This window comes from Larimichthys crocea, chromosome VIII, assembly GCF_000972845.2.
Source record: "Larimichthys crocea isolate SSNF chromosome VIII, L_crocea_2.0, whole genome shotgun sequence".
NCBI lineage: Eukaryota > Metazoa > Chordata > Actinopteri > Sciaenidae > Larimichthys > Larimichthys crocea.
The window spans coordinates 33,742,486-33,814,574 of NC_040018.1; the positions used below are offsets into that span (position 1 = coordinate 33,742,486).

Below are 72,089 nucleotides of genomic sequence, written 5' to 3' on the forward strand. Positions count from 1 at the left end.
TGTGTAAATATTAATAACTAAGTCTTCCAATCTTAAACCATCTGTTTTCATTTTTTTTTTTAGCATGATACATACACTACATACATACATACATACATACATACATACATACATACAACATATATATATATTATATATATATATTATATATATATATATATTATATATAATATATATATTGTATTGGGTCATTGATTTGATGAATGGTGTGTACAGTTTGTTATGGGGAACCATGGCTGGTTGCTGTGTTGCGCAACAGGACTGAACAGGTCTGGAATGGTACCAGTCTGAGTCACACAGGTACCACTGTCACTGCAGGTCGGGACCCAGGGATGTTCAGATCATGTCAAGGATTCTCAGTAAATCACACTGATGAAAGAGTGTGACGACTTACTGCGCCTGTCACTGTGAATCACTTCCGCCTGTCAGCCAAAACAAAACAATTATGTGAAAAACATTTCATGGAAAAATGACATGCTGAATGAGCTCCCTGAGTGTGTGAAAAAGATTAAATGATATGTGTTAGATTATGTTAGAATTTTATTATTCAAATATTTGTGTTGTTATTTTTACATGCATTTTGTAACAATTTGTATTATATTTCTACATTTATAAAGGCAAAGTAACATTACCTAATCATATTGTATTATTGGCGTCCTGCTGTCTTTGCTGCTATCACATCACTATGTCACTATTACTTGTATAGTTTCTATTTTTATTCTATATACTTCCTTTTTTTACTTTACTAAAAATGAAACTATCAGAGTTAAATATAGCCTATTACTTACGGAAAAAATAGAAAAGATAAGATCACATCAATCATTTGTACATAAATTATATTCAGCCATAAAGAGAGAGCTATTTAATGCGACCTTGCAAAGGTAACAACAGATATAAAACAGCCTCTTTTTTTTAAAACGATGATTTAAGTTATTATCCAGGTAACAAATAGATAACTAAATAATATTTTTGTCATTTTTCAAACTGCTGGACATAAAAACAAGTCCACTTCTTGACAGGAAGTCTTCTGTCAATAGATTACACATAAATGTGCCAATTTAAAAATCATTCGTGGACAAACACAGGAGACGACATCAGCAGGTGGCACAGGAGGGGAGCATGCTGTTTAAAGGCTGTCATTTGGACAGAGGACGACTTACAGGCCAACATACAGGACAGACTCTGTACTGGGACACTCATGATTTAGAATACTTTGTCTCTTTAAATGAAAACGGTTACCATGACGTTAAAGAGTGTGTGGGTGTTCGCACTCCTAATAGATGAACAGTGTAGCAGTCACAGCTCATTTTACCCTTGAGACAGGGCATTATAAGGGCTAAAGCTGAGTCAGCACTCATTGTTTCACTGGAGGGTGATCAGTGGCTTCCTAATGACTGCCTCTAAAGTCAAAGAATGTGATCACAAAGCAGCACAGAAACAAGTCTGAGCTCAGCTTTGGGTTTCACGTCAGATTCTGCTGAATCCAGATTAAATTCTCAAGAAAATGATGAAATGATTACACAGGCATGTTAACTACGATAGATTACTGTAAGTGCCAGGTCCCTGCAGGTTTCCTCTTCCTGTAAGATGAATGATAACCAGCAGCTGCAGTAATGTCCTGTTACTCTGGATTATTCACAGACCTCGCTCTGACATTTTTTCTTTGGAAACTACATTAAACCTAAAAAAATAAGAAAACTGTGAAAACAATCAAATATTCAGTTTTATTAAAAAAAAAAAATCACTCCACAATCACTATGAACAAAAAAACATAGAGCTCCTTTCAGACAAAGCAACATGTCACTGTGCTGCTCGTTTCAAAGACTCCAGAGCTGGAAGGATGTCGTTCAGGTGACTCACTCCTGAAACACACACACACACACACACACACACACACACACACACACACACACACACACACACACACACAAACACAAACACACACACTTTCAGTAAATTCTATTCCCTGACAGCTCAATACAATATTTTGTACCTTTTGTTTTCTCTTTAAATGTCACTTAAAGAAATTTAAATATGTCTACAAGAGGGGGAATGCATCCATTCAGAGCCTGTTCTGCCCATTTTACAGTAACTATAGTATATTTATAAGCACCACAATGGTCTTCTGAACAACCACCACCCCACCCACTTCACCACAGGTCCATTCCCTGCAGCCTCCTCCGTTACAGACTAGACGAACTACCCCCACTCAAATGAGGACTGATGTTTCTGGTTTTCTGTTTCTGGCTGTGTCTGTGTCTGATTTTGCTGGTGCAGTCCAGTGTATGACTGAACTGGCATTTGTCATTAAGAGACTTGAAGCAGCAACAAACTCAACAGTTCCTGTATGTGTTTCAGATTAAGAGCCTTCTTGTGTTTCAGAGGACAGAACAAGGTTTCTATTGTGGAAAACTCTGGTCTCATTCATTATGTTTCACTCAGGACTGGGTGAGTCATGACATCTAGTGGTATATTTTGGTATTACCAGTCTGGTGTGGTTCCTTGGCTTACAATCAAACTGGTTTGAAAATGTTTACATCAGCCCAAAACTATCTGCAAAGCCTGATTTGTCTGAACATTTTGAATGCCAACAGGTTTCATCTGATCACAAATGTTTTAGTATCAGTATCATACATACAGGTCAAGTAGAATAAGGAAGGCCCTGCTGTCAATACTTACCTAGAGTCTGTAGAATGTCTGTAATGAGAGCATGGAAAGCAGGGAAGAACTCATCATGCTGCTTCACTTTGATGATGATACTGGAGAGAAGAAAAAAACATTTGAAGGAACAGTTTGGGATTAGCTGGCTGCTGATATTCCAACAATATGTGTGAGTTGTGTGTGTGTGCGAACCTGTCAATGTCAGCATCTCCCAGCAGATTATGGAAACCAGCATTGTGTTCACTGGAGGAAACCAGTTTGGCCACCTGGTTCACCACCTCAGCAGGAGGAACTCTTCTGTCTGACACCAAACCACAAACATCAACTCAACATTCTTCTTTCATTCCTGTTCCTAACTATTTTCCAAAGCTGACATAAACATACGAAGTTCAGAATCCAGCTGAAGGTTACCTAGATCCAGAACCTCTCGGAGGTTTCTCATGGTGTTGGTCATCTCTCCCAGTCTGGTGTAGACCTCGTTCATACGTGGGTAAACTCCGGCAAGGGAGGTCACGTCAAACAGCGTCTGGAAGTGAGACACCATGGAGCCCAGAGTGTATCGGGTGGGACTCCTGAGCGCCTAGCAGGACCGAGACCACCACAGAAAAGATACTTTTATGGAGTTCACTCTGTCCTGGATCAGGGATGATAGCAGCAGTCTATGGGAGAGTGCGGTTTTACCTTCTCATTGTCAGTTGAGGTGTTTTCCAGCAAGGTGTCCACTAGCAACATCATGTCTTCCACCTTTACAGCTTCTGCAGCATTATGGACACCATCAGATGGCTGCCAGGGCATCAATCTGGCAGTGAGTTTATTTAAACCCTTTTGCAGATCCTACCAAATTTAGAAAAACATCCTCAAATTTGACTCAGGTCAGTGAGAAACAACACAAAGCTCTCTTATACTAGGATTTCCCATAAATGTTGATGGTATTAGTCATGGTGGGTACTGAAGCCTGCTGGTAGGTGGTGTTTACCTTCAGTAGGTGGAACTGCTGGGCCCAGACCTCCAGTGTGGGGAGGAGGGTCTGAAACTCTGACAAACCAACAGAGGAGGATTTCTGTCTGTGCAGGCGAAACGGAGCTTTAGGATTGGACACGACAGCACTGACCTCATTCAACAGCTGGAATTCATGAAAAAGACAAATCCTGTCAGTTATGTTTAGATGACAAACTTTAGAAAACAAGGACTGAAGGACATTTGAAAGAGAACAGGAACTATTGAGATACCAGGTGGAACAACATGCTTACATTATGATAGTGGGCACACAGAGTGGCTTCCCTAGCGTGGTCAGGTATGTTCTCGCTGATCTCAGTCGTGATGTCTTCTTTAGGCAACCTGCAAAGATGGTTGGTACTGTACATGAGTGTTCCTGCTAATTAGATCAATACCAGGACAGTAAAACTCTGAAGTTTGGGTACCACTACAGAGAGCACTCACTATCGTTCCTACCTCGTGTTATTATGTTTGTTCAACGCTTCCAAACGGCGGAGTTTGTGTTTGTAGAACTTCACTTCTTTGAGTGTAGGCCTGATCATTGGAACAGAGTCAGTATGAGTACCGAGATGACAACGTGTGCGTTTGTTTCATGCTGCATGAACACGCACCTCGTCTCCAGCTCTTGCTTCAGCTGCTCGACCTCGCCCTTCAGTTCTTCTATCTGATGCTTGCTTTCCTTCTGCTGGTCCTGGTACGCCTTGGAAGAGATGCAAGAGTTAAAGCTGCTGCTTTGGAGGCAATGTGAAAATGTTCCAGTGTGTCAGGGTACCCTGAGAATGGTTTTGAAAGATGGAGTAACATTGCTGGATGTCTTCTTGATTCTTGTCTGATGGTTCATCTGAGATCCTTTTGGTTCTCCTTTGACAGATCTGGGATGAAAATTAACAGCTTAGTACAAGGAGGCCACAGTACTAATATTTAATACCTATATTTAAAGCTACACTGTATAACTTTTTTCTCATAAATTTTAAATCTTGTTGATGCTACTTTTGTGAAACTGGATCATATTTTCTGGTTTAACCTCTCTGTTATTTACGAGTTTCCTGATGGACCGTGAAGTAAACTGCTGCCAAATGTAGCTGCTGTTAGCTAATGTTAGCTCAGGTTGTTAGCCGCTGTTAGCTCAGTTAGCTGTGCTGCAGGTAGCGGGCAACAGAGCCGGAATCTGCCGAGAGCGCAACATAAACTGGGCACAGCAGCTTCTCCTACATAATGGCAGAGGAGAAGAGACGGAAGAGGACGAGAGTGTACAAAGCTTACAGCTGTCCATATTCACCACAGTGGGATTACACTCTGAAACTGGAGCAGTCAAATGCTGCTTTAATGTAACATTCCAAACTTTGGGGTGATTTGCAGAATATATTTGGAGATCCAATGGGAAGATGCTGTATCTTTTTATGTGACACAGTAGTCCCAAATGCTTTTTCTGCTTAAGTGAGAAGGAGTTGTGAGTAGGGATGTAACGATACACTCAACTCACAACCCGATTCGAGTCACGATTTTTTGTTCACGATACGATTTTTTATATTTATTATATTTATTATCTTTTTATTTGTGGAAAAAAAATCTGTCTTTACACAAAAAAAAAATCTTTCTTTACAGAAACTCTCAAACAGTTTGTGTTCTATTATAAAAAGTGCAACTTACATCTTAAACAACAAAACACATGACAAATATCTGCTTTCTTTAGAAACAGTAAACTGCTGTTAACTGGTGTGATGTACAGTTTTCGCTCATGAGGGGGCGTAACCAGGGCTCTAAATTAACTTTTTTGATCACCAGCCAATGTAGCGGGTAAGTTTTGTACATAACAATAAAATAAAAACATTAAAACTTGCGAGCAGCACGCGTCAATTTCCACAGAGCACCTCGAGCGGGCGAAAGCCAGACACAGAAAAAGCAAAGAGAATCCGGTGGATTTTCAAAATAAAATTAACTAACTACGTAGCATATTTACACATGTAGAAGCATGTTAAGAAGGGAAACACTGGGAAAATGTTCAAATCTGAGCAAGTAAACAAAGTCTGGCGGGCTAAGCGCTCGCTCCTGAAACACTCCCGGTGGGGTTTGAAGTCGCGTGCAGGACGGACGCCACGGAAGCCTGTTTGACAAGTGAGAGCATGTGCTGTGCGGGTTCCCATTCACCAAGAATCGCGATTCATTTTTTCTGTCAACCGATGCGAGTCGTCACGCATTTGTACCGATTTTTAATCGTGTCACAATGCATTGTTACATCCCTAATGGTGAGTATTTGTTAGTACCTGGAGTTGGGTGGCGGGCAGTGTGTGTACCCTCCTATATATATATGGTGACTATTTGTTATCCGGGATTCTTTCAGTTTTTGTACTCTGCCTGCTCGTCTGCGTTTTGTAGTGTAGCTAAGATCTGTTGCTGTTTGACGTTTACTCACAATGCATTGTTACATCCCTAGTTGTGAGAAGTTCTGTTGATTTATCTCAGACTGTTTTATTTTTTTTAGAACTCTGACAAGGTAAAACTTTTGGGCAGAAAATATGATCTTGTGACCCCTTCGATTTCTCTCTCAACTCCACCTCCCACAGTCGGACAGGATTCTTCATGGTGTGTAGTGTGTGTTTTTTGGTAATAAACAAGACAACATAATGGACACGTTTGACGCATTTTGGGATGGGTGTTGTTACCTGAGCTGATCCAACAGCTGAGTCATCTTAGTCTCATAGAAGTCGATCACATCCAACAGCCTGCAGACAAAAGAAGAAGGAGAGGTGCAATAAGCTCATCGCAGAGCACAGAGAAGTTGATCAGTGAACCTTAAAATTTGATTTTTTTTTTTTGGTCAAACAAATCACTGGAATTGATCTTGAAACACGCCGGTTATATTTCCAATTCTAAATGAGATTTTCAGTCATGTTCTTACTGCTGCTGTGTGGGTGAGTCCTGCTGGCTCACTTTGCTGCAGACGTGCTGGAAGGTCTGACTCTGTCGAGCCAATCGTCGCTCTTCTTCTTTGATGGTGAAATAAAGTTTCCTCTGAAGCTGAGCTGCTTCCTCTCTCTGTTTGGACAGCTTCTGCTCCAGAACCTGACACACTTTCTACAGAAGAACACATACATAATAATCAAATTTATATATGATTGGATCATTAATAATTGATGCCTGTAGTGGCTTGTTGTGAAGTCTCTTGATATACAGTACCTGTGCTTCTTGTTTTTCCTGCTGCAGTTGTTGCGTGTGGCTGTGCTGTTGGACAGCCTTGCCGAGGTAGCGGTCTTCCAGGTCCTGGACTCTGGTCTTTACCACGTCCAGCAGCCCCTCCAGCTCTGTGACCCTCTGAGAGTGCTGAGCCGCTCGACTCATGTGCTCATGAGCCTCCTCTCTAAAAGACACACAGAGAAAACACAGCAGGTTTAGAACTTTTAGGAGAGGCTGTGGAGAAATATGACTTCAGGCTGAGACATACCAGCACTGAGCTGCAGGAGTCAGGAGGTGTATCGCATTTGATGCAGATCAGATTAGATGACGGAGGCCAGGTGGTCGACACACACTGCACATACATTATTGAGGAGATACGGACGCCCACAGTAATACACACTGCAGGCATGTATACACTGTGAAAGACCCTCAGCTGCTTTACTTCACTCAGCATTGTTCCACATTCCAGGAGGACGACATGATCACTGTACTCTCAGACAGACAGCTTGTCACGTCTTGTCTTTTACAGGCTGCCCAGCTAAATTGTTTAACCAGCTTCAAAATTTCTGTCTTGGTGTGGCACATAGCACGTCTAACTACAAGTCAGATAGAGGTACAAACCTTAGAAAGAGCTGACACGACTGTTCTGCCATTCACAGCAAATGTTGCTGATTTGAGCAAATGACTAATGTGACTAATTAAACATGCGAGGAACATGTCCAGGAGGCCGGTTTATAGTAGATTTTCTGTTTTTAACTTACTTGAGTTGGTTGTTAGTCTTGATGAGCTCCTGGATGAGGGCCTGTCTTCTGTCTGAGTCCGTGAGCATCGTCTTCAGAGTCGTCCTGATCTCGCCGGCTGACTTCTTGTCCAGCAGAACCAAATCTAAAGACACAAGTCACACAGCAGGGGTATTCTTATTGTACGTTCCCAAAAATAAAGTAAATGTTTCCTAAACTAAACTTGATGTTTTCAGCCTAACATAAAACATTATATGACTGGAAGTCTTACCTGAGAGGTTCTTATTCTCTACAGGATCTGCAAAGAACACCGGCTTGAAACCATGATGCTGCAGAAGTTTGTTCACGTCATCCCATTCTACCTGCTCCTGCTGCAAAAAAACACACAGAATATTATGAGAAAAGTGCAGGAGCGACAGTCAAAACACACATCACAGAGAAACTCCGAGCTCTACCTGAAACTGCCTGTTAGTCCACAGATAAACATAAGTCTTATTTCTCAGCTCTCCCGTCCTGCTGTCCATTCTTAGAAAGTCCTCCACTCAGCACAAACTGGAATCATTGCAGGACTTGAGTGCCTGTTTTTAGGAGGCGGCTCCTGTCAGTGATCGGGTTTCTGCAGCTCTGCAGCTGAGAGGAGCTGCACCACAACAATGAATGAAAGGCGATCCATCCTCCATGACCCCCCTTCTCCTCCACACAGACCTGACTGCACGGCTTCAGATGAGCATTATAAGGTTAATGTTCACTCACCTGTCCCATCGCTGCAGGTGATCAAACAACACGAGGTCAGTGTCCAGACTTTTTCCTGGTGATGACTGAACTCGCCTTAAGAAACGCTCAATTTAAAGCTGCTTGGCTGTTTGTAACGACACAAAGCTACAAATTAGGAAAAATTATACAAGTTAGGAATCATGAGGGTATTCCACAAAATTCGGCACACAATAAAACTTTTAATACGTTCAAATAATTAAAGACTGACACAATATATCTGCTATCTTGCTAAGTTAGTACTTTCAACTTTAGAGCTGGGTTAGCTTCTGTAGCTAACAAAGTAGCGTTACCGCTTGATATCAGCTGTTTGTTACTGTTAGCGGACTATAAAGTGAACTATATGTTTATATATTTATATATATATTTGATATTAATAACTGTGAGTTACCGGCTGTTGGCGTTTCCGTTAATAGTTAGCTCGTGTTTCGAAGCAGCAGCTGGTTTAACGGACTGTTTACAAGTGCTGGCCACGCCCCTTCCTCTTTCAAACAACAGCGCGGTGACGCAATCCTATTCAACCAATAAGATTTAGGCTGTTTGTTTTTTGACCAATCGGTGTGTTCGCGCCATGGTTTGTCTTGACAATAGTTTTTATTGACAAAAGCTAATTTACTATTATGCAAGGGTGCTAAGTATGTCATAATTTATTACTGGGCTGTTCTACTTCTGAATATATTCTAATCACCACTAAATAATTAGTGCTTTACAAGTGCTTTACAGTACAATATATTTTATTTTATCGTATTTACTATTGCTTTTTTGATATTTTATTATGTATAGTTTGCTTTATAGTATATTTTTATTCTTATGTTGTCACTTATCACTTTGTGTAATGCTGCTGCTGCACTATAATTTCCCAGCTTGGGATAAATAAAGTATATCTATCTATCTATCTATCTATCTATCTATCTATCTATCTATCTATCTATCTATCTATCTATCTATCTATCTATGATTGGTATGACGTGGAAAAATAAAGGCAAATTCGTCTGTACACGTTTGAACCTTTTAGCTGCACAGGTCAGGTATGTGTGAACTTTCCAAGTAACAGCCAATGGACGTTTTTGACAGTGACATTTACTAATCGACGTAAAGAAAGAATCATTGTGAATTAAGTGTGAAATGGTTGGCAGGTCAGCCTGTACCATATTGAAGGCCCGATTTGGCCCACAGGCCTTAAGTTGAGTATTGCTCCTCTATAATGTAAGTATATTTAATATAAATAATGCATGTAAATGTAAAATGTAATGTAGAATGTGATTGAACATAATGTGTACTCTTTTAATTTTATCTTACACTCGTGTATACTGCCGCCAAGTGCTTGCTCGTGGTTGGAATTGTTTGGTCTTTGTAAGTTATAGAGTACAGTCTAGACCTGCTTTGTATGGAAAGTGTTATGAGATAACCTCTGTTAGGTTAGTGGCTATATAAATACAATCAAATTGAATTGAAAGTGCTGTATTTGTCTATAACTACGGAAGCCCTAAAAGGCCATACATACATACATATTATTCCACCCGTTTTCCTGTGATAAACGAGATAATTAATTTGAGATCTCGAGAAAACAAAACGATAGTCTAGTGTATTAAATCAAGTGCGCCCGTATTACAGAATGTATGGCAAATGCATGTAGTCCATGATACCGAGCGAGCAAACCTATTACTCCACTGTAAAATCCTTTTGATCCATAATTTCTGACTTTGTACACTTGATCTCAGGGCTGGAGTGAGAATTAGCCAAAGTGTATCAACCTTTATCAATAATTATCGAAAGATCCAGTAAAATATGCTTTAACTGAGTTGACGTGGAACAGTCAGGATGTCCTTGAGATAACCTCTGTTAGGTTAGTGGCTATATAAATACAATCAAATTGAATTGAAAGTGCTGTATTTGTCTATAACTACGGAAATTATGGATCAAATTATGTCTATAACTACGGAAATTATGGATCAAAGGGATTTTACAGTGGAGTAATAGGTTTGCTCGGTCCGTATCATGGACTACATGCATTTGTCATACATTCTGTAATATGGGCGCACTTGATTTAATACACTAGACTATCGTTTTGTTTTCCCGAGATCTCAAATTAATTATCTTGCTATCACGAGAAAACGGGTGGAATAAAATGTATGTATGTATGGCCTTTTAGGGCTTCCGTATATAACAGATACACGACACTGTACAAAATGAAACACGTGAACCTCGGACTACTCATTCTGAAATAAACTAGTATGTATTCATTCAGTGAAAATCAAGGTCCCAGTAACTGTAACACACTAAACATGAGTAACCACAAGATGGCAGACACAGCTCAGCACTACATTGTCTCTGCCTTAGACGCATTTTTGAAACACACTGTTCTACTATTTAAATGTGTTTAAACCACTGAATACAGAGAATTAAAAAGAGGACAGTGTTGATAACATGAATAATCTGCACAGTACAGGTGCAGTATAATAATAATATCAGGTGACATCCAGCAGTCACCTCAGGGCTCATGCACCAATTAGACAGCACATTCAAAAACAAAAGAGACTTGAACTGCCTTTTGTCACACACACTCTGTTAAACAAAACATGCTAATTAGGTCATTTAATAAGGCGAGTGATGCATTAATTAGCACATATTTGTGTGTCAGTATGCTTGTTTTCATGTTTATATTAACACCGGCTGAACTTTGAGCCACCACAGACATTTCATTCATTTTCACTCATTAATGTGCAAATTAATTCCAAATCTGCTCAGATCGTCCATACAGAGGGGTGGTGTTGTATTAAATATGATGGTTTCACAGGAATGTATATGCAGACAGGTAGTCTCTGTTGGCAGGTGTAGAAGAAGACAGTAAAATGTGAAAATGTCTCTGAACAGGTGTCTGATTTTGTGATTCAATCTCAGCATCATTCATATTACATCAGCTCTAACAGACTGTGGCATGGTATGGTAAATATTCTGACAGGGTTTGTCATGGATGTCTAATATTCTAATGGGACTGAGATCACGCACGGATGAGTGGAAAGGTCAAAAATACACATTTAAATGCAAATGCATAGATTGTCTGTCATTATTCTTAATATCTTATCTAAATTATGTTCAGTGCCACATCAGTTCATATGGTCAGGTATATTCCCATATTTGTGAAGTGAGCATACATTCTAAAAGGTTAGTATACTGTTGTATATATAAAAAACGAAGCTAACCTTAAAGTGTAGCTGCACCCCAACTTTCCCAAATATTAAAAAATGCAGCAGAGGACAGTCATTACAGGCGGTGTGTGACCGCTCAGTGTAGCAGGAATACAGCTGCCGGTAGTCAGAGCTAATCATGGAGCTAAGCAGTCATGAGCAGCTGCTGTCAGACTGTGTCCACACAGGATCTGACAGATATTGGAAGCACATTCACAGCCTCTAAGTCTTTAGTGTGTGTATAAGTCCAGCTACAGGGCACAGTCTGCAGTAGGGGGACGTTGGTTTTATAAGAGGGGACTGGTTGGTGATGAAAACTGGCACTGTATATGTCACCTGCCTCCAGATAAACCATAGTCAAAATTGCAATTGCTGGTACTGGAACTAGTAGAAGGAGGTCACTATGAATATTTATAGCACAATATCTAAAATTCAAATACTACATTAAAATACTTCATTAATGAACAACAAAACTAGAGAGACATGAGGTGTGAAAAAAAGGTGGTTTGGGGGTTTGTTACACTTCAAGAGATGTAGTTTGTGATTCAAGGATTAAGCGTCAAGACCCATCGCAAGGACAACCATGAGTGATTACCTGAAGTACCACCAGCAAGACATCATAGCAGTGTCCAAAGCAGAGGAAAGTATTGGTGCTTGTTGTACCATCTACTTTCTGCTTGTATTAAAACATCTATGATACAGGAGTCGATGGTACAAAAAGGCTAAAAACTTTTTAATTTGACTGCGTGAACTTAAAGTTTCAAAAGCAACTCAACTAATGAGTCTCTGTTTCAAAGCTGTTAAGGTTGCATTGGCTTCTAAGTGAGGCTTTGTGACCCATGGTTACCCAAAACACCCTTCTCTGCGTAGCTTCAATGAATGAGGACGTACTCCTTATGAGATTATGTGGTCTCTGTTCACAGATACAGTAACAAATGACCAAAACGTTGTAGTTATTGAGCTTTAACATACAAAAGCCCTGGTAATGGTCCTTTGAATCATCATTTACAAGTAGAATATTCAAAGTACAGGTGCATAACAGGCACTACGCACTAAAATGAGTAAACCTGAAATGAATTGTAAATCTCACCCTGCATGACATTTCTCTTCACTGTATTGGAAACGTTTGGTGTCACTGGAGTACACACACGCCGACCTGTCTCCTCGTGTGAGAGAGTCTAGTTTTCAGAGATCTAGAAAGGAAAGGTCATCATTTAATAATGAATAGACGGGAGTGAAGAGCCTGGCTACTTACTGTGTCCCCGCATACATCAACTCCACTGAGCAGAAAATTAAAATGGAAATTTAGGCCTTGAACAGAGTCGAGGGTCCCATTGACCTGTGCTGTATGATTTATGGCAGGTGATTACGTCACCTGAACACTACCTGGACCACTGAGCTCATTTGATGCTCCAACTCATAACCACTCATTTTAAAATAGTGTTTACAATATCGCTCTTTATTGATTATTGGTCATTGACTGAACGTAAAAATGACTTATGTAATGAACCTCAGACAGACAGATTTTTATATTTACTATTGTTACTATGGATGAATATGGAAACATGAAGTGATTCTTTAAACAGACTACACACACATTTGTATTATATCATTATTATTTTAATCACTACTAATAATAATCGTTTGAACTTGGTCCAGTGGTCCAAACCCTCTAAAGGTCTAGAATTTAGTTTGTGTGTTAAAGATAAATAGATGATATTATGTCAAAATAACACACACACAGCTTGGTCACAAATACACTCCAATACACACTAAACTACTATAATAAACGCTTGAACCTTTGGGAAATCTAATTGGTTTAGGTCAGCAGATGTGGAGATGATAACATCCATCTGTGTGTTTGTGGTCTACAAAGAGAAATGACAATATATTATCCATACTTACAACAACTGGCAATTAACATGACAAAGCAATAAATCATTTCATTGTAGCCCTTTAAATAACAGACTCATAATTAGTGATATCATTCTCATTCATTGTGGCTTTTTTTGTTGTTGTTGAAGTTATCATTTTCATCATTCAGCATAGATCATTTTATTCTTTCTCATATTAACAGTAGTCCTGTGCAGTGTGGTTACATGTAAAACATACAGGCTTAAGATAACAAATATATATATTCAGAAATATTCCATAAATATTCTAGAAATGTACATGGATAATTTAACAGTATCATATAGCTGATGCAGTGTGTGTCCGTGGGGCAGTGATATTGAACAGGAGTGGGTGATGCCTCATTACTTTTTTATCCCCCTCAACACGCCATGAAAATTAGCTGAGTGGACATAATTTCTCATGGGGCATATCAGTGAAAGTGGCTGGGCTGTCCACTGTAAACTTCCTTTCCTGCTCCTTAGCACGATGCTTTCTCCTCTATAGCATGATTTCTTTTCACCATATCTATTAGTTAGGATAAACGTAAAGTAATTGCTGACAGATTCAAACTCATCTACTTGTATCAGCCTTCAATCTCACTTAGTCTGCCCTAAATACTAAACTAATCATCCAATTGACTCAATTCTCAATCTAGACACCGAAAACAGATTATATAAATTGTCTATTTCTAACCTAGTTCCAAGTCCAAACTGACATTATCTTTGGAAACTATTTTGTATTTTGGCACCGTCACCTCATCATGGATTTATTGCCTCCCAAGACTTGGTTTAAAGAAATACAATTCTAAAGAAATGGGGCTTTGTAAGAGTGAGCCCTCTCACCTACTGATGTTTTATCTCTTTTTGGACTATAGGAGACTGTAGACACAGAGCAGGTATATGGCAGGTGACTGAAGGTAATAAGTTGGATATTTAATGAGTTAAAAGTAGAATCATGAAGTCAGATCTAGCATGTACTGGGAGCCACAGAACATACAGGCATATGATCCTATAGAATATGATGCATCGCTGTATATAAAGTAGTTTGAATTACCTCAACCTTAAACATCAGCAATAAAAAGCAGCATACACATTTATTCTACAGTAATTGGGAGGCGGCTGTGAGAGATAGAGCAGGACGTCATCCACTAATCAGATGATCTGTGGTTCGATCCCGGCTTCTCCAGTATTGCATGTTGAATTATCCTTCAGCAAGATACTAAACCCTAAATTGCTCAAAATAGCATGTATCAGTGCAAGATGGCTGCCAAACAAACCCCATAGTTCATTAATTGGCCTTGGGTCCAAGTTATAAAGGTAATGCTAATGGTAAAGGTTGAAGAACATATTGTGACATAGTGTTACTGTAAAAGTTAGATCATAAAGTTATGAATGGTTGGTGTATTTTTACAACAGCGCTGTAGTTTTACATCGACGAGAAAAAGCAAACTGTGGTTTCTGACCATCTGCTGAGTGCTGCTGTACTGTATGTACATTAAGTTCATGCAGAGGCCCATTAAGTGGCTAATGGGGTTTGATTGCCGGGGAAACGAGCTGTGACAAATGAGGAGATGTCCTAATGGATGGACAACTTCAGCCACTGAGCCAGAGTGTTTGATGAAGGGGGACGTGGCACTCAGGCTCGGCTCCAGATCTGCTTCTTCAGCTGCAGTACTCTGTTTGCAAAGAGGAAGAACCGTTTATCTCACAGGGGTGAAGCCAGTGCAATTAAAACTGCTGGCAGAGATTGTTGGTCTGGTGACATTGACACATTCACAAATCTCCTGCAGAATCAAACCAACAACGAACAAGTACAAGTACTGTACATCTTCGTCCACTGTTGACCATTAACTATTACAATGAGCCACAGTGTTGGGTGACACATTCCTTCATTACCATGAACACACACACTGTAGTTTATTTTGACGCCACCAAACACTCTTGACAGTGTGGATTTATCTGCAGTAGTAATTAATAACGACCAGCTGTTTTAGGAAGTTAAATTTAAAGAACAACTTTATAGGATTTAGTGGCATCTAGTGGTGTACAGTCATCCCTCGCTATAACGCGGTTCAATTTTCGCGGACTCGCTGTTTCACGGATTTTTTTTGTGTCATTTTGCATGCTTTTTTTTACAGCATTTTTTTTTTTTTTTACACTGTACAGTATGAACGCGCACTGTGTTCGGCACCGTCAGAGGAACTGTGAAACACGCATGAGTTACTGGTAATAATTTCTTGTGTGTCAAACCTCGTAGATTGATCATTAAAATTAAATTTGTTAAAAATGTTTGGCCTTGAAAACAGGTTTTGATGTTTGGTTTCATTAACTAATACAGTATTGTACTTATTTTTGTTAAATCTGCGAAAGTTTGAACTTTGAGAGTGTTTAAATAAGAGAGAAATGTGAGAAAATGTTAATGCCTGTCTGAGAAAAGTGTATAAAAGTGTGTGGTTAGGGGTTTTACGGCCTTAAAACATGTATAATAATTGTAAAACTTACTTCGCGGATTTCGTTTATTGCGGGTTATTTTTAGAACGTATCCCCCGCGATAAACGAGGGACCACTGTAGTTGCGGACTGCAGCTAAGTGTTAAGGAGAAACTATGGTGACTGTAAAATATGAGCAGTTTAATGACAGTATTACCTGTCAGAACCATAAAAGAGACTCACATACAAGCTAACAGCCTGTATGAATACAAGAAGACATGAACAGGCGACACACTAATCTCCTTAAACTACACAAGCACTCTTATTGAAGGGGACCCACCGGCCTGAGTCATAGGTTAAATAACAGTGCTTCAGTTGGATTTTCCTTCTGTTCAGATAGCCCAAGTAGTTAGCCCTGTTTTGTTTTTTTATTTTTTTTTTTAAATTTTTTACAGACAACTTACAATGGATGGTGAAGATGAAGCCCTCAGATTAACCCGGGCAGAGTGTGTGTTCTACGTTCAGAATCTAAAAAAGCATTTATTTAGCTTCAGTAAATGTCAAACAGCAACAGTTCTTTGCTACACTACAAAACGCAGACGAGCAGGCAGAGTACAAAAACTGAAAGAATCCCGGATAACAAATAGTCACCGTATATATATAGGAGGGTACACACACTGCCCGCCACCCAACTTCAGGTTCCAACAAATAGTCACCATTAGGGATGTAACGATGCATCGTAACACGATTAAAAATCGGTACAAATGATCTGCACAGTTCCATTTGTCCCGCCCCCTTTTCTCTGATTTGTTTACATTCTAAGTCACATGGTGTAATTCAAATGTAAACACATGGTTGCACTGCCAATATGGCGGCAGCCAGAGCCACCACACTCTTCAGAAACCTGTAGGTGACGTCGCGGATACTACATCCATTGTGTACTGTCTATGGTCTGTCTCAGAGTACGATGCTGGTCTGCACCATGGTGCAAGATCATTCAGTTATTTACATACACTCTGTAGATCAAAGACACATGAATGAGCAAATAAAAAAATGTCATAAGAAATATTTACTATTTAGTTTCTCCTTCGCGTTTTGAACGGGAGGGTGAGTAGATTGTGTTGAAATCCGTGGCTGCACTGCTTCATTATTTACCCTCATCACGACCCTAACATGAAGTCCTGAACTAATTTATCTTGCTCCGGACTTTCAGTCAGTCAGTTTGATTGTAGTCATTTCATTAAAACAAAAACAATACAGGCCACAACTAGGTATGTAACGATGCATCGTGACACGATTAAAAATCGGTACAAATGCGTGACGACTTGCATCGGTTGACAGAAAAAATTCTTGGCACGATTCTTGGCGAATGGGAACCCACACAGCGCGTGCTCTCACTGGTCAAACAGTGTGTGTTTCCCTTCTTAACATGCTTCTACATGTGTAAATATGTTACGTAGTTAGTTAGTTTCGCTTTTGTCTGTTTTTACGACCGGCAGTTTGCACAGGGTATTTTATTTTGAAAATCCACCGGATTCTCTTTGCTTTTTCTGTGTCTGGCTTCCGCCCGCTCGAGGTGCTCTGTGGAAATTGACGCGTGCTGCTCGCAAGTTTTAATGTTTTTATTTTATTGTTATGTACAAAACTTACCAGCCACATTGGCTGGTGATCAAAAAAGTTAATTTAGAGCCCTGGTTACGCCCCCTCGTGAGCGAAAACTGCACATCACACCAGTTAACAGCAGTTTACTGTGAGATTGTTTCTAAAGAAAGGAGATATTTGTCATGTGTTTTGTTGTTTAAGATGTAAGTTGCACTTTTTATAAGAGAACACAAACTGTTTGAGAGTTTCTGTAAAGAAAGATTTTTTTTCTGTAAAGAGAGATTTTTTTCCTACAAACAAAAAGTATAATAAATAGAATAATTTTATTTGGTCATAATTTGTCTGTAGCTCATTTTGATTTAAAAAACCATATCATGACATCCCTAGTCACCATATATATAGGAGGGTACACACACTCCCCATCCCCCAACTTTAGGTACCAACTGGGATTCAAACCACACGCTTTCAGAATATGTGCCTTTCGGTCGCGAAACAACCCCACCACGCCACCGGCCGCCTTTGCTGTCAGACCTTCACCGTGAGCGCTCTTAAGTCTAAACTTTGGGTGTTGGCCTTCAAAACCAAATGTACCTCATAAGACTCAAACCCACGACTTCAGACCCTCCAAGCAGCGCTCTACCAATCTGAGCTATTGATCACCTGTAGTTTCCACTCTTTCTTTTGGATCCAATCCAACCCCCACTTGTTATCGTCCTCTTCACTCACATTCCCCCCCGCCTGCACTATGAATGTAACCACGCCTTGAACTGCTACATCGATATACTACTGTCAACATGCAGGCCTACGACACCTAAAAGTCAACCACTGAGTTCCTGAACTAACACAAACCCTTTTCAACAGATCTCTGTTATTTTGCTCCTGTTCTACAACTCTGATACAAAACTATAAATGGCTCAGTATAGAGTCAGTGTTTAGTTTGTCTGTTCTGGGCTATTATATATGGATGAAAACAAAGGTATGAATTTATATTCAGTGTCTGCCATATGCTGGAAATAATAATTAAAAAATGTAAAATGTAAATGTGATTTACATTGGGGGACAGATGTGGTTCAGGAGATAGAGCAGGTCGTTCACTACTTAGAAGATCTGTGGTTCGAGCCCCGGCTCCTTCCTTTGTATGTCAAAGTGTCCTTGGGCAAGAAACTGAACCCCAAATTGCTCCTGAAGGCTGGTGCCATCAGTGTGTGAATGGGTGAATGAGATATGTAAAAGCACTTCGAGCGGTCGGAGGACTAGAAAGGTGTTATATAAGTACAGTCCATTAATTAAGACTGTAATCACAATTCATTCAATTTTACTTATATAGCACCAAATCATAGCAAAAGTTATCTCATGACACTTTCCATATAAAGCAGATGCAGATAGTACTATTTATAATATTAACTACAGAGACCCAACAATTCACACCAGGAGCCAGCACTTGGCAACAACGTCAAGGACGACTGGTTTCAGATAAAGAGGGTGGATAGATAAATAGATGGATAGATAGATTACAAGTCACACTATTTTTGATTTGTGGGCTCCCTTTTGTCATATTTAAACATTTAAGTTTTACTATTACTTGTTTAATTTTTATATATCTGCACAAGAAACTGTAACCATCACCTCAGAACAGGATACAGAAGTGATGCATTTGCTAAGAAGAATTACTAGGACTTAAAATTTGTCCAGGACAAGGTCTGCTTTATGTGGCCCCTGTCAGAGACTTAGCACAGGAACATAATTTGCAGATAAATTGGGGAAAGTGGAGAAGTATGAAGAGCTGTTTTCACTAATCCCACTTCACCTTGAAGCTGTTTGACTTCTCTTTTCTCATATTTTTTAGCCACATATATCAGCTTAAATCCCAGGGCCCAGGAAATCAACTTCTTAACTCTTAGCTCTACGTGGACTAGGACCTTTTCGAAGAAAAAACAAACAAAAAAAAACAACTGTCATATAGAAAGGTCTGTCTTTTTGCAGAGGGACTGGCTGTCCCCTGGTGATGCAGAGAGGACAGGTAATCCACAGTAAGATTATCTGTCTCTCTCATGTCGCACAGGTGCCGGTGGCTGATATGACACAAAGTAATAGGTCTGTAACAGCCCATGTGGAGATGGTGGTCAGGATGGCTTTAGATAGCAGCAGATAAGCAGCAGCTGCTTGGCATTATGTCAACAACAACAAAAGCTGTGCAGCATTCACCAGATTTTACTCAAGGCGATCATTTTGACATCACACCTCAACTGTCACGAAAGGTTTAGAAATGGAGCAGCGATAAAGGTGCCGCTTGAGATGAATATATTTCTTCTTTGCTTGTGTATTTTTTTAATTATCCTGTTTGTCTGGAATAGGAGGCTGATGTTATGGAACATTTGCCATGTAGATTTAGCTGAATGTGACTATGAATGTGCATCTTTAATGACCACAATGTAAGGAAGCCAATGAGTCATTAAATGAAAATATAATTGATCAAGTAAATGAACAAATTAACAAGAATTGGCCTATTGATGGATCAATAAATGTAATACACAGAACATTTTACAGAGTTTGGTTATTGGGTCCTCAAAAATATCCCATGTTCTTCCGTGAAGATCTTGACTGATTTAAATTTCAGTTTCATTAAATTTATTTGTCAAGGACAATGAAGAAAGAAAGAGTACTAGAGAGTTTGTACCAGGTTTACCTCAGTGTTTGTGGTGCCAGAGAAAAGCTTATAAGGGGTCCATCTTCTTGGGTGCATTGATGTCCTCACTGAGTTTATTGAAATTTGAATATTTGATATTCCTTCAAATGGAAGATTCCTTCCACTGGAGCTAGTGGGGTAGAAGGTCACCACAAAATCTGAATGTGAATCTGAGCATGAATATCACAACATTTCAAGGCAAATTGGTCAGTAGTTGACACAGCTATGTTTTGGACCGTCAGTGTAATTGCTTGCAAAGGCAAATTAAATTGGGACGTGGCCTTTGGATACAAGAGAACTTTGGAGAACTTTGACATGTGTCCTTCACCAATAGCAAACCATCTTGACAGCACTGATTGGAGAAATTGAGAAAGCTATCATGTTACCTATGACCCACTGTCAGTTTTCCCTTTAACCATAGCCCATATCTTGTAAATTCTAAAATAGTGTAAACATGTGATGATCTCTAAACTGGTTAATTCTCTGGAGTCCAAACAATCACACATTTTAGCAAAAGCAATTGATAGGACCCCAAAGGGTTAAACAGAACTTTGTGACTCCTAAATGGAGGTGTACTATGGCTAATGTTAGCAAGCCAGATAATAACAGTGAGGAAGAGTTACAAGTCATCACATCTCTCCTCTCTCTCTTTCTCCTCTTCCTAATTTTATCTGAAGTTCATATAAAGTTGAGTCACATCAATGGATATCTTCCAGTTGTAAACATTTTAGTACTAAATTCTCTTGTTGTGTCATCCCTCCATTGCAGCTCAACAAGGAAACACTGTCAGGGAAACATTAAAAGAGAATTTTAAAAAGACTCACTTGGGAACTATACTCACGTGTCAAACTTAGACTGCTGGGCTTTTTATTCACTTCACATAAACTTTGGAATCCGTTTTTGCACAAGAGATTTCAAGGGATCTCTTTATGGCCAGTATAAACAAGAGGATTGATTTCAACCAGCAAAAGCAGTTTCACAATACATATGGACACCTGACTATTGTTTTAAGACCAACTTGAAAGATGATGAACCTATCCTTTAAAACTGTCAAGGATAAAACACAATAAAACGTATTACTATTATCTATTTTCTTTGTTGGAAAGGGGAAACGAAACAATATGGTAGGTCTTTAAATCAGGGAAGACAGCCAAGGAGTCCACTTTCAAGATTTGGAGTTAACTCCAGGTCAACTGTGCACACCCCATCTACTGATAAAGACAAATACAGTGTCAGATACTGTATGGTTGAAAGCTGCTGAAAAACCTGAACTACCAGACTACCATTTCCAGGGTTAATAATACACTTTAATGCTCAAAGCCAAGAGGTGGGATTCAACGTGACACATCTCTGACTGTGACTTTGGGTCTCCATTTCAATTTAATTTAACAGCTGGGTATCCAAGATGACTTACAGCTGCCATCCTCCACAAAGGGACAAGTGAAACCTTTCAGAGCCATATTTCAAGGCTATGGGTGGGAATATTCAATCCAAGAGTATACCTTAAACATTCATTTCAAAGCGCCATAGCTCTAGTCTTTACTTAAAAGCAGACAACCATACAAAATGAGTGTAATAGCATTTTATTAAATCTCTAGCTCAGTGACTTGACTCAGTTTCTACATATTTTATATTTATAGTTTCCATGCTTTACAGGTAGAGCTCATGCATTAGGCCCCACAGCCTTGCTATATTTTATGGGGGCAAATCAATAACATACTGCATGAACCCATCAGAACCGTCGAGGCTCACCAACCATCAACGTATAGACAGGGAGGATTGACATACAGTGGAAAATATTCTCCCATTCATCCATTCACTGTTGCTTTACCTCAAAATCAATGGAAAATATAATTATTTCCCTTTTTAAAAAGTGCATATCCTGTGGAAACATAATTGGCCGGCACCTCCAAAAACCCTGAGGGCCCGAGCCTGGAGTCAGGTATGCTGAGACAGGAACAGGTTTGCACATGCTCAGAGTTAAGACATATTTTCAGCTATTAAATAGAAGCAGAAGGATGCACGTTCAAAATATATATATAAAGAAAAGACCTCCGCCTACATCGAAAGTAAATAAGTTAAATATGCCCTGTGTGGGTTTGAGGCTGGAGGTTTACATCCAGAGGATGTTCACAGCAAAATAAAGAATTTAGAAAATTAAAAACATATCTGAAAGTTAAAATTTACATTTGCTATAGAGGAAACAGGTGATTGTGGGATTCATGTTTGGTTCGAAAGAGTAGAACATCACACGTAAAACACCACTTCACACGTCATCACAAACGTACATTTGAATTGTTCGAGACACAAGGTTTGTAGAGGCAGGTTACAGTAATAAAAACGAACATTTTGAATGTGTGAAAAACAACACGGAAAATCTGAAATTTCAAAAGTCTGACAAATGCTGACATCATCTTTGGTGAGCTTTTTAGTGACTGAAGTGTGAACGCCAACAACACTAGCAGGGTCTGAGTTTACTGTCGTTACTGCATATGGATTATCAGTGGAGGAGAGGTTCACAGACTCTGAAATGTTTGTTGAGTTTCATTGCATAAGATTTGTTAATCTGATCTAGTGCAACACAGCTCATATTAGGAGAGATATTTTAGGGTGTGTTCACACCTGACATGTTTGTTCAATGTATGGAGTGTTTCCTTTGTTTGGTCAAATGTGAACATAGCAAGGTTTGGTGCCATCCAACTAGAAGAAAATGACCCCTGAAAGGCAAACTGAACCAACTGAAGCATCAGTCCAGATCAACCACCATAGCTGAGTGCCTTAGTCTGCCTGTAGTTCCTCTAATGGCCACTAGATGCTGGCTGTGAAGGTGCTCAGTCAACCTGTTCTCATACCAGGGTTCAGGCATCTCATACAGATTCACGGGGAACCCTTTAGCAGCTGTAGTGTCTGACATACCTTTTTACCCTTACATTTTCCCCTATCTAATGTTATGAAATGGTCAGGTTTAAGCACCAAAACTACTTGGTTACATTTAGGAAAAAACTGTAGTTTGGGCTCAAATAACTACATCACATTACGTACAGTACATACATTGATGTCACCAGTCACAGATGATGATGCATGTTACATAACTTGGTTTCACATGGGACACAAACCCTGGTATCCTGGACGAATGTCCTGGGTGTGTCTGAGCCACCTCCAGATGACGACTGAAGATGAAGATTGTCTTTATACTACATTGCCTGACGCAGATGGGTTTACATTGAAGCCCGGTGCATCTAATATAGACGCTAAAGGGTTCTCTGTGCATCTGTATGAGATTTAAGGGACAAATACCGACATGGTGTCTGAATTTGGCGACCTGGCAATAAGAACAGATTAGGCTATGTATAGACAAAACCCTCAAGCTGAATTGAGGGTACTGAATCATTATCATCACTTACTGAATCAGTAGCTTGTTACATTCAAAACTGACTGAATGTGATGTGAATGTCATAACTCTGTTGTACAGTAGATAAATGCTTGTCCTTATAGACCATTGTTTTGCATTGGATTCAATGAACAAAACAGAAGTGATTCATAGTTTTCATCTCCATCTTGCTGCAATAAAAGTATGACTGCATTTATATTGAATGAAAGCAGCTTCCAAATACAACTTTCATCATATGTTTAGGTCTTAGTAGCCTCACAGTTTGCACCTCTCAGTATTATTATTAAAATGCATGCTAGACATGAACCAGAATGTCTTTCAGCAAAGGTTAACGCTGTCCTGAAGATGTTTTTTTTCCCGCTCTACCGACCATATGAATGAAAAAATATTCTGTTCATGTTTCTCAAGTTTGCGACTCCATCCCCTGAATTTGTACAATGTGAACTAAAGTAAAGAAAATATCATCGCCTATATTGTACACTGATGCATATTGATGTTTCTTCAAATATTTCATATTTTCATACAAAAATAACATGTTTATGTTTTGCTAATGTTGTAAAAAAAAAAAACATATAGAATTAGAAAATAGAAGAAGGAATATAAGATGTTTTGAAGTTACCTAACTTCCTGTTCACCCATTTAGCGATAAAAAGTGATTCAAACATAAAATGCACCAGAATGTTACATCTGGCACCTTTTAAGAATGAAAATGGAATCCATAAACAATAAAGCAAACTCTTTCTCAAATCCATACTGTACATCCATCTGTACTTCATATGGTGGCTAATGTTCCAAATCGTTGTAGCTGTTGTACAGTGTTAAATATATAAAACATCGACAGCAGCAGAGGCTGGTCTGGTTTTTACACATTTGAAACTGTCAGAGCAAATCTCCATAGGTGCTATGTTAAAATCTAAAAATCTTAATGGTTGATGTGAAATGCATGCTGGGAGAATTGTCCCAAAAACCAAAGCAACCTGGATAAAATGGACGGTCTTGACTAAATGTGGAATGTTGTACAGAGATGACTGAGAAATTTTGAAACACAACAATGTTTTAGGTTGTATTCCTTTGATTGACAGGTGTGTGAGCCTATCACAGTCAGCCGTGGTGGTTTCCTGGTTTTCCTTCCTTTGACCAAATTTGGATGTGCAATCTTTCAAATATATCTTGAGGAACTTGTGTGACTCTTCATCTATGTTATTTTACAGTCTGGACTGATTTGACTCATTTACAGTATAGAAGCTCTTTTAAACCCAAACAGCACAGGCAGGTTCACCAATCAGATTCAGTTTTGTAGAGAAAAAAACAAATCAGAGTAAAACCTGTCTTTGAAATGGAGGGTGGAGCTGTGGAGGTCTATCTTCTAATGTCATAATGAAGTGTTTTCTGTCGTGGCGTGTGCGTATTCTTAGCTAAAAATAAAAAATAAATATTCGCGTGGCCTCAAATTTGCAGCCGAAGAACTGCAGCAGAGCAGATAAAAGAGTTTTACAAACTGCAGGAGGACATTCTCGAGTTATCACGACACTGATAATTGGAGATCACACTACACAACATGATAACAAACCTTTTACTGGAGACTTTCTATGAATTTGGTATCATACATGCAAAATGAATATATCACCACTCTTACATAAACAAGTGCCTTTTTAGCTAACAATGCTGTTTACAGGTTTCCATCACCAAAGTCTCTTTTTACATTTGTCCTTTGTATAAATTTGCATAACTGACTGAATAATAATCTTTTTTTTTCATGTGTAGTGCTGGCAGAGAGGGACTAGCATGAGGCTATAAAAATTAAGGAGGAATGTTAAATCCATGGGTTCTGACATCCTCGTTCTTCTCAGTAACACAGTCCAGTCCGTGACAATCCAGAAGGAAAGTGTTCCACCACTGAAACTGTTACAGAAAGTAAAGCGAGCACTCTGACGTGTGTGTGTTTTGTCAAAGATCACGACCGCCGCCGTCACCGGTCAGGCACTAACTCAGGTGGCGAGTGCAAACTGGTCCTGCTCTATAGGTTTCTTCACCCAGGCGCCCAGACCGGCTTTGTGGAAGGCTCTGAAGAGCGTCTGCTTGGAGCTGTGGTACTCCATCGCTGCCTGCTTGGCCTCGTGGTAGCTGCTGGGCCTCGTGGTTCTGATCCGCAGGGTGGGGGAGAGCTGGAGGGACAGATGACAAAAATGGTCTTACCTTTTTGTTAGTGATTGATTAAAAATACAACATCAGTCCTGTTTGACTGATTTATCGAGTGGAGGGGGTTGCAATCCACAACTACACCACTAGATGCCACTAAATCCTACAAACTGATCTGAGTCTGTATTCTCAATTCAAATTGTGAATCCAGTTATTTACTCTTCTTTATTTTTTCTTACGTATTCTTTATTATTTAGTCTTTTTAAACTGCATTTTCGAATAGAATTTTAATTTCAATTTCTTCACTTACATATTTTAATCTACCTATCATCTGATTCATGTTGTTTTTGTAAATTTCTATTAAGTTAATATTTCATTCAAAATTCCTCTTTTATTACCCATTAAAACCAATAATGAATTATTCTATTCTAGTCTATTTATTTTATAGATTAATAAAAATGTAATATTGCCCATTTTTAATCAAAAATTAATTATTTTTTGTTATTTTAATTATAAATGAAATGCTTTATTTCTCTTTTCAGTGACACTTGTGGTCCTCCATAGACAGACCATGATGAAACCCTATAATACTGAAGCATGTACATGTTCAAATATCTCTTATTTTGAACGATACATGGACAAACATGCAGCCACAAAAACAAGAATTCAAACACTACGACCTTTTGGGGCTTCACTCATTCAGGTGACTGGACAGTTCATGTGACTTACTGCATGTCCAGGTACGAATGGATAGTGCTGACTGTCTAACTGTACCTGAGCTGTAGAAATCTGCCCTGGTACTGAACTCCATGATCAGTAATGGGCTTTAAGAGACCATGATGTCTACAGTGCAGTACCTTATTATACAGTACTGTGTAAAGAGTGTCAGCAGTGTGTTACCTTGCAGTGCAGACGCATCCATCGGCTGTAGAGAGCGTGTTTACAGAGCCTGGAGGGTCGACCCAGGTCATCTTTCCCCGTGGTGGCATTGATCACCTCTAGCCCTTGATCTCCCACCGTCCAGTTCACGCTGAAGTTGGGTGCTTTTCCCGGCTGACGAGCCTCTGCGTTACTAATTCCTGTAGAACACGAGAACGCGGCCTTAAGAACAAACCTCAAAGTTCCCTGATATTTCATAAAACCTTCCTTTCCACACTTCTGGAGCACTTACAGATGCTTGAAAATGTCACATCTGTACTGTCAGTGTGAAAAACAGGTGACAGATAAGTGGGAATCAGCCATTTGTAAAAAAGAGCAGTCTGTTTCTCACCGCTGAGCAGTGGTTTGTTCAAGCTGAAGGACTGTGGCAGGTCCTCAATCTCCGTAATCCTCTGGTACATGGCTCTGGAGAGGTGGTCGGCGTGGTACAGGCTGCCCAGAATGATGCTGGAGAAGTAGATGGGCTTGGTGAAGTAGCTCATCAGAGAGCCCTGGAAACCGACCACATTCCACCTTGAAGGGGGGACAGAGCAGACCATTTTGTTCAATCAGGCAAATGTACGGACAGAGACGACGAGACAAAGGATGTGAAAACCCGAGGGAGCCTCAGCAGACAGGCAAATCTGCAAAAGAATCAACACCTGTTGTTCCAGCTAATTCTACTGATTCCAGCTCAGAGGAGTCTCTGAGCCGTCTGCATCCTGGAGATTCATCGAGGAGCCTAATCAAAGCTCCAGTGGCCCAATGACACTCGAGAAGTGCAGCTGACAGACAGAAATGAAGTGATTGCAGCGTGACACCGAGATAATTCAGCCTCTTTACACATGCACATAATCATCAGGATTCCTGCTGGTCTGCTCAAAAAGAACACCCTTCAGCACCTCGAGAGGGTCTGCAGGGCTGTGTTCAGTATTCTGAAAGGGGGCCCCGCCGCTCGATCAGAGGTAATCTTGACTCACACTGTCTTCTGTACAGTCACTGTATGTTTGGAAACATGTATGTATGAAAAATGGTTGAACGTCCAAGGACAAGGGGGTGCTAGAGCTCCCTCAGCCCCTGCATATAAATCTGTTGGCTGCATGTTATTATATATATATATATATATATATATCAATTTTACCCTTTTTTCCATGTTTTGGTGTCTAAGTGACATGGGGGCAACAATTTTTGAAGTACTGACTGAGAGAGCCGCAGCCAGTAGTTGTTAAACTGACTGCAACGTGTAATAATTATGGCAAGTCAACGAACGTCCATTAAAAGTGTTTGTTTCTGTGACTGACAGGCACAGATTGTTAATGCAGGAGTCTGAAAACATTATAGAAAGGATCCCTACAGAGAGAAACCTTTTGTCAAAGAATAAGATCATTGTACTGAAGCAGAAGCAGCAGTTATATATCGTTGTGTTCAAGGCCACCAGACTCCATTGACAAAAACAGCCATTTCATCTTGTAACATGGCAACACTTCATTCAAACTTAACAGAAGCAAACAAAGTAAAAAACTCATCAAAACTTTAGTTTGTCTTTCCTCTGTTCCAACAATGATCAACTCTGGTTTGGTTTTAATAAACCTTTAAGTTAGCCTGTGCACGCTGTTTCTTCCCACTGCCTCTCTGATGCTCAACGTTCCTGTCACTCCTCTTCCGACATTTTTACATATAAAATGGTGAATAAGGAGCTTCTATCGACCAAATCAGAGTTGGGGGTTTTTGGAACAGTGAGAAGATAAATCGAGGTTTTAGTGAGTTTTGTTGTATTTCTGTCGAGTGAAGTGTGACAATGTTACCACGAAAAATTCAGTTTGTGGGGTTAAGGCACCGGTTGATTTCTGGATGGGAAACTTGCACATTGCACATCATTTCCTGTCATCTTCTCTCCAACATAGGATATGTCCAATAAGATGTCCAATTAGGCTCTAAAGGCTTGCACTACATGCTGTGAACATGACCCACAGCAAATCTTTATGCTTCAAGTCTATTTTCTTGTTTTGTTCATGTGTAACTACAATGATTGTGTGTTGGGTTTCGATCTGACTCTCATAGTCTGTGTATACACTGAGTTCAGGATCACGTTGTCTTTAGAACACATGTGAAGATGGGCTGTGGAGCTTCTAATGCACTATGTGATTGGCAATCCATAACAGTGTGTATGAATTGCCAATCACATAGTGCAATCCATAACAGTGTGATTGGCAATCCATAACAGTGTGTATGAATTGCACTATGTGATTGGCAATCCATAACAGTGTGTATGAACGGGGAGTCAAACAATACAAACCTCGCAATCTTGTCACTGCAGGACATGGTGAGCAGCCTCTCACCCTGAAGAACCCCATCCCACGTCTGAATGGTGTTACTGGAGCGTACTGGGATGGTTCCTTCACCAGACTCGATTTTAGTGCGGAGCTGACCTCGAGCTTTTCTGTTCGGGTGTCTGTCTCCCTGATCTGAGGAAGACGAGCAAGCACAGACACTTTGAGGAGACTTTACAAAACACATATCATACTAAAGAGCCTTCCTTTTATCCTACATCCTCTCACCCTCAACTCCAGCTTCATGAGGAGAGAAGATCCGGGCGTCTCCACAGGGGGAGGTACTGATGTACAGGTGGAACTGGACGTTTTCCTTCAGTTTGAAGCCTTGTCTGTTGTCACACCTGGTAAAGATGGATTTGTGGTGCTCCTCTTCGTGGTTACTAGAGACACAAATGTGAAATGGAATGATATTATACCATATGGAATGCTATGGATCGGCTAGCCTTTAAGATGGACCTGACCTGGTAACCTGTTTGACTCACCTGAGGAAATGCTCCAGCTGAGAGTACAGGTACCTGATGAGCGACCGACGAGCCACAATCTCAGCGTGGCAGTCGTTGAGGGCCAAACCTCTATCGCTCATGTATTCACCGTTGATGCACTTTGTCCCTGTTGACACGCAGATGACCTCAGCCTCCTTCACATCAGAACCTGTGCAAGAGAAAGATATAAGAGGGATTTGGTGCCATCATACACAAACTGCTGTGTGGGGGACCTAAAGATGAGCGAGCTTTAGTGCCAGGTTCTGTTTGACCGACCTCATCCAGAGGAAAGAACAAAAACATGATTCCAGGGTTTTGACTGCATCATGGCCCCTGTTAAGCCCCGTCCACCCTTTATCTCTGAGCTTGATGTGATTTTTTGACCTATGGTGGTTTAACTTTTCACATACAGTCACTGCAGCAATCCAGATGAATCCAGTTGGATTAGAAAAGCTAATGGAACAGAAGCTGACCTGCAAGTCGGGCAGGACACTCTCCAAAAATCAGAAAAAATAACATTTCTCAAATAGAACCTCTCTGTGAAAACACACTGAAAAAGATTTATTCTCTGTTTTTGACTCTAAACACATTTAAACCCAAGAGAGGTTGAACATGTTCACACCCTCCTTCTGTGAAGGAAAAGCTGGGGTCAGAGGCAGGTTAGCTCAAATGTTTTACATAAAAATGCACAAATACAACACAATGACAGCTCAGGAATAAAAGAATGGAGCTGAATCAGGTCCCTGCTGAGAGATGCAGAGTTGAGACACAGAACAGAACATGCACAGTAAACATCTCTTTAATCACTTGACTCTATGTAAATGCTGAGCTGCAGCGTCGCAGTATCAAATCCCCTTGATATTTGGGGCTGTAGCCCTAAATAAACACTTACAGAAGTAAATCTTCTCGGATGAGGGTCGAGAGAAGAAAAAAAGAAAAGAAAAAAAGAATTACCTGTTGTCATGACAACGCCTGCCAATACTTTTCGCCGAGCGTGCGGAGACGTGAAGCTGTCTGTCAGTTCGCTGAACTTGTCGACGACAAGACGAGAGACGGCATCTGCCAGGACCTGAGGTGGTAACAAGTATGCGGATGTGAGAAAAGAAAAATTACAGATGAAGTGAGGAGATAGAACTCTTTGAACAAAACAATGTGGATTTGATGTAATATGAATGACCAAATATCAGAAGACAACAACAACACCAAAGTGTGATGGTATATAAAAAAAAAACTCTTCTTATCTGCACTGAAACTATTACTGAATATCTCAATGCACTGGTGTGAATGACAGGCAGCGATCTTAGAACAGTCAAATCCTCTGCTTCACTGACTGCTCTTTGAGTAGAGAGTGACTTGGAAGGTCTGGGATAATGAACAGCAGTGTTTGAATAGCACTCAGAGGGTGATAGTAATTAAGATAGCAGCTTTGTTATCGGTGTGCGGGGATTACAGGCAGGGATTAGTTTATGTGTAAATAGATTCCCAGTGTATTGAACTTGTCTCTCCTGAAGCCGTCTCCATCTTCAATCAGACTTTTATCAGGTTGGTCATGAGAGGTTACATTTGTAGATGGTTCTTTCATTAGAGGACAGAGATCTAACAAGGAAGTGTTTACAGCGTGCCATCAAACAGGCCGCTGCCCCTCTGAAGCATCTAAAGCATCTTAGCTTAGATTTTTTTTTTACTACAGATGCAAATGTATAAAATGTTATTCTCGGGTTCATGAGAATTGAGAGTGCCAGCAATATGTGGCATTGTCAACTGTTGCATCTAGGTGACTTTATCAACATTACGTTAATGTTAGCCTGGCTCCAAAAGTTTATAGAAAGCAAGGAAGAGTTAGAAATCCTACCCAAGCAGTATTAAGTGCAGACTAGCATCATTCTAAGCCCATCAACAAAAGCACTGACTGTGGCCAATACAGACAGTTATGATGTTAACATCAACTACAACTGTCGGTCCAAGGAGCAAGACTTTGTATTTTCATTCCCAACAATCTCTTTTCATGTTAGCACACTGGTGAACTCATCACGTAGAGGTGGCAACCACCTGAGATATAATGGGTAACCCTAAAAGCTGCATGCCAAATGCTATAGAAAATGGGACGAGGGCTGGGCATTGGTACTTTTAAAGTATTGACTGAAATAACTCCAATAATACCAAGTATTATCGAAACTTCTCCAGTCAAACGATATCCGGCATTTGATCCTATTGTACTAAAAATGACTGAATGAACATTTGCATGGTTTTGCCCACAGCCAATCACCACATGTACACACCAAAGCTAGAGTTTTGGTGAAGTTGATTTGGATACCAACAAAACATTTGAAAGTATGGCTACACTACTCTGACAAAACTAAATGCATAAAAGTACTAACATGATATGTTTTATCAAATGAAGTACTCTATTGATACCAGTATCACTTTAAAGCTTTAACAGTACTGGTATTGATGCTAGTACTGTACTTTGTTCAAATGATACCCAGCCCTAAATGGGACACAGCAATAAAAAACTATACAGTACTACAAGGTAATGAGGTAATCTAGTTACACTTTGTGAGAAATCACATATTCCAATAAATCTAGTTCATCTAATCAATAATTAGAATTTTCCTCTGCAAACTAACAATTTGTGTAACATGGATTGAAACACGCTTTAAGTCTAATCTCTACCTCTATGACTAATACTGAGACATCCAAATAAACATCTCTGTAGTACTAGTATCATAGTGCATATTTTATGTTGTTTTTTTATAGAATATAACTAGTAATACGTTAAACTTCAGTAACTATGCAGTGACACAGGGTCACGTGCTTCCTGGTCAATAACCTGGTCAAGTTACAGAGTTAGCAGATGACTTTTTGTGCGAGCTAAGGCATCGGGTTGTGCGGAAAAAACAATCTTAGGCTGGTCCTCTTCAATTGACAGTTATGGAGTGTTTCACAATGCTAACATTCATCAGTTCCTGTTTATTATTCATAGTATGCCACTTGCAAACAGGAACAGAACTTTAAAGTTACTTCCATATGTCTGACACTTGTATAATGGATTTCACATTGTATATTTTTAACTTGTAGCACACAGGGGATGCAGAGCAGAGAGAATAATTGTGAGTAGTATGGAACGAAGTTGCTTGTCCCATCCATCAAGAAACACTCCTGCAATGCTATGATCATCCTCTTTAAAATAACAGGCCTTTTTAGTATTCATTTACCTTCCTTCATGCTTACCTGTGGCAGGTGAAGCTGCAGTCCTTCTCTGGGTATAGGCTGTCTTGATGGTGCCTGATCCAGCTGCATGTTAAACAGAGCAGATAAAGCAGCCTGGGCAGCCCGGGCCTTGGCCAGCTTCTTGTTCCGCCCAGAACCCTGGAAATTCTGAGCATCTACCGTCACTGACATGACAAAGTTCTTGGCATGGCTCTCCCCACTCTCTGACACAAAGTCATACTTGAGGCCCGGCCGCAACTCGTTGAGGATCATGACAGGATTCTTGCCGCTTGTAGGGGACATAAAGGTGGAGGGGGCTGGAGGTAAGGGGGCCTGGACCAGATTTGGGACAGGGGAGGGTAGCAATGGGTACTCTATTCCCAGTGAGCTGAAGGAACCATTACTGTTGGATGCGAGGTAAAACGGGTCATCTACAGGAGTGGATGTCTCAAAGGCATTAAAGAGCATGTCCGGAAAGTCAGCCTGGTCCGAGGTGAAGTCCGTGTGAACAGACAGAGTCCGGCCCATGGCCATGTGGGCTTCGGATGCGTTGGGGAACTGGACGAAGGAGCGCAAGGCCTTCTCTGCTGCGTTCAGTTTGGCTTTCTTCTTGGTAGGACCCGAACCCTCGAAGAGCTGCCCGTTGACCTCCACAGTCATCACAAAGACGGGCGCATGGACTGGCCCGGTCTGAGAGAGCAGTTTGTACTGCAGCCCTGGCTTGATCTCATTCAGCTGCATTAGGGCATTCTTAGGAAGAATGGGCCCAGGGACTTTCTTACGCTTCTTGGGCCTGTACTTGGAATGTGCATGCCCATTATTGCCCTCCTCTAAGGGACGTTTCCTCCCACCCCCAGCACTCCCATTGGGGAGTTGAGCAGCCTCAGCTGCAACCCCCTCTTTGGAGAAGAGGTTGTCCAAGTTCCGATTTTCCTTAACATCTGTGCTGCATGAACCTGCGGTGCCCAGAAAGAGTAACTTACAATGCCTTCGTTGCAGGATCTTGTAAATGTAAAATTTAGAGATTCCTTTATCTCTCTTTGCAACTGAACAAGTGATGTGTGTTCCTTCATCAATACTTCTGTGGTGACATTATAATAATATAGTGGCATTAATTATATTGGTATTCTAAACACATTCATTAATTTAGAATAACAAAAATGCTAGACACAATCAGGATCAATCTGGGTAAAGTGCTAGGAGGAAATTAGATGCAATTACATTGAAGCAATAAATACTGTCAACATTGAATACTCTCCTGACCAAAGTAAAGCATGAAATTAGCATGGAAAGCAAAACATTAATTTCAGCTATTTGTTGCAGTGCTCTGAGTTTAATTTAGCAGATTACACGTCAAACTGTTAATACAAAGAGCTCTTTCAAAATGTATTTTTTCTTAAATTTCTTTCTCTGGATGATCTTCTGTGTTTTGGGAACACATATCACCAGGCCCTGTTAACAAAGCCGATGGAACTGGATGTAAATTTCCATTTATAACATCCTCCAGCAAAAGCTCGATAGGTTACTCCTTTCGGTGCTCAGGACAGAAAACAATCCTATAAAATGCAGGTTTAGAGGGAATGTGGTGATAGATGGGGGTGCAAACAGAGTGTCAACGTTTCCCAAAATAATTTTGAGCCTGAAGGAAAATATCAGAGAAATCATGTTTCACTTTTAGCATTTGATTGATTCAATATGGCCACTTCAAACAGGAAACCAGCAGGTACTATACATTACCATAAAATGTGGGTACAAATACAGAATAGTAGTTCATGTTTAATGTGCTAAAAACAATTCAAAATAATTAACCACAGTTCAGGCACTGCAGTGTCATGAGTTATGATAACCAGTTCTATTTTAGATCTGGTTCCAAGTTGGTAAAATACCATGATTTGTTAAGCTCCATGGTCAACGAATCCCTTATTGAATCTTTAATTGTCAATCGGTCTTAGATCTTCACAACAGGCCTCATGGACAAAGAAACAGCAACAAAGGGGGAAATGACTGTAGGGACTGTCCAAACTCGAGTCACTTAGTAGGTAATGTGGTGTTCCTGATGCGTTTTCATCAAAATACAAATCAGAATTTTTGATGTTTTCTTTTTGGGTAGCTTCCAATTTATTGAATTGTTGAATACTTTTTACTGACACTTCTTGACTTGTATTCTACAGTTGGACAGTAAGACTTATGGACTTACCTTTACCTACTAACCTAGACTAATCTTTTATGTAATTAAAACAACTAGTGCCCATTTGTAATTAGTAAACACAAAGATATAATACTCCCTCTAGTGGTTAAGTGGCTCTTACAACAAATAAATATTAATCTAGCTCCGAACCTACAGTGTTACACCGTATTTTGTGACATGTCAGATTCTGTGACCTGTAGCAGTGCAATAACCATTTTGCCTTCAATTGATTAATTATTTTCTGAATAATAAGGTCGACTAATATGTCAACCGTGGTGTTTCTATTCAGTATCAATCATTTTGTAGCTGTTGTGGGGAGCAAAAGCTGCTTTCCCTCACAGCAACAGAGACAAGACAGGGTTAATGAATGTCACACATCAGTGACAACTCATGTGGTGAAAGCTCTGCACTCATTAAGCTCAGCAGTCTGTGGTTTGGGTATATTGAGTGAAATAAGCCAATCAAACTACCTAAAAAGATTTAATAAGGGATTCTATACACTGTCTCCTTAAAGGCCAAGTTTTGCTTTATGCATTCCAATGTGAGTGTACAGTGCCTGTACAGAGTTGTGTTCGGTGCTCAGTCGCAGCCAGTTGACTACTGTAGGCAAAGAAAATAACAAGCAAAAGGGGGGATGGAAATCCAACATGAAAAACACAATAGCTGATAATGCCCTGAGCAACAAGAGAGGGAGAGTGATTATAGGTCTGTTGGGGAAGAGGGAACATACTGTTATTGTTACTCCATAGAAACAGCCGGTGCTGCGGCTCAGCGGGCAAACATATTCACTTGAAGCCGAAAGAGAAATTCCCGTCTTTGAGGGAGAAGTGAATCCATTGGGCACGTCAAACTGTCAAGCTTCTAAATGTGTCTTGACAAGTCCAATTGCAGGATCAGTACTAAATGTGTTACCTGCCATCTGATATTTGATTTCTGTGACTTAGGGTTTATAATTTTAGCAAAGAGCCCTTGAACAACCTTGACCACTTCCATCGTCAGCCTGCGACCAACTCTCCCTACACTGTCAGCCATAATCCACATGTTCTCCTGACTGGTTTCACTTTAGCTTGCACAGAATGGGGGAAAGGATTACTGCTGTCTGAACACAAATAAAAAAAAGTGTTTAAAGAGGTCACATCAGTTAGCGTTGGGGCAAAGCATCAGCAGGCCGAATCACGATGCAAAAATTGCCTATCTGGTTCACGTCTTCGAGCACGCTGACTCCTTTCAGTCTACCCTGACAAATAGCCAGATTCACTCACTCTTGAAAATGGAATGTCACCTCAGCCTGATGCTTGATCGTATCATTTTTGCAAATAAATAGCCAACTTATCAAACCACACGTCCTTTCCATGTGAATAAACCTGCAGCTTATGGAACCAAAAACAGGCACATGAAAGCAAAGCTTGAAGCTAACATCATTCACTTTGCCCTGCATATTAACTTGACTTGGAACTTGATATATCTATCTTTTCCATAAAATCCTATTGAGGCTTATCATGGGTCAGATGGTTTTAGGGCTGAAATAGGCCTACTTTTCAAATCCAGGTAGCTCTCGGGGGGCTTTAGGGAGCTTTTTTGTTGAAAGCAAGGGGACAAGTTTAAAATGTGCCATCAAAATGGACTGAAATCTCAGTAGATACACCCTGACCCTGGGATTAAGCTCTGATCCTGCCTCCTGAGCTGGTAAAAAGGAATTGGATGCTACATTTTCAAGGACAGTCCCAGAGGACTACAATGGTGCACCAGGGATACTTATGCGTCTCATAAACAACCTGGACATAACTGAAGATCCAGCATCATTCTCAGGTACAGGCAAAGTTTTTAGAATTCACAAAAGGCACATATATATGCAGATATCAAGATCTTCTTTAGGCTTGAAATGTAAAAATGGACTCACTCATGCTTTCGGCTTCGTCCCCCTCGATGGTGAGCAGCCTCTGTTGGTTTCGAGGTAGCCGAGCTCCCACTCGACCTGGAGGAAACACAGAGTTGACAAAGGAATGGTTATACAGTTAGATTCAGTGGAAAAGGGTATATGTAGTGTATATATCCCACAGTGAGTGTCTGCGTGAGTCTAATAACAAATACTCGCAAAACTAACGTCATTCCCATCATGTTAAATTTCATAGCACTCAACACTCATACCTCTATTTTCACTGTGAGGATGTTACTGTAGCACTTTGACTGTCTGTCAGATATCCCCAAACTTCTACTTCTACTACTTTAGAACAATACTGAATCACTGTAGAGCGTTGTCATTATAGCACAGTTATACATGTCTGTGACATTAGCATTTAATCAGATGGTAAATGGACTGTACTGGACTTATATAGCTCCTTTCTAATCTTCAGACCACGCAAGGCACTTTTACACTTAAGAGCCAGGGATTGAACCACCGACCATCTAATTACACCTCGCTCTACCTCCAACCGCCCCTTGTACTCAAAGCTTGGGCCACACATGTAGACACTTGTACTAACTTTTATTGTCATTTATGGTGTTCTTTTTTTAATGCCTTAATGTTTTTGTTTTTTTGCATTGTAAAGCACGTCATAACTTCATCTATCAGCTGCTAAAGGAATGAAGTACGTGGTTGTTTCCATGAACTAACAACAGCAGACAGACAAATGCACAAAACAAAATCTGCTCACTGCTTACCAGCTTGGCAGAGAACACAAACAGTGACTGGCGGGTGAAACACAGTTCCCGTTGAAGACATTAACATTCAGCCGACATCCCTCAGAGAAGCCCGAGCAGCCTTTTGAGACTGATACATTTGACTAACCTTCATATTCCAACAGCTTTTTATTCATTCTATATAACATGGCCGACGTTTGAAAATTAAAACTTTTTCTGAGCACTTCGACTTTATTTGATTTCATATATTTCAGGGAATGAGAGATAAAGACACAGTCGCAGTCCAAATTTGAAGGCGGGAAAGGTTAATATATAAAAGTGTGACCACGCAGGACTTGTGTTGTCTGAGCTGTACGAGCTGTGCAGTGAAATACAGACATCATGGACACATTGTCTTCTAGTTTCATGGCAGTACGTGAAAATAATGACCTGTGTGGATTATCTGTTTAGTAGACATCTACTGATATCACAAGCCTCATTTACAGTGTAGTGAAAACATTAGGAGTCATATTGTATATACGTATTGTATGCTCTGATAACAATGCAGCGACTTGGTATTATCTTTAACTATGTGTATATTTTAGAGCACGCTAATCATTCACATAATCAGAGCACACCGTAAGATCAAATATCTCCCCACAAAATCATTTGATGAACACAGTTTTGATAAGACAAAGCAGATCTATAAAAGAACACCAAGGAGAGAATGTTAGTGAGTAAGAGATATAGAGATTTAGTTCAAAGAGGAAGTAGATCAGAACACTGAGCTGATCTCTCATCTTTCATGCAGATTAATTTTAATAGCAAAAGAGACATGAAACATATTTTTGAAGCCCCATTTTATAACTTTTATAACAGGATTTTAATCCTGTTGATGCTGCACTGACTTGTTATCAGATGAATGCCGTCTCTGTCATTCATACATCGAAGTACGTAGCGCACACCACCAACTATTTGACTGATTTTAGCTGCTGTTAGCTAATGTTAGCTCAGTTTGTTAGCCAGACTGTGAGCTCAGAGCACCGGGGGAGTGTTAGAGTTTGTAGCACAGGTGTTTTGGACCACCAGGATGAAGAGTGAAGCCAGTGTCGTGCCAGAACTGGAGCTGAGCAAGTTGGCAATGTAACAGGGCTCAGCAGCCTCTATAGACATAATGGCAGAAGTGAAGAGCCCGAAAAAGGATGTTGACGAGAACGGTAAATGTGGGACTGACTTTTAGTGGTTGGTGAGAGCTTGGTGAAATAAAAGGCTGAAAGACAGACGCCGAGCTGGGCTGACTGCTGTTGGACTTGTCAGTAATATTAGCTGCTGTTGGTGACCTGGTTGATGATTGGCTGTAGGCAAAGTTGTCGACTCGCTAGTTTTTAATCATAAGTAATGTAATCAGAACAGATACACGTGTACAGCCAGAGTCAGTGGATTACACTCTATGCAGTGGTGCTTTAATTTAAAAGTAACTGATATCATAGACATTTAAACCCTGAATTGAGACTTGATATTTGGATTCATGTAAATGACACAAAATAGAAAGATCACTTTCATCGTGTCATTAGAGTCAGCTTCTTCAAGTTCTTGTAACAAATCTAATATTGACATTTCCCTGTTAGAAACAATCCACCCCTGCCCCCCCCCACAACACCTCCTTTGTTCAAATGTCACAAGTCATCACCAGCTTATTCTCCCCTTCAGCTAGCCCCCCTCCACCTCCGCCCTGCCCTAAGCTACTGCTGTCAGACAGAGGTACTCGTCTCTGCGGCTGATAAGAGACACTGAGCTGCCATTATTTCTTCCAGTCTAATCAGGAAACTGTCACTCAGTGTGCCATTCCTGGACATAAATAAACAAACTGAGGCCGGCAGAAATGACTAGATAATTATTGTCGATTTACGGAGATGGTGGTGGAGCGGGTTTCATTTCTCTGGTCTGGTTATGTTGAGATCTGACTGGTCAAACACTTTTTAGAGTTCTCATCTGTAGTGGACGGGATAGACCGATGTTCACACTTTTTCATATTTTAGCAGGAAAATTGACTTTGCTACTTCACTGTGTGAGCAAACAGACATTAACTTAAACAGAGTGGGGAAGCTAAATGAATTATTAGAAGCCAAAAGAGATTTAACGCTGATTGGTGCCAAAGAAATGATGACTTCAAACATATTTTCAATATTAATTGATGGTGCCAGACAGAAACATGTTAATCTTTACTCGTAGAATCCTCGTCACTGGTTGACAGTGTGACAAATAATTCAGTAATAACTGAATCCAGAGATTTGAGGAATGTGTCCAGTTCAATCATTTTGATCTTCAGAAGAGGATTTAAGCCAAACAATGACAGCGAATCAAACAAGACGTGCTTTTAGACCATCCATTAACATGGACGAGCATGACAAGTGGAACACACACACACACACACACACACACACATACACACACATAAAACTTTAAACAAGAGAACAATAATGTCCTCGTCTAAAAGTAGATGGAACACATGCAGTCCTGTTTCAGCACCATGGACAGTTCCACAAGCAGAGGAGTCGACTGTGTTCCGTGCTTGTTTTTGATCCATGATGTCTTGCCATTAGGGATGTAACGATGCATCGTGACACGATTAAAAATCGGTACAAATTTGTGACGACTCGCATCGGTTGACAGAAAAAATGAATCGCGATTCTTGGCGAATGGGAACCCGCACAGCGCGTGCTCTCACTGGTATATTTGGTCTGTCCTGCACGCGACCTCAAACCCCACCGGGAGTGTTTCAGACTTTGTTTACTTGCTCAGATTTGGACATTTTCCTGGTGTTTTCCTTCTAAACATGCTTCTGCATGTGTAAATATGTTACATAGTTAGTTAGTTTCTCTTTTGTCTGTTTTTACGACCGGCAGTTTCCACAGGGTATTTTATTTTGAAAATCCACCGGATTCTCTTTGCTTTTTCTGTGTCTGGCTCTTGCCCGCTCGAGGTGCTCTGTGGAAATTGACGCATGCTGCTCGCAAGTTTTAATGTTTTTATTTCATTGTTATGTACAAAACTTACCAGCCACATTGGCTGGTGATCAAAAAAGTTAATTTAGAGCCCTGGTTACGCCCCCTCGTGAGCGAAAACTGTACATCACACCAGTTAACAGCAGTTTACTGTGAGATTGTTTCTAAAGAAAGGAGATATTTGTCATGTGTTTTGTTGTTTAAGATGTAAGTTGCACTTTTTATAAGAGAACACAAACTGTTTAAGAGTTTCTGTAAAGAAAGACTTTTTTTCTGTAAAGAAAGATTTTTTTCCTACAAATAAAAAGTATAATAAATATAATAAATATAATATTTTTATTTGGTCATAATTTGTCTGTAGCTCATTTTGATTTTAAAAAATCGTGGAAAAAAAAAAATCGTGACTCGAATCGAGTCATGAGTTGAAGTGTACATCCCTACTTGCCATATAAGGTAGACAGTGACCCGCCCTATCTTCCTGTGCCTTGAACCATGTTCTAGGCTAAATAACAGAAATACCTCTCTGTATGATGCAATAGAGGGATTGTTGTATGATACTTCCATTAAGTTGGACACTTGTGAAAATCCAGATCTACAAAGAGTTGCCAAAAACAGCAGACATCGAGATATCCTGACTTTTCGGCACTAGTATAGGCCAGGCACCAAAAACACTGGATCCTACGTTTACCGTGACAAAGCTCCTCTATAGTGACACCGGTAACCATGACTGTAATGTCTCTGAAGGTCCTCAGTCATTCGAGTCATACTTATTTGAGAAGAGTTGAATCTAACAGATTGTCATTTAATTCACGGTGACTCGCCATCCACGCTGGAGCTCAGGCGACCTTAATGACTTGGACGTCAACAAACAATGGCCTAGTTAACGATCACACCGAGGCTAAATGCCTGAGTCAGTCAGTCAGAACTCAAGAAACCTCTTGGATGAGAGGTCTACCAAGTCCAGTATCCTAACTCTTCTCCAAGACATGACTGTAAACTAACTTTAATGAGTGGAGAGCCCCTTTTACAAAATCAGTAATATTACTTTCACTGTACGCAGACTTAAATCTTGAACTTGAACATTGAAGTCTCAGGTTCCTTCATTCTTTAAGAACAACACTGAGTTGCTTAAACCCATTAGCTAAGTTCACGGTGAAGAAAGTTTTGTACTTTTTATTTCTGCAATATGTAATGTGAGTTGAGTCTGTTTCATTAAATCCTGTTTTAAATCCTAGGTTGTTCTTTGTCTCTGTAGGAAGTCCATCCACAGGAGTTGTTGGTCGACGCTGTTTGCTCTACTCAGTCACAAGTGCGAGGACCTCAATTAGACCCAACAAAATGACTAATCAGCTTTCCCCTGGAAGAAGAACAGAGGCAAACTCCAAGCCAATGGGATTGACAGGAAAGGCTTCATACTCGGTCTGTATAATCACTCCTCTGTGGGCTGATATGGCCTCCTGCCCCGCTGCCACTCAGCTGTGCGACTCCAAACATTAGAAATGACAATGTTATCAGGCTCCTCTGGCTCTATTGTGTGAGTCGGGTGGAAGGAGAATAGGGCTTAGGTTGCCTTTCTCAAGATAATGCAAGAAGAAAATTAACTCAGAGGAAGTAAAATGTCAACAAATGTAGTTATCAGGGAGGGTTGTCACTGAAACAGAAACTTTTGAGGCTTTGAAAATTGTATTATGCTCGTTCAAATAGCTTGTTTACCTCATTATTTACTGTCTGAGTCATAATTTACAGTGACTTGTTGTGCATTTTCTACAGGATCTGATTTATCTGTTGCAGACAGTGTTTTACATGCACTGTTTCATACATGCATACATATGGAACATTACTTGCTGAGCAGTAATGCTAAGCGCCATCAAGAAATTGGAAAGAAAATGAGATTGTGGAGGATAAACGGCCGGCAGGAATGGAAAGTGGCATGTATATTAAAGGAATCCGTGGCCTTCCATCCATGTCGCACGGAGAACACGCTTTTGAGACAAGCAGGACAAAATAAATAAAAATCTATTTACGCCGCCGACTTCCACGCTCCGACACAGTCCCGCCTCAGATCATGCATCACAGCACAGCAACCACAACAGCCCTGAGAGCTGAACGCATATACACAGCGAGCGGAGAACAAGGTTAGGAGCTGGCACGGAGAATCAGCTATGATACAGAATAAACTGGAATTATTAACCCTTTAAAAAACACTTTTTCCAACTATCCTGCACAGGCTCATAGAGCCTATCACAGTTAATGTCACTGAAGAAACGTAACATAAAGTCTACCCATGTCACTGTTTGTGCTTTTGTCTCTACTGTTCTACGCCTGCTTTGAGGGCTCAGCTCAGGAGGTGACAGTCAAACCAGGATCCTGGTACTTTGAGAGCTTGGACGGCAGAACTGTCAGTCATGATTGGGCAAGCAAATGTGTTGTCACATAACAAACGAAAACGTGAAAAGGTACAAAATGGTGCCGCCATTTTGGGGCCACTGACTGGCTTGTTCTGGGTCTAGCAGTGCTACAGATTCTCTGTCCTTATGTGTTGTATCTTGTTATGTTTGACATTTGATATGCCTTTTTAAGGACTGGTAATTCTAAAAACAGAAGGAAAAACCTTGTACTAAAGCCTCATGATGTTCTCAAAGTTCCAGTAATGAGAAACCACAGTTGAGACATTATTAAGTTCCTGCAGTGGAAGCTAACTAACACCTAACCTGTACGTTTTGGGAAGAAAACCCTGCAGACATGGAGAAGACGGCTCTGTGACTCCTTCAAGAGTCTAGAGGAAACAATGTAATTTGGTACTAATTAGGGAAATTAGAGACGGAATTCAATTGATACACTTCAAGTTAATTATTAGTTCATTTATTGCTCGCAGAGCCACAGATAATTATACTCAGAGCACAGCAGGTCAGCGGAACATGAAGAAACGTAAAATCTGTCTGCAGGTAAGCATTGAACACACACTATATGTACAGCAGAATGACGTTTCCAATATTAAAGAAGCATGAATGAATATTAATTTGTGTTAAATAGAGCTTTAATGTTCAGGAAATCCCCATTTAACTGATCATTAGTACTACATTACACAGCTAACATCTGGGAAATAATTAAGAAATTACAGAAATGAAATGTTGATGATGTGAATGAGGTTGTCTCATGAATTAAGAATACGAATCTTAACAGACAATTTTGCAACTTTTCTAGTCTAATTTCTAGTTTTTTTATTCCATCATATATATCAGGTCCAACAGGACAAGAACCATGACCAGTTGGATCTGCTACACTGAGCATTGATTGATCTTCTTCAAATCCACAATTCGATCTGACTTCTGATTTTAAGGTCACAATTCCATTTAAAAAAAATTTTCAGCACTGACATCTCCACCATTGTTATGACTATTGACTGTCTTAATTTGGATCGATAGATCATTGTTTTTATAGCCTGACAACTGTGATTTACATCTTCGAATTCTTCTTTGTAAAGATAAGTGCTTTTTTGGAATGTACCACACGAAAGTCATAAGGGTCAAGTTTTAAATTTCCAATTTTCCAGTAAATACTGTGACACCACTGAGTGAGTGCAGTGTTATTATTACAGATGAACTGATGGTCAAAACTACAAAAATGAGGCCAATGTTGTAATAAATGAGAAAATCTGTCCCTGTACGAGGATTTTTATGGTGTACTGAAATGAATGGAAATCAATGTGAAAACTGATGTGAGGCTTTGGAACATGATTCCTTGTTAATCGCCTAAAACAAAATCAATGGGTCTCATTATCTGAGTAGTGGTTCTACCTTCTGTCATGGTGGTGTTGCTTCTGGAGGGGGGAAGAAATTTAAATAATTCACACCATACATTCGTAGACATGCCAGAAACAGGACTGCAGGGGCATTAGCCTATGTCAGCCTCTCATGCAGCTCCCAGGAAGCCCCGTGAACAAGAACAGAGAATCTGGACACCAGCCATCAGTGGTAACTAGCGACTGAGCCGACAGTGATAAATGGATTTTTGGAGCCTTTTTTCTGGTGCTTGAGGCGAGTTACAATCATAGCCGGAGAGGGGGAAAACAACTGCAAACAGCTGTCAGAGCAGTCTTTTAGCGGCCTAATGCAGATGGATCGATGCTGAGGAGAAGCAGACAGCGAGGAGAGAGAAACCAGTGGCCTCAAACATGTGACGCACACACATATATATATATATATATATAAAAAAAACAAATAAAAGTTTCTTGAATGTTGCCGGCAGCGCTGCGCTTTTCTCACACGCAAACTCCATTTTCTCCCCATGAAATGACATTTTGAGACGTGCAGAAATTGTACCCTGACGGACCGCGGTGTGACATATTGATAGGCCGGGGAGAGGTGATGAGATGGTGGATGAGAGGACGGAGAGGAGAAACCTGGAAACACTGGAGGGACGTTTCATAGAGGTACACCAGGTAGAGAGTTTTTTTTTTTTTTTTTTTTTTTTTTAAAAAATTTAAAAATAATTGGGTTAAAAACAGCTAACAGGCCATCATTTAGTAAGAGGATCTACAGTTTGGTGTTGTACCAGAATGTAAATGTAATTTAACTTTAAAACCGTGACATTTTGACTGTGAACAAGACTATCACAAAATGAAGACGTCTCTGTAAAGTTTGCTCAGTTCATGGAGATAATTGGCTGACCTTTTCAGCCTGGAAGGTACAAACAGAAAGCTTATTAACGTGCACCTCCCTGGAAGTTTCTGTTTTAAATTCACTTAACTTTTCACAGGCTCGTGGAGCTGGATGGAAATGTGACATTTGCAGCGCATTACAGGAAAAAAAAAAAAAAATCACAACAGAAATCCGCCTAATGTAACTGCAAAAACATTGTATCCAATCAGCGCGAGGAAATAAATTAATGAGGCGGCAGGCGGCTCGCAAAAGCGCACAGCTGTAGATCATTTTCAGCCTCAGCGGGAACAAGAAATGTTTCATCTTGTTAACAATGCGGAAACGTTCAAGAGATACTGGGATCAATACACAATCACTGTTTCCAACCAAGAGGGCTGTGAAGTGAAGCTAATGTGGAAGTGCTAAAAAGTTCCTCCTGCAGTTCCTCAAACGTCCACATGAGGCTGGCTCCAGAAGTGAGTCAGTCTCCATAAGTCCCCATGTTTCACAGCAGAAATAAACATGTTTACAGCCTGGTACAAAAAACAGTTTTGGTCTCTGTAGCTAATTTCCTCGAGTGTGAATTTATATACAACTCACCTGTTCAGATTATATTAAGGCTTAAAGTTATGCAGGATTAAGAGCGTGGATGCTTTGATTGACAGGTGGGTGATGTTAGCTTCAGTAACAGATCTGCGTGGAGCCATGAGGACATGCCTAATCGGTCATGTGACTACAACCTTTTTGAAAAAATGATTTTCCAAGTACATAAACATTTTTGTCGTTCAACTGTTGCTGTTTACATCAAACTTTTCTAATGTGATACATCAAAATAGTTATTCTATACCTTGTTTTTGAGTGATCATGGTGATTAATAACAAACAACAAAAACTGTGTCAATTCTGCTTTGATTTCGATATCCAAATTCGAAATAAAATTTCGATTGATTTGGGATATAAAGTCGATATTGTGACACCGTGAGTCCACAGTAAACGTGTCCACTGAAGCGCCATTCATTGAATAGCAGGGTGTCACCATGACATGGCACATGTATGTTCACCAGACTTATGGTATACGCTGCAACATAAGGATCGTTTAATGGCAATCAAGGTGTCAATAGTTATCATTCACCATGAGACAGGACTTACATTTATAGCTATGTTTCGATATGTTTGGACGGCCATCAGAAGTTATCTCGAGTCATTAAAATGGTTGTAATACATCAGTGTAGACAGGGGACAGGTCCCCTGAGGAACATAGCAGAGTTGTGAGTGTGATGCTCACAGTAACTCCAGGTATCCAGTGTTAATGTAGCCGTGTAGCCGTGTTGCAGCAGCACTGCTGAACTAAAGACACTAAATTCCTCACCGCTTCCCAAGGACACTCACTGACTTTTAGCCATCTCTCTAACATTTTCACAGGGACTCTGTGAAATCTTTATGACGGCTTTAATTTGCTGTGTGGCCCTGGAACTAGCTGGAGGGGCCGGGGCGAATGCTGTATCAATTCCACACGCTAATGCGACTCACTTAACCAACAGGGCTTCAATGCAGACCACCACACAGCCGCCGCCCCCTCCTTCCCCTCCCTTTCCCAGAGACATTTGTGCTGCTGACAGCAAACTATTCAAACTGCTGTAGTGCCCTCTCCACTGGGGGCCAAGGAGAAGTGCCAGCCTTCCTGAAGGTAAAGCAATTAAGTCGATTATCTACTTCCACACTGCAGAGGAGACACAGAGAGAGAGAAAGCTTTGATAGCGCATTGTAAATGAAGCCTCGGGGGCCCGTCGACCACAGGAGACACTTATGAAATAAAGCTGATGTATTCAAGTCAAGGTCATCTGAGGTGGAGATGCTGCAGATCACCTGGAACTCTTCAGTGGAGGATGGAGCTAGGTGTATTTCAGTGATACAAACAGTAGACATTTGGACTGATGGTGTACTGAGTTGGGGTGGGGGTTGAGAATCAGCACTTGTACTTGTAACTGGTATCCGTGCCTGACTGCTGAGTACTGATAAGTTCCTGGACAAACAATACATTATTTATGTAACGTTACATGAATTCAGTTTAATTAAATTTGAGTTCAAAATGAGGACGGTAATCTGGTCTGACCGGCTGAGTGTAAAGAGCTGCCAGGGCAAAACTTTCTGAAGTGCTGGGTCACTTTACTAACGCTGACAAATGACTCTAAATGAGAATTCTATTTACTGTCAGTTTACATTATCATAAAGTATTTATAAAAAATCTAATTATAAACTCAGTTACATGATCATTCTTAACACGGATTTTAGTTGGGTTCTTTCAGTTCCCTACAATAATCACAGAGACTGTGACTTCCAGACATTCAAAAAACATCACAGAAATTTGTATTTGTTGCGTCTCTTCTCCTCTGACATTACGTCAATAGAACCCAGCTCTGGTTCTGGCACACCACCAGCTCTGTTCCCCATCACCATTCACCCAATTACAAGTCAGCGTAGCATCAACATGATTTAATTCTGATTCTGTTAATTTATGAGAGAAAGGTTACAAAATGTTGTTTGAAGAAATCAGAGAGCTAATAGAAAATCCTATTTCAGCACGTCACACACACTGATTTAGCCCCACTAGTCTTTTAACCAGTTTAGTATTATGGCTTCCCCAGTCTGTCACACTGACCTAATCACAATCAGGGCAAACAGGGTATACCAATATTTTGTTCATGTTGTGGATTAGATTCTAGTTCATTTAATCTAGACTCTGCCTTACTACCAAAATGCTGATATACTACGGTTTCTCGAATTTTTTTGCAGCATTTTGTTACAGGAAGATATTTTCAACCTCAGGGCTCTCTGGGTTTTTTTTTTTCTATTTTGTGCAACTTTTCCAGTTTATTCCCCCTCCAACCTCCTGGCACACACTATCATTTTCATTTAACGCTAACACAGGTAGCCCTGGGCCTCCTGGGCCTGAAAATTGCTGCTGACTACATGCTTGTGAAAGCTCTGCTTGTTGTGGTGGCCAACTGGGACACGGCAGCACGCATGCTGAGGAACCAGTAGAGCAACTATATTTTCCCGTGGGAGTACATCTACTTATAGTGGTAATGTTACAACTCCAGTTTGGAAAATGGAAAAAAAGGGTTCCAGCCTTAATGTTCCAGAGATTCTGTTCAACTGAGAAGTCAACTGCCTATAGTGTTTTCTGATTTACTTTGGTTAAACCTACTTGATTATGAAACAGCAATAAAGGACGCACTCATTCCTGCATTGGCTGGACCTTGGTACTGGAGCAGGACGTGCTTCCAAAGGGTTGAGTTCTTCCCTGAGAGGTTTTTTTTTTTTTTTAAGATTATTTGTTTGGCCTTTTATGATAGGACAGCTGAATAGACAGGAAGCAGAGAGAGGGGGAGTGACACGAAGTAATGCGGGCCAGCTGCAGTGAGGACTATAGCCTCCACACACGGGGCGGCCGCTTAACCCACTACGCTACCGACCGCCCCTCCCTGAGAGGTTTTGTAGTGCTATAACAATTTATTTCTACTTTCACCTGCACCTCAACAGAGACAACAGTCATAGTTTGGACGACCACAAGTGGACGCTGGTGGTTGTTTTAAGTCTAAAAGTGACAGAGCTCGGCCAGCAGTTCTTGTTGGTTCTAACGGGGCTTGTGAGGTGATTTTGGTGTAGAAGCCACAGTAGGAATTGCAAGTCACATGATGCCCACTGACTTAAAAAGACCTTATAGACTATAATTGCAAAGACAAAACAATAGATAAATGCATCAAATACAGTCCGACTAATTCTGGAATTTTGAGGATGATACCCTAATCCTAGATCTGAACAGTAAATCATATAAACAACCCTTAAATTTGGCTTGGGGGTGGACAAACTACGTAATGGAAAGACCAGAAACCATAAATGTAATATTATGTTTCAAGGTTCCTCATGAGGTTGAAAAACATCTTCTTTTCAGCCTGTGAGAAACCTTGAAACATAATAATAGATTTACGGCTTCTGGTCTGCCGTGGACACACTGAAACTCAGTTTCCATCAATCTTCTCATCTGACTTCAGGTTAAGATAATTTTTGCATTCCTTCTCCATAAAAAACATTGTGTAGACTTCCAGATGTTGAGAATTGAAGGTACGAGATGAAAGGTTTGGAAAGTTCAGAGAAATGTAAAAACACAGCTGATATGAAACACATGTGAGATTAAACTTTTCATGTTCAGTACCAATGATAAAAAAAAAAGATCTAACGTGATCCGTGGTGACAGGTTTTGACTTTGCTTGAGCTCAGTCATTTTCAGTTTCTTTTTTTTTATGTTTCAGAAGGTCGCCATGAGCGATCCCAGGTTCCCCCTCGCACTCGCTGACCCTCCTCCACCCCATTCTCTCTGCATCACTGGTCCCGCCGTGCACAACAGATGGCTATCACTGTTCTCTTCACCCCAGTCAAGGCCGGGCCAGGTCCTCTGCTATCTCCCAGAGAGAGAGAGAGAGGGGAGGACGGGAAGCTCAGGGCTGATGTTGAATTTCACACCCCACGGCCTCAGGATTAGCGAGACCAGGAGCTGATGGACAGGCAGGTGGAGGTGGAGGGTGGAAGGTCGGCACTGTCTACTGACGCCTGAACAAGCCGGGTATGTCCGCATGCTTCAGAGTCACTGCCCAATGCTGTGAGCTGTGATCAACTCTGACAGTTAGCACATTAATGAATAATCTTTTTTTATTTTTTCTAAGTTCCTCAAAGGCGGACGCGGTTCAGAGAGCTTTGTCATCGCTGATTCATGGAGCAGATCAAATGCAGCTTGATCCAAAGATATGCCGCATATTTTAAGTACATTTAAAGGCCTTCATGTGACTTGGCAGTTGCTGGAGGCAGATTTGACTGCTGGTTTCACACGAATCCTCTGACACCACACAAATCCAACTTCTTTGCTCAGATCACTGATTTAAAAACAATAAATATGTGGGGTACTGATTTTAGAACGTGCTGTTAACAGAACGTGCTGTTAACAGCTGATGATGTTTGTCTGGGGAAAATAGTTATATGCTGCTGACAGACACATTAGCCTCAACTGAATTCAACCCTCCAGACCCCATAACGCTACAGAATGCCTGTTCTATATTTTGTGTATTAAAACAGGCAAAATAAACTTTGTATTGTAGATAATTGAAGTTGTCATCAATACCCGGAACTGGAAATGTACATCATAATGAGATCTGTGATTTTTTTCCCGCAGGTTTTCTTCCCCACAAGTTTTTAGAATTTTATGGATTCTGTAAAATTCTCTTGTGAGAGAGATCCTGATCTCCCAATGCATTGCGGGAAGTGACAAAGACAATGTAAAAGTTTTTCATTTATAATCACATTACATCCTGACCCAACTGTTTTCCTGGGGGGAGTGCATCGAAGAGTCGGTAGGGAAGATTGGCCCAGGTCATGCTGTATAAATTAGTCCGTTTATTTCCAAAGACACTACCTACAAGCTCTAAAGACTCTGTGAGTTCAAGTTTTTTCCTTGAAACATGTCACATAATCACCGTCAGTAGACACTGCCAGAGATGGACACTGTTTTCCGGAAGGAAGTGCGCCGAAGAGTCGGTAGGGACAAACTCGGTCTAAAAAGCTGCAAGTGCCACATATTTGATATCAAATGAAAGAGGAATTGTGTTTTTTGGAAAATAAAAACTTGTAATTGTCATTTTCCAAAGGTAGAGTTTGTCCAGCTCTCATGTAGGAGCCATCAGAGGGAACCGGTGTTCATTCATTATTTCCTGTTGACATCTGACATGAGGATTTAACTTGGGTAAATATGACTCATCTTTTATTAGCAGATGGGATCTGTGACGGCTCGTCTGATTTTGTTTGATAAAACGAGCGTATTTAAAATACAAATCTCACCTTTAATCTGGCTTTTAATTAAAAGTCAATATTAGTCAAACCTGATCCACGAGCCTGCCCTTCACGCCGCGATGCTGCCTCCTTCCTCTACCTGTCTGATGGGGCATTTTGATGGACAGTGTGGGTGGAGGAGGTGTATGTGTTTGTGTGTGTGTGTGTCAGAGCTCCCAGTGGAGATCACAACCCTGAGCCTGTGGCTTTCAGAGGAGAGTCTGGGTTATCAGCAGAGCTTCAGGCCAAACCCCCGGCTGCAGGGCAGAGGGAGGGAAGGAAGGGAGGGAGGTGGTAAAGGGAGGTGTGAGGGAAAGGGGGGAGGCTGTATCAACTCCTCCACATCACAGAGCGGCGGCTGTTTGCCAGACAGAGATCTGCGGCTGCGGTTTTGGGCCGACAGACACATCCCTTAGCGGCGGCATGGCGTACACGCCTCACAGAGCACATCGGCTTATACCTCGTCTGAAATTCACTTTTGCTCCCAGTAGATTAAACTCACACTTCAGTTCATCTCACAACACCCCGCTTAGCAGGGACACGGAAATGATGGGCTTCTTACTCGCCCCGCATGCAAAGTATGTACAACGGCTTCCATTTTTTTCTTTTCACACATTAATACTGTTTACCACGCTCTCCATGAATAACAGTTAGGCTAAATTGAATATTCCCGAGCGGGATAAAAAAAGATGAAAAAGTGCAGAGCACCTGCTGCTCTGGCTTTTTGTGGCAATAGCTGAAATTTGAATTAATGCAAGGATTAAGTGCACTTGAGGTTTTTTTTTTTTTTTTTTGCAGCCATGAAAATATTAGCAGACGTTTGCAATCATGGAGGGAGCCAACGAAGCAGGATGGAACAGAAAATGAGTTGAGCGGAGCTGAAGTGCTCGGGACGGAGGCTCCCGGGGACACTACAACAAAGACTAAACACATACGTGACACACAGTTAGGACGACAACGTGTGTTATGACTGATACAAGCAACAGAGAGGCAGTGTGTGTGTTTCACTTTCATACAATGTTGGTGTATCAGTGTTCATGTTCAACATTCTGAGTTAACAACTTTTAGATACAAATGTCCATTTAAATCCATTTGAATACTATAGTAACTGAAGTAACTAAGCACATTTACTTAGTTACTACCATTGTACTCAAGTGCTGTACTTAAGTACAATCTTGAGGTTTCCATTTTCTGCGATGTCAGCTTCATTTCAGAGGGAAGATTTTATATAAATATTCAACTTTTTACCCCACTACACTTATTTAACAGCTTTAACAAGTTACTTTACTCTATAGAATATAATAATAAATTCCATCAATAAGACTCTGCCAGGAGGGAAACTTTTTATTTAAAATGATTAAATGTACTGAATATTAAATTTAACTCCCTGGTTGAAGCCGCAGCATAACAATGGACTGTATGGTCTTTATCATGTAGAAAAAATCACAGTGAGATAGATACAGTTGAAATTGGACAGGGTTTGTTGAAAGATGGTCAACATTAACAGTATTTTTTCTTCATCATTGAAATTTTTAGATGTACTTTTATTCTTACTGTAGTACACTTGATACTACGTGAATTTCTACCAATGCTACGTTTTGCTTATTCTATATGTTTTATGTATTATTGTCATTTTACATGTGTGTTCAATAACAATCTACAAATGAATAATTATGATCCATTCTGATCATACTTTTGATACCGTGAGTACTTTTTGATCTTTTGTACTGACATAGTGATCATCGAATATTTGATGCGAAATCTGTTTTGAGTGATCTCTTCTTCTCTTTCTACAGTACGCTAGCATACTACATGACAGCATCATAGGAAACCATCAAAGGAAAGCTATGATGCAGGTTATGTTTGATTCATTTTTAGGCTAAATGTAAAGTGTGCAGCTGAATGATAGAAGAGAACTTTTATAGACCTTTGTCACAGCAGCCGTTTAGGTCAGGGTAGTGTGGTACCAATGATACTAACGAAGGTTGGATAGACATTCATATATAATTTCATAAATGAAAACATTGCACCAGATTGTGCCTTAACTTAATGTGATCGTTGCCAATCATGTTGGCTAAAAGTGGTCAAAGACAAGACATGAAGGCTCTAATGAACTGTGGCAGGGATGTATTTCTGTCCGAGAACGGCCTCTCAGCTACATTTCACGTTTAGTCGGAGAATTATGTTCAAGGGTCAACTAGTACTCGACAGCTCATCACAGATACAGAGCATCGTATAGTCAGAAATATAGTCAGAACCATAGGACGATGAGGAGTGGGTTTCTAAAGTATGTACAGATTTCGAGCACGCTGTGAGTTGATCTCTAGCACTTGGCTGAAGTATGTTAGACCAAAAAACATTCCCAGGGTGCACTGCAGTTTTCAGACCTGTGTATGGTGCCTTTGTTTTTAGGAAGTTAGAAGCAGAAATGTCACTGTGATCATCAACATTTGTACATATATAATCTTATTTGTAAGTTTTTGTATTGTTTCTGTGACCTGTCCATGGTGGACTCGCCCAGTGTCAGCTGGGATTTGCTGCAGCTAGGGTTGAAAAATGCTGGGAAAGTTGGAAACTTTCCATGGGAATTCACAGGAATAAACCATAAATTTCCAAAATTAAACGTTGACCCTTAACAGGGAACTTAAATATAGTTGGTGAAAATATATTTTAGCTTAATCTTTACTAAAACAACCAGATTTCATGCAGGTCCACTTGAATATCTGCTATTCCTCAATCACACGTACATAGCACACTGCTTACTGCAGGGCTATTGAGGCCACGCCCTCTACCTGCACAGGTGATTTCTGTACCTGGACCACACTTTAGAGCCCAGAGCACACAGAGACTATTGAAGACACACATTTGAGCTGGTGGACTACATAATATTGTTCAATAAAATAATTCAAACTTGATAAAGTTCTACTTACAAATAAATCTGTTAAATGTTTTTTAATTGTTTTATTTTGCATGTCTGCTTATGACAAAACTAAATGTTTAGATTTATGTTTGGATATGATACAGTTTTTTTAAATTACCCAAAATTTACAGTTAATTCCCATCAATTTCCATAATTCCCATGGATTTTCCGATTTGGAATATTTACCAAATTCCCCAACTTAACTTCCCATGGAACATTTCTGGAAATATATTTACCAGAAATGTAGCACCCCTTTGCAACCTCAGCTGCAGCCCCCCCACAACCCTGATAAGGATAAGTGGTCATGGAAAACAGATGTTATATCAGTATATAGATATTTTGAAGGTTTCTAATTAAAAACAGGTAAATCGAGTGATACTGATAACACTGTCTATAATAATTCAACAAAACTTAAATGCACAATAGCAGTCGTGGACATTAAGAAACTTCACTCTGACTGATGTTCACAGGAAGAGGAAAAGAGCGGCGCTTTACATAAAACTACAAACAGATGAGGAACCATCACCCCAAAAACTGCACACAGACGTGCACGGTGCACGACTATACTGTCATTTTAATTAATTATTCATTTACCTTCTCATGATTTTAGATTCTTCAACTGCTCCTTGTTGCTATAGTCCATTAAAATATCACATTTTCATGAAGGAGGCTAAAATATTGATGCGCTCTTATGCTTCAGAATGAGAATTATTTTAATGTTTCGATGACAGATTTGATTCTTTAAGTAATCAAGACGTTTTATAATATCAAGAAACAATGAACAAAATCTTATCATGACATTGTTTTCCATGTTTTAGAGTTCTAAAAGCATAAACACTGCACTGAGTTTTGATTAAAACACGTTCATCACCACAATAATACAACATCACTCACATTCAAATGATTACTGCGTGCTCATTTCATGACAAAGCGTGTTCACAAGTGCTCATAGAACCGATTCTGACATTAAAGTCGATGCTCACAGAAACATAACTACAGAAAACACAGTGAGATGGAAGATTAGAACGAGTTAAACTTCAACCTCAGACTCATCTGAGTGTTCTAACCAGCACATGTATGCACGGCAGACAACAAGCAGCTCTCAAACAGGCCAATCAGTCTGAGAGTCACCCTGGGGGAGTCATCTGACCTTCCCATGATGACAATAAAACAGCACTGTCCATGCAGCAGAACTAACACAGCCCCCTGCCCCAGAACTCACTACGCCGTCTGTCTCCTAACGCTCAGACAGACGGCAGGGCAGCAGGTGCAGGGTGAGTACGGAGGAATACCTTTGCGCTCGCAGCGTTTCTTCCTCCTCCTCTTGAACCTGCGGCGGATCAGGCAGTAGTAAGCCGCCGTGGTGTGAGAGCTGTCCAGCAGCAGAGCCATGGCTCGGGGCTCGGGGCGCGGGGCTCACGGGCAGATCTGTCTCTTTCAGCCTTTACCCTGCAGGCTCTGATGTGTTCCTAAGGCTAAGTACAGACACAGAGTGCGCCTATACAACTTTGGACAGAGGAGGGAGGGAGGGAGAGGGAGGCAGGGAGGGGGAGGCAGTCTACCATGAAGCAGGCAGAGCTGTTGGCACATTGACTCGCTGTGGTAAATGGCTGTCAGATAAATGGGCTGGGATGTTTCCTGGTCTCCTGCGCCTCCCCCCTCTCCCTCTCTCTTTCCTCTCCCACCCCCTCCTCCGCCGCCCGTCCACACTCTGGGCTCTTGGCAAGCGCTCTTGAAAAAACACCAAAAAGTGCTTTTTGAATATGCATCTGACTCTAGACGAGACAAGTGCTCTTCTCCGAGTGGCTGTAAAAAAAAAACGCTGAGAAATGCAGCAGAGACGTCAGACTTTTTACAGACTCTGGCACCGTGAACCAAAGATATCGAGGTTCCTCTAATATCAAACACCTGTGATCATAAAAAAAAAATGCATTTAAAAGTTTCCTTTGAGGAACTTTGTTCGGACTGATATTGGCGCTTGAGTGCTCAGGCAAAAAATATTTCAACCTCGCTCAGCTCGTGTTGCTGAGATTGTGCAGATGGAAGGATGAAAATGATCTGTGGTAACTTTCCACACTTGTAAAATCCCGTCTCAGACTGTTCAGACTGCTTTGTTGTCTGATGAACCTTCAAACTCACCCATCCACGACCCATCGTCTCGCCGCTACCTGATGGAACGCGACGCGTAAAGCTGCGGATCAAAGCGGGATGTGGAATGGGTTTCTTGTACGACTTTTTGCTCTTCTTAGCTCACAAGCTTTCGTTGTAACTCAACTTTACTGTTCTGATATTGTTTCCAGATGCAGCAGCCAGATGTTTTCAGTGAAAACAGCTTTGACATGGTTGCAATAACAACTTCATAAGGTGACAATGTGTCAGCATCCCATCTGCAGCTTGTTTTGCTGCCCCCAAGTGGACAGAAATGACTTGAAGCAGCTTTAAAACTGCTATTTTTCCCTCTAATAAGGCTTTTGCCACACTGATTTGCATTTACATCACCAGCTTAGCACCCCTGAGTCATGTCCAAGATGGACAATCTCTGTAGCTATTTTGGAGTTAGTTGACAGGGACGTCAGATTTGTCATCATTTGTCCGGATTCACCTTCCGGCAAACAGAATCACAACAACAGCCTGAAAATCCACGATTATAAGCAGCTGGATAGCAACAACTGCTGCACAGCACGATGATAAACAGCAAGGGTGCCGCTTAAATGTCAAGACAGGACTGGAGACAAGCGCGTCGTCACCTTCAAGCATGTAACCCTGTTGTAATGGAGACATAAATCGCTGATGCACTGAGCCAAACTGCATATGTGTATGTGTCAGAAGTTCACATGTCCAAAGGAGGAGCACTTTACTCAGGAAACTTCATGGCACATGAGACAAGGTATCAGAATATAAGGAGTTTATGTTGTAAGTGGAAATGTGTCGTGTATTCTGTGTATTTATGAGATGAGATACATTAGAAGTCAACGGTGTGTCCTGGTAACAATATCATCTAACAATATCATTCCAGCTTCTTTGAAAGAAAGCCTGTGTTATAAACGGATCTAACAAAAGATGGCACTCAGTTGCATTATGGGAAATAGAGGAGCTTGGTCCATGCCGGAGAGTGAAAGTGACAATGATGTCTGTCTCTGCTGCTTCAAATCCTGCAACTCCTTCCTTTAATTTTCTTTTCAACTTTACGAAAGTGCAACACTTTAAATGATGTTGAAGATCCTTTGTGTGAGATCTGAAATGTTTTTTTCACTTTGGTGACTTGTGGTGACAAAAAAAAGACTGTCATGGGTATTTAAATAAAGATCTCCTTCACATTAACCTGCTGCACGTCTTGTATGATGAGACTTGATGGATGAGACGATGATGGAACTCATGCACTGATGTTGAAGGACAAGTCAACACTGCCCCCTTGTGGGCTGCAGTGAAACGATAACACGGCAGCTCAGGAGACACTTTCTTTCTTCATGATGATGATGATGATGGTGATGATGATGGTTATTATTACGAAATGAAATTAAGATGAAATTTTAATGATCCCCTCGGGGGGAACAGACCTCCACAGCAGACATTTGGAACAGAGGCGCAGGTGGAACTAATGATATTAACAAACGGCTGCGTTCAGTTTAGCTGTTCCACTTCCAGAGTCCTCGTGTGAACAGAGACAGCGTCGGGGTTATTAGTCACACCTGTGCCTCTGCCGCTCCGACGAGGTGAAAGAAGTAGTAGAAGGAGTATATCGCAGCCGATCAGCCTTTAAACCAGTGGTTCTTAACCTTGTTGGAGGTACCGAACCCCACCAGTTTCATATGCTCATTCACCGAACCCTTCTTTAGTAAAAAATAAAATATGATTTTTTTACTGGTGCACAAAATGAACCGTGCATTAACATCACCTTGTTCAAATAACAAAACCAACACAGTGCATGAACTCACAACAACTTACCTCAGTGTGACTTCTGCTGTTGCCTTTGAGAGACCAGTTCAGATATGCGTGGCTTCACCTTGGCAAGTGCCAGTCTCATGTCATTTTCACAGCAAAGTCTGTTCCTTTTCTTAGTTTTTATGTCCAGCATCCTCAAAAAAACGATTGCTCACAAAGATATGTTGTAACAAATGGTATAAAAAATTCCAGGGCGGAGGCTCCACCGAACCCCTGAGACCGACTCACCGAACCCCTAGGGTTCGATCGAACCCAGGTTAAGAACCACTGCTTTAAACAGACTTCTCATACCACAAGTTCCATCCATGTAAATGCATTAAATGAGACCTGCACACTACTACACTTTCCTTCCAGGCAATCACACCAATAACAATCAGCTCCTCTTCATGTTTGCACACTTAGAAGAAATCCTATTCAACTCACTCCGTCAAAGGACTGATGTTCTGTGGACTCTTCATTCATTTTCAAAGGTCAGTACATCCTGAAGTAGACGAGGCCTCATTAAAAGAACATTACGGTGCTGTTTTTCACCGCCTAAATATGATATATTTGCCATCTGCCTGGACTCTTCCCAACAATCTTGTGACATTGTATATCATTTTTTGCTCTGAAGGTTCTTGTGATCAAACTTCCACACGACCAAAGTCATCCCGTCTTTTTGGAAATGACTCCTCCTCAGTGGAACCTTCAGGGACGTTACTTAAATGTTATGTTATGTTATCAATGCTTGCTGCAGATTGATTCATTGGTTCATTTTTATCTGCTCACTAACTCTGCTGAAATGTGATACTAATTTGCTCGAGTGCCTCTTTAATATTCCTTTCAAACACGGACGGACAGTAAATAATCTGCATGAGTCAACCAACCTGGTTTATGTCTCCCTCGAGGTCTCCGTCACCGATACTGCGCTCTGAAATAAAGAAAACAGTCATGTCACTTTTGTAGTTCCAACTTTCAGTGTTAATATTCACTCGTGCTGTAAACAAAGAGAAGACATAAATGTGTCTCTGCAGACTGAAGGACGCTCAGTAGAAGCTGAGGTTACACTGAGTGGCCTGTAGGTGGAGCAGCTGCACTTTCCATCTCCATGCTGGAGGGAACAGCTTGAAGTCCATGTGATATTCCCCTCTTCCCACACTGTTCCCTCTCCTCCCACTCTGTGCATCTTAACATTCATCGCAGCCGAAAGAGCTCGTTATCAGGAAGAAGCAGATCCCAATATTTTCTTTCAACATACGCAGAGAGAAGCGCCGCAGTCGATGCGTGATTTGACCGAGACGATTCTGAGGGTGTCACGAATCTGAGATCTTCAGGGTGTCACCGGATGATTTTATGAAATGAATTCCATTTAATCAACTGTTTGACTTCAGACTCATCACTGAAATGAACGAATAAAGACAAAGCAAGGAGTGGGGACACTCCTGCAGCCGGGCCTCAGGGTGACGCTCAGCTCGATGACCCTTTGAACAGTCCAAAACCTGACATGTGATCATTACTGTAGGCTTCTCTGGGTCACTGGACACTGTTCAGAGAGATCTTAATGAGAAAATGTGAGGGGGGGCGGGGGCACATTTTTCTTTCAAACCCGCAGGGTAGATTCTCACTTTGTGACAGAGTGAGGATCTTTGGTCGGGCCTCAGGAGCCGCTGCTCTGTCCAGCCGGTAATGATGCCTGCTGGTCATCACTTTCCAACAGATGCCTGGTCACCACAGTCAGGCAGCAGCCAACCCACATCCAAGCCTGCTGACGTGGGTTCGGCCCGGGTCCCTGCGTCCATCTGAATGATGGCAGCTGAGGATTTGCATCATTAAAGCTCGTATGATTTGTAAATGTCACTTTGATGGGTCTCTGTTTGAGTATTAAAAGAGACACTGTGGTGGACTCTGTGCCTGCAGGTTCACTGTGTCCTGCTTTGGGTAACATCACTAATTATAGTTTGTATGATTTTAGATTTTTGTGTCCAATATGTTGGAGGGCAATCAAAACTGACGAGTTTTGAGGTGTTGCTGAGTAACAGGCGTACATTAACAGACACTCGGTATCAAAACATCATAAACCCACATACTCCCGTCCTGATCCGCACACACCAGAGTTCAACAAAGAATGTGCGCTTGCTTAGTTTGGACTACTGGATGGACTCAACCTGAAACAACACACACAATCACCATCTGTCCTCTCCTCCAACACTAACAGAGCAGACCGGCGGTGAGCTTGAGCAGAGCACTTCAACCGCACTTTAATCAGGGTTAGTCGGAATCAAAGGAAACCATCGCGGCCGGGTTGGGGTTGTGATTAAAGATTTGAATCGGAGAAAAGAGGTGCAGATATCACAGCCAAGGTCGCACTGGATGACTGAACACTGGACTTATTTTACTGTCCATTACACAACAGCAACACAATTACACTCACATCACTCCCTCTCCTTTTCCCTCTACTATACATTAAATGATTGCTTTACAGATTTTGGTCATTTTGGTTTTATAAATTCAGCTTACTTCAGCATTTTGGTTTTAGTTATGGAATCTGTGACAGCTCACAGGACCACAGCTACACAAGAAGATGACAAAGCCGAGCCAAAAATACATCCACAGTCGGGGAGGTCGGTAGTGTAGTGGGTTAAGCGGCCGCCCCTTGTGTGGAGGCTGTAGTCCTCGCTGCAGCTGGCCCCGGTTCGAATCCCGCATCGGACGGCCATTTACTGTGTGTCACTCCCCCTCTCTCTGCTTCCTGTCTATCTTCAGCTGTACTATCAATAAAGGCATAAACGGCCAAAAATAATAATAAAAAACAAAAAAAAACATCCACAGTCAAGTGTTTGAACCTCGGTTCAAGTGTTTGAACCTCGGTGTCAATCACAGAGTACTTCACCTCTCTAAGATGGAACAAACTGCATCTGTGACACACACACACACACACAGTATACTGGGTGGTCAAGTATTGGTGTAAGTTTGAGTTTGTTTCTTGCCGGTGTAGAAACCCTGAGTGAAACACACGAGAACAGAGCTCAGCTGCTGCTCGGCTGCTGCGGCGTACCTCCTGTATTATTCTGACAGATGTGCAGGGATTGGACACGATGTGTGTGAGATGATTTTGTTGGCGGTGAAGCTGAGCTACGGGCAGCGTCTCATATTAAAGAGAACATGCGCTGCTCCGAAGTTTGCACATGAAAGGGCGGACTGTGAAAAGTTGATTTCAGCACCAGGAGCTGTCCACCGCAGGAACTGAGCACAGTCTGTTTGACTTGTGATGATGTCACACTGCGAACTCATGATGTAACAGTGGACAATTATCAACATTAATAAACAATATTTCCTCATTATGTTGATCTTTATGTGGAAACAACATCATTTTTCCACATTAGTTGTATATTAAAGCCATTTTTAGGACAAAACCTGATCTGGAATTGGAAAATTTGTGATTTTACGCTTGTTTTTTTGCAGTGTAGTCACTAGTCAGTCAAGTGTAGAGTTGTCACGATACTAAAATTAGTAACCACGATACTATACCAGACAAAGTATCGCGGTTCCGGGTATTATCGCGATACTGCGGCCTTTTTTTATTATTATTATTTTTATAAACTGCAATGTATTTGTACAAGTTAGTTTTTTTTAAGCAAAATTAGTGTTGCCACTGACGAAGACGCCACGGCAGACTCGCTGCTCGGGCCCGGTGCTTCTGCCATGGTGAGTGTGTTGTCTCGTGTCTGGGCGAGACAGAACTTTAGCTTGTTGTTTGTTTTGAAGCGAGTTTCTATGGAAGCGGAGCTGTCTTCATGGAGTTCGTTCTTGCCGGCAGAAACACACAAACAGCCAATCAGCTAACAGACGGGCGGACCCAGCGTGCGGAAACAGCCTATCATATCCCTGGACGTCACCAGTAACAGGCAAACAGCCAATAATTCAGCAGCTGTGTAGTTCGGTTGCGGTTCCATGTTGGTTTGTTTACAAAGGAGTAGCGGAGACTGGCACCGGTAGTTTAGTAATCCACGGTAATACCGTCGGGTAAAATTTCTAGTATAGTAGCGACGGTTATGATTTGGCACCGCGGAGTACCGTGTATACCGTGGGTATCGTGCAACTCTTGTCAAGTGTAAATACTTTTACATGTTACTTTTATGTTTTAATCACTATTTATTGCTAATGAGTGAACAGGCTGTAAGGTAACAGAACCCTTCCACGAATTACTTGGAGCCTCAAAAAAAAAAGGACATTCACGTTAGCTTCGAAATAAAGTCTGCTAACGTCAATAAACAACTCGAGCTAACATCACTGCAACGTGTTTGAAATATATTGTGGTTTTAACTGGCTAACGTTAGCTTGTCTGCTAATGTGGACAATTTGCTTCGTAGCTATTGTAGCATAATACCGTTTTGGGTGGCTAATGGGGGCTATTTCATCCAGACTCCTCGGGCTGTTCTGGCTATAAATTTCTAACCTTTGTAAATGGTAATGTAAACATACCATCTTAAACTATATCATGTTACATTGAGTTAAATGTTTAGTAGATGCCAAAAAAATATGTTAAATGCCTTCAGCGATAACAGATGCAGAGGGCTAACGATGATGAAGAAGTAGTTCTTGGAGGTTGTTGCATTTATACTGCTGCATTAAAAAGAAAAATATTAGAGCCAGCTCAGGCCTTGAAAAGAGACCTTGTATATTCGTAGTAACCTTTTCCTGTCTGTATGAAGTGGAAAAGTCCTTCCAAACATAAATACCGGCTTAACTTTGGTCCATCTTTCACACATACTCGCATAAAACAGCTAGAAAACGAATGATTTTGGGGCAGGGCAGTGGTGCAACGGACGTGTCTGAAAATAGATTTGATAAAAACGCATGTTGTGGAGAATCAATACATTGACCTGACATACAACAGAACATGTTGATATACTGCAAGCATTGATCCACAGGGATAATTTACGCTACTCTGAAAACATGTTGATCCACTTCACTGTGACTGTCCTCAGTTTTTTTTTATATCCATCTCTGTCTAAATATCTTCCTGTTTGTCCCTGCAGCCTCTGCAGTCCGTGTAAAAACCAACATTCCAGGAGTTCAAGTGTTTGTGAGGAGAACAGTGTGTGCATTTGTCAAACAGAAGCTGGTGTTTACTGAAGCAGACCAGCAGATGGCCTTTGACGACACAATGGGGCATTTCGATTGTGGGGAGGGGGGGAATGTTACATAGTGGAATGTTCTCTGCAGCCAAATGTTTGAATGATCTGTCAGTGTACATCTCTCTCTAGTGTTCTTGTAGGAGAGGAAAGCCTGACACTGCGACTTTATGGCAGCGTCCGCTCAAGAATTCCTGCAAACTAAGACGCCGATCACTCTATCGTGTATCACGGTGTATCGGTAAGAGATGAGATATAGAGTCCGATCAAACATGAGACTGTAACCTTTATCGAATGAGTACACAAAACAATGTTTCCACTTGACGTCACCTTGTTGTGTCCTCTTTCTCTTCAATGGTTTAATTGCTTAATGGACTGTACTTCTATATCTCCTTTCGAGTCCTGTTGAGCCGCATTTTGTAATAACGGTGCATTTTGTAATAAACGTCCAAAATGTAATAACTTTTTCATTTCATTTTGTAATAAACTGCCGCATTTTGTAATAAACTGCCCCAACACATTTTGTAATAAATTTTGCCGCATTATGTAATAAGTTATTACATTTTGACAAGATTATTACCAAATGCAAAAAATCTGCAATTTACATAATATTCTCTGTTAATGCAACCTTTGAATAGTGTACTGATAGTAATTGCTAAGTACTGCTACTAGGCTAATACAGTGATACTAATAATAGGCCTAGCTTTTACAAATACTTTAAAGTAAAATAAAATACAATTAACAAACAAATAAACTATGCTTTAGAATTGTTATTACATAATGCACCATGTTATTACATTTCCTAGAAAATAAAAAAGTTGCAAGTGCATTTTGTAATAATCTTATCAAAATGTAATAACTTATTACATAATGCGGCAAAATGTATTACAAAATGCGTTGGGGCAGTTTATTACAAAATGCGGCTTTATTACAAAATGCAGCTCAACAGTCCTCTGACTACACTACATATGTCTCATTCACCCATTCAAACACTGAAGGCACTGGCTGCCATGTAAGAACCATGAACCATTGGACATAACACAGACATGGAAGGTAATGCAATCATTTGCAATACATCTTTTGTGGTTAGATAAAAAGCTATAAGCTATTTTGGCGCTATACTCGTTCCACTTGTTCAGCAGTGTACAGAGCAGAGTTATCGTGCAAGGTACTGTCCTAACCATCAGGGAGCGTCACCTACACTGTGATTAATGATCATTGCACCACCAAGTTCCTTCCAAAACACAGTTACATAAAGGTTGCACAAGCGTTGATCAGACATTATACGGTACAAGCGTCTGCAGTCGCTGCAAATGTCATGTGCATCTGTCGGAGCAGGACTCCTCGAGCCGGAGCTGCAGGCTAATGCGTCGTCCTCAGAGCTTTCTCACATGCTGCTGCCTGCTGACCTTAACTGTCCTCCACAAACCAAGAGGGATGTTCGAGCCTCAGCCATCGCGTTTGTTTTTTTTACACACACACATACACACATATATATGTGTGTATATACCCCTGGTAGTGAATCTGTGAAGTTTTTTTTGCTACGTGATCCAGGCACGAGCAGAAGAAGGCCATCAGCGACAGACCGGAGGCAGGAGGATGCATCTTTCTTTTTGCCTTTCTCCAAATCCCAGAGCACAAACCAAAGGATGAGGAGGAAACATGGGGGGATGTCTGTAGCCTACTTTCATACATTTGCATATTTTTCAGAGAGGGTGGGGAGAGGCAGCTTCGGAGAGATGGGGGTTGATGGGATAGGAGGAGTGTAAGAGGGGGCCTGACAAGGACAAGACTAGAAACCCCAAAGTCAGCATTTCAAACACCAAGAGGTCACTACAGTCTAAAACAATCGATTTGAAAGCAAGCCACAGTCACAAGACCAAACTTCCATCCAAAACTCTTCATATTAGAGATATTTTCTGCACGGAATTTGATTTCCAATCCTGTCCTACAGTGTTTCACGTGTTCACAGATCCGATCTTTTTTACGCAGCAGCTGCTAGTAACCATGGGGGGAGGGGGCCCCGCAGCAGAGGCAGGCAGGGCTTTCGTTCTCCCCCTCTGCATCAAATCTATTTTCTAAAATCACTTTCAAAGGAGGCAGATTAAGTTGGAGTTCCGCTGCGGGCTGACGGAGGAGTTTTACCTGCAGTGGGGCAGCGCGGGAGAAAATGAGGAAATAATCTGAGAGAACACGGCGAGGACGCAAACACACACGAGTTTTTGCGGTGGAGGTCTTAAAGGTCTAAAATCTCATGGTTATTCAAACCTTGCTGGGGTGTGTGTTCCTGTTGAAGTGTGTTAGCATCACCTCTCTGACTCCTTAACCTTTTCCGCAAGGACACAAGTGCTTCCTAACTTAAATGAAGGGACACTTCATTTATTTTGCACATGAGGCTCAATTTACTAGTCATGAGGAGACAGACAGTCTAACACTGGAAGATTCATCGCCTGCTAGCTGTGTTACACCATCTAGGGAGACCCTTATCCAGTTTCTTCTTTTTCGTGCCGTCTGATACCTCAACTCAGGGGACCGCGTCGTGCAGGGAACTTATTAGAAGCGCTGCCTTGGCAGCATGACTGAATAAATGTAGCTGTTATTTTATGTATATAAGTATATGCCAAGCACCTTGAATATAAAGTCTAGTTTAGTAAGATCCACTGATGATCTACGCCAGGGGTCGGCAAATAAATTTGGACCCGGGCCAGTTCCATCGCAGGCCATGGACATGCTTTCCTACTGGAAAAAAAAACTTTTCTATTTTTTCTATTATTTAAAATAAACGTTATTTAACTTTAAAAATGCATTTAATTTAATATAAAACATCATTTTGCTTTATGTGCTGTTTTTACGCCCACTGCTGCATCTCCTGGAGTCTGTCATGAAACAGGCAACATACCCTAGCAACCTGCCTTAACTAACGTATACAATCGCCAGTTTTTATGTTTTGGATGCTGTGGAAATTGGCGGAAGATTGCTAACTATCGATGCAAAATGACGCTGTCAAAAGCCACGAAAAGAAAAGTTGATTCCGAATACAGGACCAGTCTGCATTTATTAATGCCAAGCCGACGTGTCTCCTTTGCAACGAGGTTGTTGCAGTTTGTAAAGAATACAATATTAGAAGACACCACGAGACAAAGCATGGCCACTTAAAAAACGCATATGCTCTCGGGACAGAAAATTAAATCCTGGGAGGCTGGATATGCACACAGCAGCGTCTTTCTTAATTCAGGAACATGCCGCTGATGTGCATTCACATTTTTTAATTAGGCTATTTGATATTTGAGCCGACCTTGTTTGTTTTTTTTAATATTTTTTTTTATTTAATGAAACATATTTGTTCACGTTGTCCGTTGCAAGAGGGACACAGGACACTTTTATTGTCCACAGGTTACAGCGCACCCACGTGCCAATTAGTGTTCCGACCTGTGCGTCAAGTAAAGAGGCTGCGAGGATGTTCTGGCTGCTGTCACGTTACTTATCAGCTACTTTTTAATAAATGTTGTGAAATCTGTGGAATTGTTGTATTTTTGACAGAAAACATAAGATTTAAAAGATATATTTTATTTTTTTATTTTATTTTTTAATAAATCAACGTCATCTAGCGGGCCAGATATAATTGATGGCGGGCCAGTTGGCGCTAATTGCCGACCCCTGATCTACGCCTTTGTCCATTTTTAGATTAGCCAGGAGGCGGCTAAGGCAGGACTGCCAAGATGTTGATGGCCAGAGCCACCACTCCTTCAGAATGGGTGACATCACGGACACAAAGTCCATTCTTTATACTGTCTATGGTTGTGAGTGATGGTGCATTCATGCAAAGGGATGATCAGGGAAACCTTCTTTGAGGCGTTCATGCACGGATAGCTAGACTGCTTGCCTTGAGCTTTGGTCACTTTTGGACTAAAGGTGTAGCTCCTGATAGAATGGAAGTGAAAACATTTAAAGACACTTAAACATTTTTGAATGACCTTCATTTTCACCTTGAATCATCTCTCTCCTTGATTTGCCTCAGAGTAGCCCCTCCTCTGAATTCTGCACCGTCTGAGACCGAAGCTGTAAGCTTGGCTATTTTTACACGAGGAGAGCTCATTTGATCTCATCCCAGCAATCATGTTGCCTCTTCTGACACTGTTCGAGTGTTTGGAAGGTTAATTTATGGCAATTATTCTTCAAATTCGCAAAGCACCTGTGGATGTCCTAGATAGAGCAAAAACAAGCCTGCGCGTCTAGAGTCACTGCAGTATTTGTTACACACCACAGTGATGAACTGACAAAAGACAACTTTAACTGTTCAATTAGTACATTACGCCAGACGTCATTTAAGGGGCCTAATATCATCCTCTTGGCTCTTGCTAAAGAGTTTTAAATATAATTTGAATTGTGAGATCAACCTGCCCGCTCAGATTATTGAAATAAATAAGAATGAGTCCAAGATATGTGAAGGGCATTTGTAAAACCATCTGGTGGGCCAACTTTGGCCCCACCTTGGGCACCCCTGTCCTGGAAAAACTGTTGGCTCCTGTTAGCTTCTTTATTGCCCAGGTCTCCATCAATGACTGTGGCGAACACCGTGTGATTAAATTCTGGGTAAATTAAGAATAAATGTGTGTTCTGAGTTTGTCAGACCAAAGAGGAAAGTGTTATTAACCATCCAGCCAAATTTGAATAATTAAAAATATCGATAAGTTTATGAAATTAGGTGTCAAAATCAGGTCCATATGAATTCTCAGCTCCAGGACTGTGGGGGCGTGTCCTCTGGAGGTGCTGAAGCCACGCCCACTCGTGGAAGCAGTCAAGCAGCCATTTTGAAGCGACTGAAACGTGTTTCTGATGAGTTCAGAAAATGACATAACTAACTTTGAAACACTCTGAGCGAGATTAATTCATCTTTATCTGTCTGCTAGGGGTGGCTCAACGTGTCATCGAGCCACCCTTTAAGGACCGCCCACTAAATCCTGGACTGAAAACTGTTACTGTAATATATCATTCAAAGACTTTTCACATGTTTTCAGCAACTATTTTCCAACATGTTTAAGGTATTTTAAAAAAAAATGCCTTTATACAGACTTTAACCAAAAGCCTCAAGGTTTCATTTGTAATGATGTGAAATGGACGAAAGAAAGTCCACACTTTAAAAGGTGGAACCAGCCAGTGTCTTTATTTTAATCTGATAAATTATTTATTTATTATTGTCCAAGAAGCATACAAATGTACTAGAGGCCAGAAAAACATCACTAAATAAATAAAACATAATGTATACAGCAGGCCCACACTGTAGCTGCTGAGGTCATGTCCTCTGGCAGGATGAACCTGACCTTGATGAAATGTAGTATATAATATGTGTTTACATACACAGACGTTAGAAGCAGTGTTTTATTGTTTTATTAAAAACAGTACATTTCTATATTTTATATTAGAGAGTCACCAAATTTGGAGATACAAGGTTCTTAGTAGAGAAAACCTTTTCTGTGCTGGCTCCTTTTATTCCTCTGACTCGACTGGATGTGTGGGGTATCCTTCAGAACAAAGGTATCATTATCAAGCCCCTCTCCGTGTCTCTGGTCCTTTCATGGTTTTCTTCCTTCATGTTGGGTTCTTTTATCTGTGCAGCCACTCTGCTCAATGAGTCCCCAGAGCGTTGTTGAATTACGCCGGCACAGAGGCCGTTCGATTGGATGTCTCTTACTGTATTGTAAAATGTCTGTCTTGATGGAAGCAGCCCGGGCCGAGGGGACACTTTGCTGACGGGGCCCAGCACACAAACTGAAAGCCCACATACGAACACACACACACACACACACACACACACACACGGTGGTACGTTAACTGTATGCCATTCACTCTCCTGCTCTCACTCTTTATTCTTTATTGACGTCGAGGTGAAAATGAAAGTACGGTGGCCCCCGGGGGGACACTACACTCCAGGAAAGGGTCACATACCTGCGACCTTCAACATTACAACACACTGGTCCGACTCTCTGCCCTAAAATCTAATCTGCAGGAGAGTTAATTCAATGTACGGGCTGGTATCAGTGTCCCCCCACCCGAACACAGCTCGATAATTTTTTTAATATTTTATTTTCTGCCTCTCAGCATCAGATTTCTCCACAACTGCTGATCAGATTGTATTAGATTTGCAGTGGAGGTTCACGCTCCCCAGGGCATGAATCCTAATGCTTTTCATGACTCCACTGACCTTCCCTCTAGCGCCACCGCCGGGCCAAAATTTGCACTTATATCAAAATATGAAAATCTTATGGGAAATGCCCTTAGGAATATTCCAGTTTTTTTTATAACAATGGTCTCATTTTCATAGATCATTTCATGGCTACTATGGAGTGAAACAGCAATTAATAATTCATTAATTAATTAATGTCAGGTGTGTCAGATTTAAAGGGCTCTATTTACAGAATGTAATATTCATAACTATGTTTTTTATTTGTGTATGTATAATCACCTGAAAATAAGAATTATTGTTTCTACAGTAGCTCAGAACGGATAAACTAAAAATGGGCTCCTGATTGGGTCTTTCACACTTAGTTTTTCCTTCATGTTTTGAATGGTGGGGTGAGGTGAGGGTTATTCAATCTGCAACATTACCTCTAGATACCACTCAGTCCTACACACTGCTCTTTTGACCAATTAGTACACCTAATTATAATTGGTCGGCATAAAAATAAATTTCATTTGTCAGCTACATTACCAGACAGGAATCATGCATAAACCAAAAAAAGAAACCAGAATTACCCTACTTTCTTTTACCAATCTTAGCGATGGTTGGCTTTAATAAATGAATGTAGGTTCAGCTGTGGAGAAAAGTGAAAAAATAGAACTCGTAATGCAGGGAAAGACACACCAGGAATAAGAGATAACTGAATCCAGTAGCCTGAGAGTTTCCCCTCAGAAGAGATGAATTATGAGCTGTTTGGCTTCCAGCACCACCCGTTTCTCAGAGCTAATTCATGCCGGTAAAGATAACTCTCCGGGTTCCAATTCGACATGGTAGCAAAAACTGTACTCAGCTTTCTCCTCACCCCAAACAAGCTTTTACAGCTTTTAATTTATCAGTGAGATTATCTGTTTATTAGCTAATGAGGCTCTGATCCCCCTCAGAACAGGTATCTAACAGCAAACCATCTTACCTCAAGATTGTTCTATGAAACTAAACCCACAGCCTGCCAATTAAATGTCTCTAGTGTCCACTGCTGTGGCCTCTGCCCATTAAGCGGCAGTGACCATGCCACGGCTTAAAAACCTCAACTGTCTTATCTCTAATAGACCAAATTCAAGTCTTCCCTTTCCTTTTGTGAAGTGCTGGAAATTGAAGCAGCTATCCAATTAAGTAGCTGTCTCTCCAGAGAAGGTCATTTTGGACTTCTTCAATCAGTCTCCATGTAACACGGAGGCTACACTCACAAAGGTGGTAAATGACCTGACGAGCTGCCCTTGAAGACTTAAGGAAGGCACTGCCAGCCAAGTTCACTGTTTAGTCTGTGCGAAGGCAATTCTGGGATTTCTTTCAAAACACATTAAGTATGTTGGAAAAGAGTTGCTGAAAACATGTGAAAAGACTTTGAACGATATTACTAATATTACTAAAATATGGAGTTAGAGGTTCAGTCTAGGATTTTGTGGGCGGTCCTTAAAGGGTGGCTCGATGACACGCTGAGGCCACCCCTAGCAGAGAGATAGAGATGAATTCATCTCGCTGAGAGTGTTTCAAAGTTAGTCATGTCATTTTCTGAACTCATCTGACACGTTTCAGTAGCTTCAAAATGGCTGGACAGAGTCAGGTTATCCCGTTTCCAGTCTAAGCTAATCGCCTGCCATCTCTACCTGATATTTAGCTTAGAGTGATGTCAATGTCTGTAGCTAACTCTTAGAAATAAAAGTGAATAATTTCCCACAATGTCAAATTATTAGGGCTGTCAATCGATTAATCGCGATTAATCTATCAATAAATGTATCAATAAATGAAATGCATTTTTCTGAGACTGAAGCTTATAATGAATATTTATTTATGTAAAATGATCAAATTAATGTAGAATAAACACAGAGAAAGTATATTTAAATTCATTCATTTTATTGGCTTAACGTGCACATATGCACAGTGCAAACAGAAAAAAGCTGGAATGAGGAAATATACTGAGGAGTGCCACACTCCTGTAGTGTAGACTGGCGAGGTCCCGTGGAGGTAATTTCAGCAGGGTGTTTTGCTTTGAGGTGATATGTTAAAGTCTGTTACTTCTGTGGAATTTAAATTCGGATTTGCAAACTGTGCAAATTGCCTTGTTTTTGTCCAACAAGCCGTCGGGCAACTTTTTAAAATGAAATGTTCCCCCTAAAAGTCCGTCCTTATCCATCTTTCCGCCATAGACTCTCCTTTAGTTAGGATAGATCATAGACATATATACATAGACTCTCCTTTAGTTAGGATAGATCATAGACATAAACATAGACGCCTCATTGAACAGGTTGGTCCGTTGCTGCGATACGTTAACGTGTCCGCCATATTGGATGTGGCAGATCTGCCCGTAAACTAAAACAAGCAGGGCTGGTTTTAGCTATGGGCAATGTGGGCGACCGCCCAGGGCGCAGTCTCCGTGAGGGCTTTAAGTTAATGCCTCTTATACACCCATTCACACACACACTAATATATCTGGGAAACAAAGCTCTACTTTGCCACATCCAAAATGGCGGCCGCCACCGGAAGTAAACAAAACCGCGTTAATTGCGTTAATTTTTTTTAACGCGTTAATTCTTTAAAATTAATTCGACAAAATTAATGCGTTAATTTTGACAGCACTAGAAATTATATTTCATTTTACCATTGTGCGCATGTTAGCATTTAGCTGAACTCATGGGACATACAACCTAACAGCTTACAGACTTGTATTGTTGTATATTTTAAATGGAAAAGTTTTATAAATCTGGACTTTTTAGGGTTAATTTAAAAATGTCAACTGGTTTTGGGAGTCAGTCAGAGGTACCTTTTAATGCTAATGCCAATGCCAGCTTTGCTGCATGGTGGATTTAATGCGCTGATTATCGACGTTCACCCACGCAAACACACTTGTATTCAACACAGTTCACACTCCCTGTGCTCCTCTCCACAGCAGACAGAATGGATGTGATCTCCAGCCCTCTCGCCTGTCTGCTCTGTG

At 40.8% G+C, this 72,089-nt stretch overlaps 2 protein-coding genes across 6 annotated transcripts; both read right to left on the minus strand.

Moving 5' to 3' along the window:
- Nucleotides 1-1,770: 1,770 nt before the first annotated feature.
- cep70 (centrosomal protein 70) lies at nucleotides 1,771-8,838 on the minus strand. Of its 5 annotated transcripts, none has more exons than XM_027280987.1 (18): nucleotides 8,734-8,838; nucleotides 8,325-8,450; nucleotides 8,027-8,149; nucleotides 7,843-7,942; nucleotides 7,593-7,716; nucleotides 6,835-7,015; nucleotides 6,557-6,732; nucleotides 6,321-6,380; nucleotides 4,430-4,529; nucleotides 4,269-4,357; nucleotides 4,114-4,191; nucleotides 3,912-3,999; nucleotides 3,638-3,784; nucleotides 3,343-3,495; nucleotides 3,073-3,241; nucleotides 2,854-2,962; nucleotides 2,680-2,759; nucleotides 1,771-1,862 (listed from the first exon to the last, which is right to left on the minus strand). In XM_027280987.1, the coding sequence occupies exons 3-18, from the start codon at nucleotides 8,093-8,095 to the stop codon at nucleotides 1,801-1,803; spliced, it is 1,785 nt and encodes a 594-aa protein (XP_027136788.1). In that variant the 5' UTR covers nucleotides 8,096-8,149; nucleotides 8,325-8,450; nucleotides 8,734-8,838; the 3' UTR covers nucleotides 1,771-1,800. The 5 variants fall into 5 exon arrangements, with proteins under 5 accessions (XP_027136788.1, XP_010743904.2, XP_027136789.1 ...); XM_010745602.3 differs by having other exon boundaries at nucleotides 8,027-8,211; XM_027280988.1 differs by having other exon boundaries at nucleotides 8,027-8,211; nucleotides 8,325-8,430; nucleotides 8,734-8,829.
- Nucleotides 8,839-21,706: 12,868 nt separating this feature from the next.
- LOC104930731 (double-stranded RNA-specific editase 1) lies at nucleotides 21,707-55,463 on the minus strand. The gene is made up of 10 exons (XM_010745601.3): nucleotides 55,156-55,463; nucleotides 36,701-36,775; nucleotides 32,634-33,568; nucleotides 30,357-30,471; nucleotides 29,403-29,571; nucleotides 29,146-29,300; nucleotides 28,884-29,052; nucleotides 26,940-27,121; nucleotides 26,570-26,748; nucleotides 21,707-25,695 (listed from the first exon to the last, which is right to left on the minus strand). The coding sequence occupies exons 1-10, from the start codon at nucleotides 55,253-55,255 to the stop codon at nucleotides 25,519-25,521; spliced, it is 2,256 nt and encodes a 751-aa protein (XP_010743903.1). The 5' UTR covers nucleotides 55,256-55,463; the 3' UTR covers nucleotides 21,707-25,518.
- Between the last annotated feature and the right edge of the window lie 16,626 nt (nucleotides 55,464-72,089).

Excerpts from the sequence above, each read along its gene's own strand:
- LOC104930731 (XM_010745601.3), bottom strand. The coding sequence starts at position 55,255 with ATGGCTCTGCTGCTGGACAGCTCTCACACCACGGCGGCTTACTACTGC. Across the intron at positions 33,569-36,700 it reads GGACGAAGCCGAAAGCATGA|GTTCATGCAGCACAGATGTT; the intron begins GTGAGTCCATTT and ends TGGGCACCGCAG. Across the intron at positions 29,301-29,402 it reads CAGCTGGAGCATTTCCTCAG|TAACCACGAAGAGGAGCACC; the intron begins GTGAGTCAAACA and ends TTGTGTCTCTAG.
- cep70 (XM_027280987.1), bottom strand. The coding sequence starts at position 8,095 with ATGGACAGCAGGACGGGAGAGCTGAGAAATAAGACTTATGTTTATCTG. Across the intron at positions 6,381-6,556 it reads GACTCACCCACACAGCAGCA|GCTGTTGGATGTGATCGACT; the intron begins GTAAGAACATGA and ends TTTTGTCTGCAG. Across the intron at positions 4,000-4,113 it reads AACAAACATAATAACACGAG|GTTGCCTAAAGAAGACATCA; the intron begins GTAGGAACGATA and ends CCATCTTTGCAG.